General features: G+C 41.5%; 3 protein-coding genes and 1 pseudogene across 3 annotated transcripts; all 4 read right to left on the reverse strand.

Moving 5' to 3' along the window:
- Positions 1–3,835, reverse strand: part of LOC119813127 — a 4,513-nt pseudogene extending 678 nt beyond the window's left edge.
- A 230-nt stretch (positions 3,836–4,065) lies between these two features.
- Positions 4,066–19,774, reverse strand: LOC119809395 (zinc finger protein 431-like). Its single transcript, XM_038322224.1, has 4 exons — positions 19,669–19,774; positions 14,537–14,595; positions 4,335–4,461; positions 4,066–4,130 (listed from the first exon to the last, which is right to left on the reverse strand). The coding sequence occupies exons 2-4, from the start codon at positions 14,591–14,593 to the stop codon at positions 4,066–4,068; spliced, it is 249 nt and encodes an 82-aa protein (XP_038178152.1). The 5' UTR covers positions 14,594–14,595; positions 19,669–19,774.
- Positions 19,775–35,607: 15,833 nt separating this feature from the next.
- LOC119813200 (zinc finger protein 844-like) lies at positions 35,608–36,177 on the reverse strand (the record flags this gene model as incomplete). The annotated part of the gene is given in 1 exon segment (XM_042055254.1): positions 35,608–36,177. A coding segment is annotated over 1 exon segment (570 nt), but the record flags the coding sequence as incomplete, so codon positions are not given.
- A 1,287-nt stretch (positions 36,178–37,464) lies between these two features.
- On the reverse strand, positions 37,465–54,485 carry LOC119809406 (zinc finger protein 431-like). Its single transcript, XM_038322230.1, has 3 exons — positions 54,321–54,485; positions 37,735–37,861; positions 37,465–37,529 (listed from the first exon to the last, which is right to left on the reverse strand). Exons 1-3 carry the CDS (start codon positions 54,330–54,332, stop codon positions 37,465–37,467), a joined length of 204 nt encoding a protein of 67 aa, XP_038178158.1. The 5' UTR covers positions 54,333–54,485.
- Positions 54,486–68,830: the final 14,345 nt, after the last annotated feature.

The following is a 68,830-nucleotide window of genomic DNA, read 5'->3' on the forward strand; positions in this document are numbered from 1 at the left end:
AGACAGGCAACACTCTGTGAGTTCCTGACCAACCTGGTCTGCAAAGAGTTCCAGGAAAGCAAGTGTTGTTGCACAGAGAAACTGTTTTTAAAAGCAAACAGATAGAATTTTTAATCATATCTGGTCGATGGCAAACAAAAAATACTGCTTTGATATGTTAATAAGCACCTTGGCCATTTGTTAAAATTTGAGATCTAACAATTATTATTGGATCCTGGAGCTCTTCCCACCCTTCCATGCTGAGCTGATGGAATTCCAGCTTAAGAAAGGTTCTAGATTCAGATGCTTCCCTAAGAACATTATGATCTTGCAATGTACCTCTGATTACTAGTTGTGTATCCACAGACACAGTTAACCCTGTGCCCTGGCATCCTCACTTGGTGCAGGCCTGTTCTCTGTACTTGAATGAGGCAGGAGGCAGGATTTTAAAGACTACCTTAAAATTTAGTTCAAGGACATCTTAGGAAACTAAGAGACTCTCGAAACAAATACTTTATCTCTTTTAACAGCAAATTATTTGCAAGGCATTTTCTGTTTTCTGTTTGTTGAGACAGTATCTCTGTGTGCTCCTGTGGATCACCATGTGGGCTATATAAATGTTTTTATTTCAGGTGGATCTCAATGGGTAGAGCACTAGCCCAGCATGCTTCAGGCCTCTGCATACACAAAGCATGGTATTAAAATTTGTCATCTCAATGATTGGAGGCGGACTCAGGAAGATCATGGTCAGCCTGGACTTCAAGAACTTGTTTTAGAAACCAGCTCCTCCCAAAACAATGATTAACAAAAAGATCATATTTCAGTGGATGTCATGGGGATGACTCAGCAGGTAAAGGTGCTTGTAGCCAAGCCTGATAGGCATGGGTTTGGGCCTTAGGACCCACATGGTAGAGAGGACTGGATACCACATGCTGTCATCTTACTTTTGAACAGTACTATGCAAGTGCAGGCACAAAGACAAGAATAATAAATTAAATCTTAAATGAAAGGGGATGAGAGATGGTTCAGTACTTTAGTACTTATGGCAGAAAACACAGTTTGGTTTCTAGCATCCATGTGATGGCTCACATCTGTAACTCCAAAGTTCCAGGGTATCAAGTCCATTCCATCTACTTGTTTCACCCCAGCACTTGTAGTTAGTTCCGATTTCTTTCTCTTGCCCAGCCTCTGCCCTGTCCACTGGACTTTCCTTTATGTGGTCCTGCCCAACCTACCTTGCCATCACTGGCTCCACCTACAATGAATGCTCCTGTCCAATCCTCCCCCTAAGTTCCCCAAACTTCAAGCCCCATCCAAGTCTCCAACCTCACCCAGCCTATTTCTTCCCCCAGCCTGACACCACACCCAATCTCTCTGTGCCCACAGCAGCATCTCAACACTCTGGACCTCTCTTTGCCCCCAACCCACCCAGGCTCTACACACCTTCTCTCAGTCTGTATGTGCTGGGATTATAAGATTATAGCACTACATCCAGGTGAGATGTTCTTTAAATGATCTTTGAATCTGGCAATGCAAGTATAATAAAAAATTTAAAGAAGCATCATTTTAAAAAAATAAACAGTAATGGTTCTAGGAATTTTTCAGTGAATTAACTTCAACTGATAACTGCTTTAAAAATGTTTTGACTCTGGTTCGGTGGTGGTAGCATACATCTTGAACATTTTTTTTCTTTTTTTTTTTTTTTTTTTTTTTGGTTTTTTGAGACAGGGTTTCTCTGCAGCTTTTTTAGAGCCTGTCCTGGAACTAGCTCTTGTAGACCAGGCTGACCTCGAACTCACAGAGATCCGCCTGCCTCTGCCTCCCGAGTGCTGGGATTAAAGGCGTGCGCCACCACCGCCCGGCCATCTTGAACTCTTGAACTTGGGAAGCAGAGGTCAGCCTAATCTACAGAATGAGTTCAGGACTAGTAGGGCTATATGGCTTAACTATCTCCAAAAATGAAAAAAAAAATTACCATGTGTAAACAGCAGTGTCATTGTGTCCATGTGTCAGTCAGAGGACAATGGATAATTGTCTAGTTGTCTATTCTCTAGTTCCCCTATATGAGTACTAGAGATGAAACCAAGGCAATTAATTTGACAATAAGTGCCCTAAACTGGTGAGTGAACTCATAGGCCCTGATTTTGGTTTCAAAAATATTTATGTATGTGTTGTTGTGGGTATGCTTACAACCCAAGTGTAGTAATCAGAAAAGAAACTTATATGAAAAATGTGGTTCTCCCAGAGGATGAATTCTGGTCATCAGTCTTAGCAGTGACTGTATTTAGTCACTGATAAAATTCCCTGGCATTCATTGGTGTATCTGAGAAAATGTAAAGAACAAATATTAAGCCCCCAGAATAAAGTAACACAATCCAAACATAAAGGATGACAGCATAAATATTTGCAAATAGGTTTTATTATTCAAATTATCCCATATTCCCATATCTTTGAAATACGATGTCCAAGAACTTTACCACATTAACTATATCCGTAAGTTTTCTCTCCAGTATGACTTCTTTCATGTATTTGAAGATGATTTTTATTACCAAAGTCTTTACCACAGTGATTACTTTTAGTAGAGTCTTTCTCCAGTATGAGTTCTTTTATGTGTTTGAAGATTACGTTTATGGGCAAAGGCTTTCCCACATTGACTACATTCATAGGGTTTCTCTCCAGTATGAATTATTTCATGTGATTTAAGATAACTTTTAAATGAAAAGGCTTTACCACAGAGATGACATCTATAGGGTTTCTCTCCAGTATGACTATTTTCATGCCGGAGAAGTAGACTGTTATATGCAAAGACTTTACCACACTGACTACATTCATAGGGTTTCTCTCCAGTATGAATTATTTCATGTGATTTAAGATGACTTTTAGATGAAAAGGCTTTACCACAGTAATTACATCCATAGGGTCTCTCCCCAGTATGACTTCTTTCATGTGTTTGAAGATTACTTTTATAGGCAAAGGCTTTCCCACACTGACTACATTTATAGGGTTTCTCTCCAGTATGACTTCTTTCATGTGATTTAAGATGACTTTTAGATGAAAAGGTTTTACCACAGTGATTACATTCATAGGGTTTCTCTCCAGTATGAATTCTTTCATGCATTTGAAGATGACTTTCATATGGAAAGGCTTTGCCACAGTGATCACATCCATAGGGTTTCTCTCCATTATGACTGCTTTCATGCATGTGAAGAACATTTTTACATGCAAAGGCTTTACCACATTGATTACATTTATGAGGTTTCTCCCCAGTAGGACTTCTTTCACGTATTAGAAGATAACTGATATAAGCAATGAGTGTATCACACTGATGAAATCCATGTGTTTTCTCTCTGGTATGAGTTGTACATACTTGATTGAGATTATGACATGGAAAGGCTTTAATACTTTGATTATAATCATAGTTTTTTACTTCCAAATGAGTCCTTTCATGTACTTTTAAAGAGGGATCAGATCCAAATGTTTTATCATGTTGCTTACATTCATAAAGATCCTCTTGAGTATTGGATATTTGTGTGTCTTTGAAGATGGTGTACCTATTAAAGGAAGAATAACAAACAAAAGGCTTTCACATTGCATTCACATGGCCTAACTTTTTATGCCTACAGATGTGGTCTAGGGACTAGGGCTTCTCATGATAACATGGTCCTTGACTCTCATAAACTGCTCCATTCACTAAACTATGGTAAGTCCCTCACTACAAGTATTTGAGGAACACTAGTATTAATAGTTTGCTTATAAAAGGTCTTGGTCATAAACCCCTTAACAATGTGTATTTCTTTTACAACACTTGCTTGGTATAAAACTATGTGGACGAACAGTGGAACAACATGCCTCTCATATGGCTATGACTGAAACTGTGACATCTAATATGGCATTGTTTCCTTGTCTTGTTTCTTAAAGGAATGCTTTGCAAACAATGATCAGGTCCCTGACATTGCAGTACACAGTGTTGTGAGAATTTAATAATCACCACAAAGTTGAGCTTATTTACGCTGTTGTTTTTCATTAAAAGTTCAGGGTTCATTAACATTTCTTCAGAAGTACATATGTATCAGCTACACATGAAAATTACCTTCTATGTCCTCTAGAACTTTGACAATGTTCTTCAATATTTTCATCTTCCCACTTGTACCCTAAAACAGAGCACCAGAAAATGTATGATATATTGCTGGAAATTAGGAACAATTTAAATTTCTATCTTCCATGAACTTTAGAACAATCCCTAATTTATTCACTAGATTCTTCCTCTTCCACAAACAAAATCACAGAAGAGCACAAATCCCCAAAAGAGGCTTGGCCCCTTAAGTTAAAAAGTGACAGAAAGCTCACATTCCTACCTATAGAAGTGAGGTTCCAGTAGGTTTCCAACATCACATCTTTGTAGAGACTCTTCTGGGAAGGATCCAGCAAAGCCCACTCTTCATGTGTGAAATTCACATGCACATCCTCATAGGTCAATGCATCCTAAAATATTCCATAGAAGGACGTAATAGAAATGGTAAGACTGCATTATAAATTCATACTACATTAAGAATATATTTATATAATGCTTTAGAATATTAATATATTCTATAACATGATTCATAGAATTTCAAAAGCAATAACCAACTCATTATAGAAGGAAACAGAAAAGAAGGATAATGTGGTCACAGAAATAGAATAGAATGTGGCATTGCAGGAGAAATGCCTAGTAATACATACAGAAAGACTTGCCAACAGAGTAACATTATTTAGTATATATGAGCAAAATTTTAAAATTATTGACTTCAAAAAGAATAGAAAATAAGGGCATGGTGGTGTACACATATAAGCCAAAACGTCAGGAGGCAGATAGTGAAACTCTGTGATTCCCAAGTCAATTTGATTACGTAGAGATTGCCAGGACAGCCAAAGGTACATACATAGTGAGACCCTATCTCAAATAAATAAAAAATAGTACTCAGGGGCTCACTTGAAATTCCTCCATAGAATTGGAACACTCACTACAATTCTGTACCTGTCTATTATAAACTGGAGTAATCCCGCTTAAACTGTAAGGTTAATAACTCCTAGAAAGGAAGACATTTTAATAAATTACTAACAGGTGAAATTAATCAAAAACATTAGCAAAATGCTGATCCTAAAACAATAAAAAAAAAAAAAAAAACCTAAAGAGACAGAGCATACAAAGATGGGTCAACAAAAATGATCGCCTGCTGCTACTGAAGTCAGGACCTGGATCAAACCACATCACTCACTTGGAGGCTCACAATCATTCCTAACTCCTGGCCAAGAGAATCCAAAGTTCTCTTCTAAGTTCAGTAAACACCGGGAAGACTAGTAGCACACAGCCATGTATACAGGCAAAAGAGTCACATGTTGTGGGACAATGGTCTATATTCTGTCAATTATATTTTAAGTAAATGCTGATTGGCCACTAGCCAGGCAGGAAGTATAGGCAGGACAACCAGACATGAGTAGAGGCAGATCAAGAGAATAGGAGAATTCTGGGAAGAAGGAAGTCCTAGTCCTGTCCTGTCCCAGCCACAGAAGAAGCAAGATGTGATGCCCTGCCAAATAAGGTACCAAACCACGTGGCTAACATAGACAAGAATATTGGGCTAATATAAGTTAAAAGAGTTAATAATTGAGCTAATTGGCTAATCAGCTTATAACTAATGTAGACAGCTGTGTGATTGCTTTGGGATTTAACAACTGCAGGAACCAGGCAGGACAGAAAACTCAAGTCAACAGTCACAAATTTGAAAATTTTAAAAATGTAAAAACACACAAAGGAAGGGAAGGTGATGTTACACACCTGCAACTCAATGATTCAGGAGATCCCAATCAATTTCATGTCTGCATGCATTCTTGGAATGCATTCAGTCTGAAGAATGACACCGTCTACCAAAGTTCAAAAGTCATGATGTGGGTAAAACTCAGCACAAGAGCAAATGCTTGACAAGCAACTAATTTCGATCAGACAAAAATATAAATATAAAAATATCAAGCAAGAGAAATAGATTAGCAAGTGAAAGCAAATGCTTCTACTTTGCCTTACATTATTTAGGAATGGAGTCTCTAATGACAATAATGGTGTAGCTACACGAGAAGAAGAAAGCTGCTCAGTGTCAACCACACAAAGAAGTGTGGTGAGAGTATGAACACTCAACGCTCCTCCCCAGAGACTACATTCCTCCAGGAAGGCTCCTCCTCCTCAGGGTTTCATGAACCACCACTGAAAGGCACACAACAAAGACAAGTGCACGGATACAACATACTGTCTCGAAGCTTTTTCATTCAACCGTCCACATTTTGGCACAGGTCATGAGAGGCTCACGGGCAAATCATGATGTAAAATGCATTTAGTCTAATTTCAAAGATACCCATATGATGTAGCAGTCCCAACACTGTTCAAACATCCAAAGTTTCTTCTGACACTCAAGGCAATCACTTGACTGTGGCATCTTGTAATATCAAAACACGAATTATACCTATCTAACAGGCAATGGCACAGAATACACACTTCCCTTTCAAGGCATTAAGAAAAGAATGAACCAAAGTAAGTCTGAAATCTTGCAGGGCAATCCCAAATCCTGCAGCTCTGTGACAGACACCTGGGTTTTCATTTTCACAAAAAAAAAAAAAAAAAAAAAAAAAAAAAAGGAAAGAAAAAAAGAAAAGAAAAACGATTCTTTCTCAATGCAATTTCTCATGTATCTCTCTCTGTGGCCATTTCTACTTCCTACATGCAGCTTTTTATGGTAGGAGTCTCAAAGTTTGGGTATTTCAACATGCTGTTAAGTCAAAATAGATCTGAGGCTTTATCTCATGCCTTCATGCAAGGAAGTCTCACAGTCTCCTCACTGGGGCCCATGAGTTCTTCAGGTCTTTATCATCATTGAGACAATGCGTCTTGTAGCCCCAGGTGACAATGAATGCCATGTGTAACAAAGACAGACCTGAACTTGATCTTCCTACCTTAATTTCCAAGTGCTAGGATTATAAGCACAATCAACCACTCTGGCTTTTAGGGCTGCAGGTTTTTTTGTTTTGTTTTGTTTTTTTTATATTTTTATTTATTTATCTTTAATTTAATTTAAATAACATTTGTCTCATTTATTTTACATAGCAATCAGTTTTCCGTCCCCTTTCCAAACTACCCCCTCCCCATCTGCTCTTCCTCCATCTCAATTCAGAAAGGGGCAGGCCTCCCATGGGCTTGCACAAAGTCCAGCACATCAGGCTAAGAGCGGCAGTCTGTGAAGTGTGTAGAGCAGGGCTCCCTCCTTAGGTGACACAAAGGAAATAACGGGCACATGAGAGCTGACCGTTCCAGGCAAAGAGAAAACCAGTGGTAATGTGCTAATGTGTGGGGATTACAGACGTGGGGCACCATGTCTGGCTGAAGGACATTCTGTATAAAAGCTGGTGCAGTAGCAGACTATTTGCCTATCATGTGTGAAGTCCACTGGAAAAATAAATAACTAATGTGGCCTCACTGTGCATCCAGTACACCCATAAACATATAAAATGCATGTATGATGTGGTGGTCGGGGGAGATTGGAAATAACCAAAATAGCCTTTTTAGAATGAATCAGTTTTAAAAAAAGGAGAAAGTGGGGTACACTTACAAAGCAGAGGTTCCAGCGACACAGAGAACCAAGCGGAAGAAGAAGGGGAGGGCCTATCCCAAACCCAGTTCTTTTAAAGGTATCTTTTGTCCCTGGAGCGGCCACGCCCCTCATACAAGGGATTGGTCAGCTACCCCAACACATGTGAGGCTCAACAAACCAAAATGAATCAAATGAGATGGAGACGTACACTGTATAATCCAAGGAAAAATCCAGCATGATGATGTTTCCATTTCTACCATCTATTCGCCAAACACAAGGGCAATCTGGTGTATAAAAGGAACACTACTATAGCTTTAATCGAATATTGTCCCTCACACACTGATAGTGGGAGACATCAATACCCCACTCTCACCCATGGACAGGTCATCCAGACAAAAACTAAACAGAGAAATACTGGAGCTAACAGATATTATTAACCAAATGGACCTAACAAACATTTGCACTTCACTCAAACACAAGAAAATACTGCTTCATCTCAGCACTGTAACAGGACCCCAGACCTTAGCGTAACTGACTCCATCATGGAAGTGCCATTCAGGCTGTAAAACTCAGCACATATGCAGCACCATGAGCCAAAATGGAAACAAAGTTCTAATCCACCTAAGCCCACAGTTATGGGAAAGGCTGTAAATGTACTAATCGTGCTTTTGAGCTTCTGTAGCTCTGATTCTGGCTAACTGTTCTTGTTAAGTAAGTATATAAACCCAGAACATGGATTTTGTGCTTAAAAGAGCATGCGAGAAAGACTGGATGCTACACTCAGATGCCAAATAACCAGTGTAGTACCAGACGAGCTAATAAAGACTTTCTATTGACTTAAACCCATGTCCTAGCAGTCCTGTGTGGTGGATACCCACAACATTTCTTGAAGTCTCACTGAGTTTCCAGAGACCAAACCTCAGGACACCAGGGGTTTCGGAGCCCCTTGGAAGGAAGAGGCATTCAATACTCAAGGGACCACTAGGGGGACGGCAACCTGGGGTCTTCCAGGTCCCCAAGTGTCTTAGGATTTTATTGCTGTGAAGTGACACCATGACCACAGCAACCCTAATAAAGGAAAACAGTTCATTGGGACTGGCTTACATTTCAGAGATTTAGTCTATTATCCTCAAAGTGAGAAGCACAGTGTCATGCAGGCAAACATGGTGCTAGGAGCTAAGAGTTCTGTATCTTGATTCACAAGCAGCAGAAGGAGAATGAGACACAAGATCTCAAGTTAGCCCCCACCGTGACACACTTACTCCAACAATGCCACACCTCCTACTAGTGCCAAGCACTCAAAGACACAAGTCTATGGGGGCCAATCCTATTCAAATCAACACACTCCCTGGCACCCATAGGCTTGTAGCCACACCATAATGCAGAAATCTACCAGTCCAACTTCAAAATTCCCCATAGTCTATTACAGTTTCAAACTTATTTAAAAATTCAAAGGTCGAAGTCTCTTCTGAAATTCATGTTATATCTTAACTATATTGTAAAATCAAATCCAACATATAATGGCACAGGATAAACATTATCATTCCAAAATGCAGGGAGAAGAGCATAGACAAGAAATCTACTGGGACAAAGCAAGGCTAACAAGCAGCTGGGGAAACTCCAAACTCTGCACCTCCATGTCTGATGTCAAAATGCTCTTCAGATTTTCAATTCTTTTCACCTTTGTTGACTGCAACAACTTCTTTCCTTAGGGTGGATCCACTCCCTACTAGCAGCTTTTCTCAGCAGGTATCCCCCAACTCTGGCCTCTCTAGACCTCCATTCGGGGACACCACTGACACATATCCTGGCCTCACAGCATTCCCTAGAAATAGAGGGAGATTCCATAACCGCTTTCTTCTTCTATCTTTCACTCTAAAGCCAGAACGGTGTGACAAAACCTGCTAAGTTTTACTGCTTGCTGGGGTTGGAACAACGGTCTCTGTTCAATTAAATCTTAGACAACTCTGTTTTCAATGTCTTCCTTCACTGCCCAACCTTGGCTGTTTGGAACTTGATCTGTAGCACCTGACTTGAAACATACCTGATGAACAAAACTTTTATAATGAGTTTTTGGGTTTTGACATTTCTTTTCCAGACAACCCCTTCCCTCCTTCTCTGTAGTCCTATAGCAGAAACCATGAACATTCCTAAAAAGTATTATTGTGGAAAACACACTGTAACTCTGGTAAATGCTCTGTTGTGACTGTTAACTTCGCAAATTCTACCTTTTTACCTTTTTTTAAGCAATTGTTTTAAGACATCTTTGGTTCCAGTCATAAAGTAAGCAGACATGAAAATAGCTGTATTGTCACTGTCTACAGGACAGCTCTCCACATTGGTCATCTGCCCCAGGCTGGGCTCTGCCAACCATGGCCACCTGGGCTTTACTAGCCAGGGACCAAGGAGAGCACAGCTTTGGCTGATGCCACTGCAATTCCTTGGCCAAAGCAGACATGGCACTGAAGTCCAAGGCAAACTTTCTCTGCCCTGCCCCTTCTCTTTAGGGTACAGCATTATTTAGGGTGACAAAGAATGGCTATTAGTAGTGTAATGGATGCAAGCTAAACAGCAAACCCCTAATGAAAATGTGAGGGGCAAAGTTGGGGCTCTGTTCTCTTGATCCTGTGTTGTGGGTGGAGATGGTCACTTCATTTTTTAATTACTGTTTTGTTCTATCTTGTTTATCTGAAGTACCTTTAATTTATTTATACCCATTGTTTAGATCTCTTCCATTTTGAGTACTTACCAGTTATTAGTATTTATGTGTACCGTGGGTGTGATTAGAATGTTCTATTTCAGTAAACCAATCTCCAAAGATTTCCTTTTGAAAACACTTTTTCCTCATCCTTAATTTGTACATTCCTATCTTGCTAAATATTAAGTGTTCTTTGATAATTTTGGTGTTCATATGTTTTGGGGACAGAAGTGACTCTCCTGTTACACCAGAATGTTTGTTTTCAACTTACAGATCAAACGTGCCTTAATATTTTATTTAGATTTCAAACAGATGATAGTTTGCCATTTTTAATATATATCATTGGAGATATGCTTATTTGTAAATAGCCTATTGCACATTAGAAAAAATAAACCAGTGGAAAGTATTTTTCTATTGTAAACAAAAACATAAATAAACCAAATGACCTATGGGATATTTAAACATTTCACCCAAACACCGAAGAATACACCTTCATATCAGCACTGTAACAGCACCCCAGACTTTAACACAACTGACCCCATGATGGACGTGCCATTCAGGATGTAAAACTCGGCAAATAACAGCAACATATGACAAAATTTAAAACCAAAGCCTAATCCATCAAATCCTAGTTATAAGAAAGTCTCTAAAGTTCTAACCTTGCTTTTTACCTCCTGTAGTTCCGTTTCAGGCTAACTGTTCTTGTTAAAACTGAAGTATGTCAACCCAAACCATGGGTTTTGTGCTTAAAAGCTCATCCTAAAAGAGGCCTGGGATTACACTGGGACCCTGAACACTCAGTGTAGTCTCAGTTCGGCTAATGAAGACATTCCATCAACTTAAATGCAGTCTTCCTTGGCGAATACTCACATCTCTGGAAATCCCACTGAGTTCCCAGAGATCAGACCGAAGGACACAAGGGGTCTCAGAGCCCCTCAGAGGGAAGAGGAGTGCAGCAGTCAGGTGACGACTACAGGGTGCACACACGGAGCCGTCCAGGCCCACAGCCATCTCTGTTGGGATTTCATGGCTGTGAGAGACACCATGACCATGTCAACTCTTATAAAGGAAAACATTTAATTGAGACTGCTATACAGCTCAGAAGTTTAGTCCATTCTTGTCACAGCAAGAAGCATGGCATGTGCAGGCAGACATGGTGCTGGAGAAGGAGAAGAAATTTCCACATCCTGATTTGTAAGCAGCAGCTGGACACTGAGACACAGGAGCTGAAGGACCACATCCACAGGGACTCACTGCCTCCTATAACACAGAGGACCTAAGTTCAATTCCCAGCAACTACATGGTTGTTCACAACCATCTGTAATGAGAGCTGATGCCCTCGTCTGGCCTACAGGCATACATGGAGGCAGACTGTTGTATACATAATAAATAAATAAATAAAATCTTTTTTAAAAATGTAACAAGAACAGTTTCTAGGCAATATACTAATATTCTTCTCTGAACCCTCTTGAGCCAGGCCCCCACAGTTCAAACCCCACCTCAGCACCACTATCTTCCAGGCTCTCGCCATGCGGGGCCAGTAATCGCCTCTTAGAGCATTCCATTGCTTTCCTAGCTCAAAGTTCCTAAAGCCCAAATTCCTCCAAACAAAACATGGCCAGGCCAATCACAGCAACAGCCCAGTCCCCGGTACAAATGTCTCTATTAGTCAGGGTTTTACTGCTGGGAAGAGATATCATGACCACAGCAATTGTTGTAAAGGAAAATATTTAACTGTAAATTCTAATGATAACGGTTTAGTCCATTAACATCATGAGGAGAAGCACGGTAGCATGCAGGCAAATGTCGTGCAGAAGCTGAGAGTTCTACATCTTGATCAGCAGGAAGCAGGAGACTGAGGCACACTAGGCCTAGTTTGAGCTTTCGAGACCTTAAAGCCCACCCCCACAGGACACGCTTCCTCCAACAAGGCCACATAGATTCCAAGACCACGCCTCCTAACAGTGCCACTCCCCAGAGGACAAGCATTCAAACACGAGTCTATGGGGGGCACTCCTATTCCAAACCCAACACAACCTTTGATCTATTCCTGCCTAGTGCGTCAGAGGGGTCTGACACCTCCAATCCAAAGGGAAACAAATTAGGAAGTCACCTGTTCTGTCACCTTCAGAGGTTGTCTTGCTGAGGTGCCTTCCGTTTAGACACACAGCAGAGGTCAAATGTGGCTGCTGACCCACTGTCTAGGAACCATATGATGTCACTAGATGTCTCTGTCTGTTCATTTGTATGACTATATGATGGCTACCCTGCTTGTTTTTATTGTAAGTCTATCTCTTTGTGCGTATCTACATGTCTTTCTATGTGTTTCTATCAGTTTAGTTTCCCTGCATTGACCCGTGGCTTTCTCTGGTGTGAACTCTCCTGTGATCCTCCTGTCGGGAGAGCTGAATCCTCTGGCTCTGCCAAGTCACATGACGGTGGGGGAACCCTCCACCTATCCCACTCCAAGAGCAGCACTTACTTGTATGGTTACTTGACTCTTGCTCTCGTACAGGGTTGGTCCTTGTGAGGCAGGGAAAGGTGCTGGGCCTAAACCTCACAGAACAGTGCACACAGCGTGAGCATTCCGTCTGTTTTGGGTCTGCTCTAAGTAGTTCCAGGGAAGGAGAAAACGTCTTCTGAACTGAACCAAAAGGAAAAGATAAAGTTCCACTACTTTTTTTCATAATTTGTGTCTCTTTTTCAGCCAGTGATCTCTAAAACCCACTTTGGAAAAAAAGTAAAAACACTGCCCCTGGGCTAGGCAAGGGAACAGATATTCCCTTCCCTCCAACACTGACCAAGCACATTTAAGGAATTTCACTAAGTACTTTTTAGAAAGACTAAAGACAGTGGTTAAAAAGATTTCCTTTTTTAAACCAGGCAGTAGTGGTGCACGCCTTTAATCCCAGCACTCGGGAGGCAGAAGCAGATGGATCTCTGTGAGTTCGAGGCCAGCCTGGTCTACAAGAGCTAATTCCAGGACAGGCTCCAAAAACTAGAGAAAAACTCTGTCTCAAAAAAAAAAAAAAAATTCCTTTTTTACCCAGTCACCCAGGGTATTAGAAACATGTATACAAATTTAAAAAGTTTCAAGGGAAAAGGAGGCCCCAGGTGCTGGAAGTAGTACAAAGGCTTCTCAACAACAACTGATCGGGACAAGAACTTCTGCACAAACTGAGAGCCACCTTCACCTTCTCTGGTAATGAGACAAGGTTAGACTTAGAGATACCCAACAAAAATTTTGGTATCCTACCCTCTCTATCAGAAGAATATCTCCTAGTTGAAAGTTATGCCTCCAATCAAAAGATAAATAATACCAAATACCCTGGAAACACAACGGGTAAATGAAGTTCATATTGCCTGGTTGATGAGACAAGCATCCTGGCCTGTCAGTCACACTGGAGCATGTGGCTCCTGCCTATGAGGAAACCTGGTACCTCTAATCCTCGTGAGTCTGTTTCTTCCAGAGAAGCATGTTACTGGCTTGGACCAGGAAGATGCATTCGCCATCCTCCCATTGGCAGTGATGCATCAACCATCTTTGTTTATAAATGGACAGACCCAGTGGGAGGTTACAGTCGGCAACTAACCTGGACCAGGTTGCCCCTGGAGTTAAGGACACTAAAAGCAGAGTGACTTCCCCTCCTACAGGTTACCTGGGAAAACAGATTATAAAGACCACAGAGGGACTCCTGAGAGTTTACAGACCTTTGGCTACAAAAAGTTAGCTAAGAAAGCCCAACTTTGTAGAAGCTGTCTATCTGGCTACCAACCAAAGTGGGAGATAAAAGGAGGCTGTCTCAGAGGACTGCTGCCATCCTTCAGATCCCAACCCCAAAGACTAAGAAATGGTAAAACAGTTCCTAGGTGCAGCTGGATACGGTTGTCTCTGGACACCAGAGCCTGTGGAAATGGCAAGGCCTCTACACACCAGCACAAAGGGGCCCTGGGCACATAATGTGGACTGAGACTCAGCAAGAGCCATGCACGGCTTTAAAAACAGCAGCAATTTCCACTCCAGCCATAGAATTTCCAGATGTCTCAAAACCTGTTTGTCCACAAAACACAAGACAAAAGGGGTTTCAACCTAAAATTTGGGGATGGAAATGTCCTGTGAAGTCCTTGTCCAGATGACTGGACCCTGTAGCCACAGGTTGGCCTATCTGTCTAAGCGCAGTGGCAGCTAGTGCTAGATTAATGAGAGAAAACAACAGAAAATTCTGGGTCAAGATCTTGTACTCACAGCACACCACGACATGGCTGAAGGTGCCCTCACGTGATGACACAGGTGCTTATTCATGACTGTCAAGAGATGAAAGATGAAACCAGGTAGATGGGAGCTATAGCAGTTCCACTGACTGAAAAAATAAGGACGCACACCAGGAACCTCAGCCCAGAGAGCAGAACTGATCAATCTGAAGTAGGCTCTCGGATAAGGAAAAAGGAAAGCCCACCCTCCAGCATACACATGGATAGTCACTACAATTATACAGTCTGGCATGTCCACAGTATGATCTAGAAAGAGGGCTTCACAGCACTGGGAAAAAGACTTTAAAATCTTGGCCCTCCTACAGGCTATTTGGCTTCCCCTACAAATAGTTGTCCTCCACTGCTGGGCTCCTGACCCAGCTCTCCAAACCAGTGAAGCCTGTTAATATTTTGGAACCAGGATGGGGGCAGAGGGGTGTCAACTGAATATCTGATGACATACCAAGACCCCTTACTGCCTGAGACATTATGGTTAAAAAAAAAAAGTTCAAAACCACAGGATGATGGAAGGCACGTGATGCAGGAGGTCCTTCTGTCCATGTGTTGCTTTCGTTGGTTAATGAATAAAGAAACTGCCTTGGCCTAGTTGATAGGGCAGAACTTAGGTAGGCGGGGAAGACAGAACTGAATGCTGGGAGGAAGAAAGACGGAGTAGGAGAGAGACGCCATGGAGCCACCAGAGACAGACAAGCCAAATCTTTCCCAGTAAGCCACTGCCATGTGGCAATACACAGATTAATAAAAATGGATTAAACTAAGATGTTAGAATTAGCCAATAAGAGGTTAGAACTAATGGGCCAAACAGTGATTTAATTAATACAATTTCTATGTGGTTATTTCGGGGCTAAGATAGCAGGGCAGCCAAGGCAAACAAGCGGGCCCTCTCCTTGCAACAGACACCAGAGGGAAGGGTCACCCTCCCAGAAACAAGTGACAGGTCTGTTGGTAACTAACCTTCACCAGGCTACTCATCTGGGGCTCACAAAGCTTTCTGAGTTGTTCAGACCAAGTTTAGTATGTGTAGACCGTAGACTGGACAGCCTAGCAAGGTGTGTCTCAGCCAGATATTAGGCTTTTACTCAAGTGAATCCAAAACAGCCCTTACCCAGGAAAGTGTCCAAATGACAGAGCAAGACCCCCAAGAACCCTGGGGAAAGAATATTTTAGAATATTTTAATGAGATACACATACAAGCAGTGGGAAACCACCCAAGGATAGTCTTAGGGAAGAAACGAAGTGACTCGTGAGAGAAATTACACAGGAGCAACTGGTTTCCACAGCCAGTAACTCCACAGCCTTGCAAGGTGGGGCTCCCTATCAGAGAACCACTCACCTGGTAGGTCGGCCTGGTGAACACAAGTTACCACCTGCTGCATCTCTGTGACCCCTGACAGGTATTACCTACTGTACTACAGACCAGCAGCCCATTTTCATTCTGACCTCTGCTTGCTGATGCCCACTTCAAATGTCAGGTTGTATTAGAGAAAGGAAAGAGATGGGGGTTTATCTTTTCAGACAGAAATACAGAGTTTACAGTTCTATGCATGCCCTGTGACCGTGCCCCTGCTTGCCAGAAACAAGGAAGTTTCCATTACAAAAATCAGGTTTGTGAAACTGAGGCTTCCTGGAAATATTCATTAAAGAGATTTGGGCCTGTGGGAAACAGGAAACACTTGCAGAATCAGACTGTAGGCCACAGGAAGGAACCCTGAGATAGACTTAATCATTCCCAGCCATAGGCCAGGACTGCTGGCTTTGTTTAGACCCCTGGCCCCTGTCATGTTACATATGGATAGGAACTAACCAGACTGCCAGCCCATTGACAGACAAAACTCACTGTGGCTGGAGGTAGCCCAAATTAATGTACTGCTTTATGGGTTAATGCATCAGGATAACAACAATATGATTGATTAGGACTACTTGGGCGGCACATAACAATGATTTTACCAAATGTGCCTCTTCTTAAGATTTCCATACTGAACAAATAGGTTGGTCAGGACCTGATGGTATTGAAAGTTTCTATTTCTGAATTAAAACAACAGTTAAGATTACTACAAAACTGAAAGGGCTTAGACTTAATTGTCATGAGATAAAGGAAACTATGTATTGAAGGTATAAATCATAATCAATCCCACACCAGTTTGGAATTATGATTAATAGAATGGTTATTTATTTAAAGGGGAAAAACTTACAGATCACCGTCCAAGACAACGGCCCTCTGCGCAATCAGGAAGGGAGCCTAGTCGTCCGAAGGGGAGCCAGAAGCCAGAGTGCAAGCAGAGGGAAGTGACCGCTTTTTTAAAGGAGAGACCACGCCCCAATGGGCTGTTATCTCAGCGGCTATTGGCTGAAGGAGTGGAAGGAGCTCCCGCAACAATGTATGGTTTGGGGGGTAAAAAAACTGCTGGTCCTGTACTAACTGATCAGAAGTTATTTAAAATAAAATATTGTGAAGGTTGGGGAAATCATCAATACCGGTCTCTTCTCCTTGTCCCTCTGGCTAACTACTCTGCCATCGGCAGTGACTGGGTCTTTAATTCTCGTTCTGATTGGATTAATGGTGGGTCCCTGCATCTTAACTAAAACAGGATGAGTCCATGATTTGATTCATTTACTCAGTCCAGTGGGAAATGTAACAGGCCCAAGTCCTTAGTAGGCCCCCAACCTAAGCGCAACTGACTCCAAGATGGAAGTGCCGCTCGAGCTGTAAAACTCAGTACATAGAACCTAACCCCAGGCAAAACAAAACAAAGTGCACCCCATCAAAGTGTATATTTACAGGAAGCCTCTGCATGCACTAACCTTGCATTTAGTCTGTAGCTCTGCTTCTGGCTAATTGTTCCTGTCAACTGGAGTATGTCAACCCAGAACATAGTTTTTGTGTCTAAAAGCTCAACCTAGGAAAGGCTCAGGGTTACACTGGGATACAGGAACAGCCAGTGTAGCTGCAGGCCGGCTAATAAAGACTCTTGCCTTAGACCCATGTCCCAGAAGTCTTCTCTGGTGAATACTCACAAAAGCACCTCATAGAACTTTCTCCATAAATGTAGACAAATTCAGACACAAAGAAGGTCTCCACAGACACAAGAAAACTGAAATAAGTCCTGCATCCTATCAGACCATTACAGATTAAAGCTGGATATCAACAACAGTAGAAGAATCAGAAAGCTTACAAACACGTGGAGCCCCAGCACTTCTAATGAGTGAAAAATGAATCAAGATAGAAATAAAGAAATGAAATGATAACCGTGCCATAGACTGAATTCTTTCTCAAGGTTCAAGCCCATGGGGATGGAGAGACAAGAGCACTGGCAGCTCTTCCTGACACCCTGAGTTCCACTCCCAGCAACCACATGGTGACTCACAATCATCTTGTGGGACCTGATGGCCTTGTCTGGAATACATAAAATACATACTTGTATACATAAAATAAATAGTCAACCTTAAAAAAAATCACTGTTTCTAGTAACCAAGACCCCCCCCAAAAAAAAATAATAATAAGATCAGACCATTAATCTTTCATTTGATTTCCCAGGACACGTACAGAATACAGAGAGATACTATAACAAAATCTTACACAACCTGTCTTCCTGACTCTTCTCTTGCTGCAAAGAAGCACTATGACCAAGGCTTTAAAGGGAAGGCTTTTAATTTGGTGATCAATTATAGTGATGGAGGCTCAGTCCGTTCTCATCTTGAAAGGAAGCATCACAGTGGGCAGGCATGAGACTGAGGGTTACATCCTGATACACAGGCAGGCAGCAGGAAGGAAGAAACACTTGCCTTGCACTGAGCTTTTAAAAATTCAAAGCCCACCTACAGTGACACACATACACAAACGAGACACATCTACTCCCACAAGGGCAGACCCCCTAATTTTACTCAATTACTTCTATTAATTGGGGCCAACCATTCAAAGATAGGAGCCTGAGGGTGTTGAGCAAATATAAACCATGACAGGAACACAATCTAAGAAGAAAGAGCTCTGAAGAAGAGTCAAAGATACTAAGGAAAACAGAGAGAGATGAAGACAAGAAGACAGAGAAAGAGAGACAAACAAAGGGAAAAACTATTTACTCTAAATACGAGGAGAAACTCCTCTGGATTGATTACAGGCTTCCTTAATATAACCTTCCCTACTCCACCGAAGAAGAGATTACACACCCTGCAGCGGTGGTGCACACTTTTAATCCCAGCACCTGGGAGGCGGAGGCTGGTGGATCTCTGTTGAGTTTGAGGCCAGCCTGGTCTACAGAGTGAGTTCCAGGACAGGCTCCAAAACTACACAGAGAAACCCTGTCTCGAAAAACCGGGAAGAAAGAGAGAAAGAGAGAGAGATTACACAATTCAAGGCCATGGCATGATCCCAGTTTCCTCAGAGAACCTGGGAAACCTTGATCAGGTCTGCTGGAAGCAACGAAGGCATCAGTCTCTTGCTGTGCTTAAGTGTGGCTGTTGTAGATGACGCCATCTGGAAGCTGCATTCTTTTTTATTTATTTGTTTGTCTGCTTTTTTGGTTTTGGTATTTCGAGTCAGGGTTTCTCTGTAGTTTGGGGGCCTGTCCTGGAATTTGCTCTGTAGACCAGGCTGGCCTCAAACTCACGAGATCCGCCTGCCTCTGCCTCCCAAACGCTGGGATTAAAGGCGTGCACCACCACCTCCTGGCATTTACTCCTCACCCACCCCCCCCCCCCCCGAGACAGGATGTCTCTCTGTAGCCCTGGCTGCCCTGGAGCTCGCAGTATAGACAGGCTGACCTGTGCTTCCTATGTACTAGTTTCAAAGCATGCACCACCACCGCTGATATTTTAACAAATTAAACCCGAAAGTCTTCAGTCCAGCAAACATGGAGATTACAACGGACGTCAGCACGGTGACAAGGACGTTCCCACACAAAGGTCCGTGCACCCCACGCTCTGCCAGGCGCACGCAGCAAAGCGAAATCACTCAGAGGTCCCGCTTCACCACGGGAGTTGCAGGGACATCAGGGGGCAAAGGGAATCACTCTCTGCCCATAGCGTCCGCCGCCGGTTCCCACAGCCCCGGGAGGACCCCACACCCGATCCCGCGGCTCCACCAGCGTGGGGACGGCGGCCCTCGCTCACCATGGCGGATTTCGAGCTCAACCCGATCGCCTCACAGCTCCCTGCAGCAAAACATGTGGAAATAAAACCTGCCTCTGCGGCAGTCCGCGGGGTCTACAGCATGGCGGATGATGATCGGAAGTGCCCTCCCCACCCTGACTGGCAGTCCATCTGGAGGCCCTGATTGGCTACTGTGGCCTGAGTGACAGAAACAACTCCCTTAGGTCAGAGTGCTGTGAAGTGAGGACGCACGGTGGTTCCCAGCCCTGGCTTCCTGCCCAGGCACACAACTGCCCCAGACCTGCAGAGACTGGCATTGCAGCAGAACTTGGGGCTGGACTGCAAAGTCTTCCCTGAACAATCTCTGCACTCAGTAGGACTCTTCTGGGGCATTAGTGGGGTTTGGCTAAGAAACTGAGAAAGGACAAAGGAAATCAAAAATTCAAAGTTAATATAGCAATATACAGAATCCAGACTCCCAGGGTATTTACCATCTCTGTGTGGCTTATTGTTTCTTGTTGCTTTACTTTTTCAAAGAATTTAATATTTTAAGCTATTTATTTCTTTCTATATGGTACGTACATATTTTCTTTCTTTCTTGAGTTTTTTATATATTTTGGAGATCAGTCCTTTGTCTGATGTGGGGTTGGTGAAGATCTTTTCCCATTCAGTAGGCTGCCTTTTTGTCTTATTGACTGTGTCCTTTGCTTTACAGAAGCTTCTCAGTTTCAGGAGGTCCCGTTTATTTATTGCTGTTCTTATTGTCTGTGCTACTGGGGTTATATTTAGGAAGTGGTCTCCTGTGCCCATGCATTGAAGGCTACTTCCCACTTTCTCCTCTATCAGGTTTATTGTGGTCGGATTTATATTGAGGTCTTTAATCCATTTGGACTTGAGTTTTGTGCATGGCGATAGATGTGGATCTATTTTCATTCTTCTATAGGTTGACATTCAGTTATGCCAGCACCATTTATTGAAGATGCTTTCTTTTTTATTGTATAATTTTAGCTTCTTTGAAAAATCAGGTGTTCATAGGTGTGTGGATTAATATCTGGGTTTTCAATTTGATTCCATTGGTCAACATCTCCCTTTTTATGCCAATACCAAGCTATTTTCATTACTGTAGCTCTGTAATAGAGCTTGATGTCAGGGGTGGTAATGCCTCCAGCAGTTCCTTTATTATATAGGATTGTTTTGGCTATTCTATTTTTTGTTTTTACATATGAAGTTGATTATTGTTCTTTCAAGGTCTGTGAAGAATTGTGTTGGGATTTTGATGGTGATTGCATTGAATCTAAAGATTGTTTTTGGTAGGATTGCCATTTTACTATGTTGATTCTTCCTATCGAAGAGCATGGGAGAGCTTTCCATTTTCTGGTGTCTTCTTCAATTTCTTTCTTCAAAGACTTAAAGTTCTTGTCAAATAGGTCTTTTACTTCCTTGGTTAGTGTTACCCCAAGATATTTTGTGTTATTTGTGGCTATTGTAAAAGGTGATGTTTCTCTGATTTCACTCCCAACTTCTTTATCCTTTGTGTATAGGAGGGCTACTGATTTTTTGAGTTGATCTTGTATCCAGCCACATCACTGAATGTATTTATCAGCTGTAGGTGTTCTCTGGTAGACTTTTTGGGGTCATTTATGTACACTATCATATCATCTACAAATAACAAAAGTTTGACTTTTTCCTTTCCAATTTGAATCCCCTTGATCTCCTTATATGGTCTTATTGCTATTGTTAGAACTTCAAGCACTATGTTGAAGAGATATGGAGAGAGTGGACAGCCTTGTCTTGTTCCTAAGTTTAGTGGAATGGCTTTGAGTTTCTCTCCATTTAATTTGATGTTAGCTGTCTGATGTAGGAGGGTCATCTGTCCATGTGTTACTTTCATTGGTTAATAAAGAAACTGCCTTGGCTTTTTGATAGGGCAGAAATTAGATAGGTAGAGTAGACCGAACAGAATGCTCGGAGAAAGAAAGCAGAGTCAGGCAGTCGCCATGAAGCTCTGGCCCAAGATGGACGTAGGTTAGAATCCTCCTGGTAAGCCACCACCTTGTGGAGCTACACACATTATTAGATATGGGTTAAAGCAAGATATGAGAGTTAGCCAAGACGAGGCTAGATATAATGGGCCAGGCAGTGCTTAAATGAATACAGTTTGTGTGTTGTTATTTCAGGTGTAAAGCTAGCCGTGCAGGAACCGGGTGTGACAAAAAGCAGGCCTGCTCGCCCCATCACTACAGCTGTCGGCTTGCTGTATATTGCTTTTATTATATTTAAATATGATCCTTGTATCCTTAATCTCTCTAAGACCTTTATCATGAAGGCGTGTTGAATTTTGTCAAATGCTTTTTAAGCATCTACTGAAATGATCATATGGTTTTTTTCTTTCAGTTTATTTATATAATGGATTACATTGATAGATTTTCATATGTTGAACCAGCCCTGCATCTGTGGAATGAAACCTACTTGATCATGATGGATGATTTTTTGATGTGTTCTTGGATTTGGTTTGCCAGTGCTTTATTGAGAATTTTGCAGCCATGTTCATGAGTGAGATTGGTCTGTAATTCTCTTTCTTGGGTGGGTCTTTGTGCGGTTTTGATATCAGGGTAGCCTCATAAAAAGAGTCTGGCAATGACCCTTCTGTTTCTATTATGTGGAACACATTGAGGAGTATAGGTATTAGCTCTACTTGGAAGTTCTGATAGAATTCTGCACTGAAACCATCCAGCCCTGGGCTTTTTTGGGGGGGTTGGGAGGTTTTTGATGACAGCTTGTATCTCCTCACAGCTTATAGGTCTATTTAAATTGCTAACCTGGTCTTGATTTAATTTTGGTGGATGGTATCTATCTAAAAAATTGTCCATTTCTTTTACATTTTCCAATTTTGTGGAGTACAGGTTTTTGTAGTAAGACCTAATGCTTATCTTTATTTCCTCAGTGTCTGTTGTTATGTCCCACTTTTCATTTCTGATTTTGTTAATTTGGATGTTCTCTCTCTGCTTTTTGATTAGAATGGATAAAGGTTTGTCAATCTTGTTGATTTTCTGAGAGAACCAGTGATCTTTCAGGGTTCCTGATTCATGAAAGAGTCTGTGGAACATTCTGCAGGACACAGCAGATACTGACTGAACTGCCTTTGAAATTTCCTGCTTCATGGAAATGTCTGCTGGAAACTATGGGCCTGAAGGTCGAAGATGGATGCCCCAACGATACAGAGGAACTTTGGGTGACTGTCCAGGCAGCGAGGTGTCACTGTCATTTCTAGAGTTTGGAAGTTGCTTATTTCTTGTTTACTTAGGTAATATTATATCCTTCTGGAGTCTTTGATGGAGTTGAAGAATGGATGGATAGTTATAGTTTCCTTAGTTATGATAAAAGATAAAGTAGATATAAATATTGTAACTATAATTCTTGCTTGATAACTTTTGTTATATGTAATTTTACTATGTTAAAGTGAAAATCTTTCCTTTTGTTTAAACAGAAAAAGGGGAAATGATGTAGGTGTGTCTTCTATCTATCTGATGATTTCATTGGTTACTTAATAAAGAAACTGCTTGGTCTAATAGGTCAGAACATGGGTAGGTGGAGTAGACAGAACAGGATTCTGGGAGTGCGGCAAATGCCTCGGGCAATCGCCATGCCTCTCTGCCCTGAAACAGAAGCGATGGAGCCAGCCACCAGGTCAGACATGCTGAATCTTTCCCGGTAAGACACCACTCGTGCTGTTACACAGATTACTAAATATGGGTTAATCAAGAGGCTAGAGCTAATGGGTCAAGAAGTTTTTAAAAGAATACAATTTGTGTGTTGTTATTTCAGGGCATAAGCTAGTCAGGCAGCCGGGAGCCGGGCAAGAATACAACCCACCGCTCCCATCATTACAAACCAGCTCTATGTTTCATTGATTCTTTGTATTGTTTTCTTTGTTTCTATTTTATTAATTTCAGCCCTCAATTTGATTAATTCCTGTCTTCCACTCCTCCAGGGTGAGTCTGCTTCTTTTATTTCTAGAGCTTTCCGGTGTGCTGTTAAGTCACTAATGTAAGCTTTCTTGTTTTTCTTTATGTGGGCACTTAGTGCTCTGAACTTTCCTCTTAGTACTGCTTTCATAGTGTCCCATAGGTTTGGATATGTTCTGCCTTTATTTTCATTGAATTCAAGGAAGACTTTAATTTCTTTATTTCTTCCTTGACCCAGGGATGGTTCAATAGATGACTGTTCAGTTTTGGTGCATTCGTAGGCTTTCTGAGAGTAGTATTGTTGTTAAATTCTAACTTTACTCAATGGTGATCCGATAAGACACAGGGGGTTACTCCAGTTTGCTTTGTTACCAAATATGTGGTCAATTTTAGAGAAGGTTCCATGAGGTTCTGAGAAGAAGGTATATTCTTTTGTGTTTGGATGAAATGTTCTGTAGATGTCTGTTAAGTCCATTTGAGTCATAACATCTGTTAGTTCCCTTATTTCTCTGTTAAATTTCTGTCTGGTTGACCTGTCCATTGGTGAGAGAGGAGTGTTGAAATCTCCTAGTATTAGTGTGTGGGGTTTGATGTGCGATTTAAGTTTTAGTAATGTTTCTTGTACATATGTGGGTGCTCTTGTATTGGGGCATAGATAATCAGGATTGAGACTTCATCTTTATGAATTGTTCCTGTTATGAGTATAAAGTGTCCTTCTCTATCTCTTCTGATTGATTTAAGTTTGAAATCAATTTTGTTAGATATTAGGCTATTCACACCCATTTGTTTCTTAGATTTATTTGATTGGAAAACCTTTTCCCACCCCTTTACTCTAAGGTACTGTCTGTTTATGAGGTTGAAGTGTGTTTCTTGTAAACAGGAGAAGGTTGGATCCTGTTTTTGTATCCATTTTCTTAGCCTGTCTCTTTTTATAGGTGAGTTGAGTCCATTGATATTAAGCGATATTAAAGACCATTAGATGTTAACTCTGGTTATTTTTTGGTAGTAGTGTTCATGTGTTTTCCTTCTTTGAAGTATGCTGGTAGGGGGTTATCAAAAGTCTGTGTTATTGTGGGTGTAGTTAACTTCCTTGGGTTGAGGTTTTCCTTCTAGTACTTTCTGTAAGGCTGGGTTTATGGATACGTATTGGTTAAATCTGTTTTAGTCATTGAATATATTGTTTTCTCCATCAATAGTGAATGAAAGCTTTGCTGGGTATAGTAGTCTTGTCTTGTGTCCATGGTCTCTTAGTGTCTGCAGCACATCTATCCAAGACCTTCTGGCTTTCATGGTTTCCATTGAGAATTCAGGTGTAATTCTGATAGGTTTACCTTTATATGTTACTTGACCTTTTTCCTTTGCAGCTCTTAATATTTTTTCTTTATTCTGTATGTTTTGTGTTTTGATTATTATATGGTGAGGTGATGGGGTTTTTTTAATCCAGTCTATTTGGTGTTCTGTAAACTTCTTGTACCTTCATAGGGATATCCTTCTTTAGGTTAGGAAAGTTTTCTTCTCTAATTTTGTTGAATATATTTTTGTGCCTTTGATCTGGAGTTCTCCTTCTTCTACCTCTATTATTCTTAAGTTTGGTCTTTTCATTGTGTCCCAGATTTCCTGAATGTTTTTTGTTAAGAATTTGTTGGATTTAGTGTTTTCTTTTACCTATGAGTTTATTTCCTCTATAGTATCTTCAGTGCCTGAGATTCTTTCTTCTATCTCTTGTATTCTGTTGTTTATACTTGTCTCTGTGGTTCCTGTTTATTTACCCATATTTTGCATATCCAGAATTCCCTCAGTTTGTGTTTTCTTTATTACCTCTATTTCAGTCTTCAAGTCTTGAACTGTTTCCTTCACCTAATTGATTGCTTTTTCTTGGGTTTCTTTGAGGGATTTATTAATTTCTTCCAATTTTTTGTTTGTCTTCTCTTCCTTTTCTTTAAGGGAGTTTTTCACTTCCTCTTTAAAGGGCTCCATCATTTTCAAAAAGTTACTTTTTTAAAAAATATTTATTTATTTATTATGTATACAATATTCTGTCTGTGTGTGTGCCTGCAGGCCAGAAGAGGGCACCAGATCTCATTACAGATGGCTGTGAGCCACCATGTGGTTGCTGGGAATTGAACTCAGGACCTTTGGAAGAGCAGGCAATGCTCTTAACCTCTGAGCTATCTCTCCAGCCCCATAAAGTTACTTTTAAAGTTGTTTTCTTCTACTTCTTTTGGGTTAGGATGATCAAGTCTTCCCATTGTGTGTCCACTGGGTTCTGGTGTTACCATGTCGCTTTTTAGTATGTTGGAGGAATTCTTGCATTGGCACTTACCTATCTCTTCCTTCAAATGAGGCCGGCAGTGTCTAGGCGTCTTGGTTCAATCTTTGCTGTGGCTGTCTGAGTCTTTGATAGTTTTTCTTGGTCTGCTCTCTTAGGTCCCCTAGGTAGTGGAGCAATCTGTTTTTCAGGGTTCCAGGGACCTCACAGGCAAACAGGTGAGTTTGGGGACAGGCTGGGTACAAGGATAGCCCAGCCACAGGAAAACTCCCTGCTGGCTGGCTAGAAAATCCAAGGGAGTTGGGGAGGGGGCCTCTGGGTTTTATCCCACTGGGGAGGTCCCAGAGAGTGGGGCATCTGGCTGTCTGGCCCTGTCCCCTCAGTATTGGAGCAAGCTGTGTTTCCCTAGGTGGATATTTGAGCCCCATGTTGATATGTTGTTGGTTGTTTTTTACTCCTTTATTCTTTTGGGGGGTCCTGCTACCCAACTTCCAAATAAATCACATGAAAGCTTATTTTATTACTTACAAATACCTGGACATAGCTTGACTTGTTTCTTGTCAGATTTTCTTAAATTATCCCAGCTACCTTTTGCCTCTGAGCGTTTATCTTTCTCTATTTCTTTATACCTTTCTTTACTTCTTCCTCAGTGGCTGGCTGTGCAGCTTGCATTTTCCTCTCCTTTTCTCACTCTTTGATCTTTTTCTTCCACAATTTATTCTTATATTTATTCTCTCTGCCTGCCAGCCCTGCCTATTCTTCTCCTGCCTTGCTATGAGCTGTTCAGCTCTTTATTAGACCAATCAGGTGTTTTAGACAGGCAAAGTAACACAGCTTCACAGACTTAAACAAATGCAACATAAAAGAATGCAACATATCTTTGCATCACGAAACAAATGTTCCACAACATAAACAAATGTAACTTAACTTTAACTAACATTCTACAACGAATACTTTTATTCCATCCATAAGGCTGAGAGTGGATTTTGTTAATGACCTGATGAAATTTTTGCTATCTGTGCAGCAGACCACACCCACTATTTGCTATGGAAGTGGACCTCACCAATCTTCCCCAGAATGATTATCCCAGAGTCTTCCCTCCATGGTATATTAAGCATTTGAGGGGAAAGGTCACATTGTTTTATGGATTATGACTGCTATCCTATTGTGGGCAGACAATACACTAGATTCTAGGCCTTTTAGCTAAAGAATCCACCCTCATGGTCACAAGCACTATGTAATCACACCATAAGTTTTATTATGTGCTTGGAATTAGATCTATTAATCTATATTTCTTAACTATACATAAGTAGTTAATGGTTACCATCAATTTCCAAAAGAAAATAAGGGAAATATGATGAATACTTCACATTAGTATGGATGTTGGTCTATTGATACAAATTTAAGGTCAATTTTTGTTACACTGTGTATATGTATTTTGTATTCTTGTTTAAGGTATTGTGTTTGTGCAGCTCATTTAAAAATGTAATGTATAGTTAAGAAATATAGATTAATAGATAGTCATCTATAATAACCAAGCTTTTAATTACATTACTTAGGTTTTCTACATATACAGACATAAATTTCAGTTAGATAATATTCAACACTCCAAAGACCTACAGAATATGGCATTTAAAATGTTTTAAGAACTTAGACTTTTCTCGACAGTGAGACATGTCTGCCCCTGGCAGCACCAATTACTTCAGAGAGGTTGATAGCCATTGAAGAAACTCGTTATGGAATTTGCCTTCAATGTGACAAGGCTAGCCATTTGGGCAAAAAAAAATGTTCTTTCTTGAACTACTTGACAGTATGCTGTATAAACTGGACATGTAGGACCCACAGAAAAAAATAACTGCTGAACTTGCCTAAAGAAGGTGAGACAGTCCTTCAGGATTCCTGCTTCATGAAAGTGTATGCCAGACATTCTGCAGAACACAGAAGAAAGTGACTGACAAGCTACCAATATAGGCAAAACAGCCTTTCAAATTATCTGCTTCATGGAAAAGTGCCAGATACCATGGGCCTGTAGGCTGAATATGGATGCTCCAATGACACAGAAGAACTTTGGGTGACTGTCCAGGTAGCAATATGTCTCTGTCAATTTTAGAGTTTGGGGAGTTGCTTACAATGTACTCTCTGTTTACTTAAGTAATACATCCTTCTGGGGTCTTTGATGGAATTGAAGACAGTTATAGTTACAGTTTTCCTTAGTTATGATAAAAGATAAATTAGATGAAACTTTAGACAATAAAGGCGTATTTGCTCTCATGTCCAGCTCATTTACCCTTGCCTCTCCTGTTCAACCAGGACATATCTCCATTTCATTCTTTTTTCCATGGCTAGCCCTGTTCATAGATTATTATCTGGTTATAATAATCTATTTCTTCTCCTAGCCCACCTGCTTTCTCATCTCTCTCAAGGAGCAGATGCCTGAAGTCTCCAGGATGACAGCTAACTGAATGTTTCTTCACCTATACCATCTGCTGAGCATGACCTCACCAACTTCCAACTCCTCCCTCACCACATCTTCCCTTGTCAGCAGGAAGAAGGCAGACTTGAACTGTTGCCCCTATACCCAAGAAGTCTGGAATGTTTAGACACTTGCTGTCAAGCCTGTTTTTCTACCTGCATTTTATCCTTTGGACCCACATGTTTGAAGGAGAAAATGGATTCACATAAACTGACCTCTGACCTCCACACATGTATGCCCTCACCGCTACATTAACAAATACATGCATCTTTAAAATGTTATAAGGATACACAAATCCTGGTTAATGATCAATTTACTGCCTTGTGATTTTGTGTGAGTATCTTTACCACACTGTGTCTGTTATTCAGAGAGATATAAGTGCATCTCACTTGTTGCCATATATAATCTATACCCAGAATTGCTCTAGCTGAGACTCTATTTCTTCTGTGTGTCTTGGTTTCCCATGTGAGAAGTGGAAAGTCCAAGGCCCTCCCTACTACATCTAGGTTCAGCAAGGTACACATCCAAAGAGAATAGGATCCCAAAAAGGCAGTACATGCAATAGAGACAAATCCCAGTGCTTCTCTAAATCCCTTAGCTTCTCTAGGCTCAATGTCCTTTGTTTATGACTAGAATCCACTTATGAGTGACACATACCATATTGTAGAGCAGAAGTTAAACTTGTGGTCAACTTGTAATAAAATTATCCCTCAAGACTGGAGAGAATTGTTTACAGCACTCTTGGAGCCTGGTCCTCAATTACAATAGAGGACTTTGTGGAAAGATGAGGCTAAGCCATTAAACAATGGAATAGGGCTAGAGTATGGAGATCACCCACAACCAACTTAGCCTCTGTTCCCACCCCAAGCCTCAGACCTCACCCTGCCTAGACTCATGTCTGTACCCACAGCAGCACCCCAATATTCTGGCCCCAGCCCTATCATTCCCCACACACCTCCCTGAGTCTATAGGTAAATACTTGGCATCAGAGGGCATCATAATGGATGTAGAAGCCTTTAGTATTTGTGCAACTTCTTTGTGCAACTTGCTTACGCCTTCAGGACATGATCCATCAAATCATAAATATGACACTTCAATTTGATAATAGATTCCTGCTGTTATATCCTATTTATTTATTTATTTATTTATTTATTTGGTTTTTCGAGACAGGGATTCTCTGTACTTTGGAGCCTATCCTGGAACTAGCTCTTGTAGACCAGGGTGGCCTCGAACTCCCAGAGATTCATCTGCCTCTGCCTCCTGAGTGCTAGGATTAAAGGTGTACATACACAACCACCCGACAATAAATTTGTTTTGTGGATTTTTTTTTGTCTTTTGAGACAGGGTTTCCCACTAGCTATGGAGTCAATGCTGAAACTCACTCTGCAGATCAGACTGACCTTGAACTCACAGAGATCCTCACAGAGTACTGCCTCTGCCTCCTGAGTGGTGGGATTAAAAGCATGTGCCACCATTTCCCAGCATATCATCCTAATTTATGATTTGATGGATCAGATAAAACCCAGATCATGATGGGCAGGCAGCTCATGTTGCATGTTAATGTAATGGCCCATTGTCAAATGTTCAATTCCACTAAGGCCCAATAGCAGGCCAATAGCTGCCTCCAAAATGAGAACAGATGTCTGCAGATGGTGGTAGAGCCTCACTCTAAGATCCAAAAGGTCTCTTCTCTGATACAACTACAGGATACCAGCAAAGGCTCCTAAGAGTATCCCTACCTGACACTGACACGCAAACCATCCAGACTGCTCTTACAAGTGGTAGAGAAGCCTGCACAGCTACCTGGACCTGTTGAAGAGCCTTCTTCTGTTAAAAGACACACACACAAAGCTCTCAGCTCTACCAGTCACTTGGTATATGGGCCACAATAATACACCCAAGAGAGGAATGTGCTGTCTTCAGATTCCAAACAGGCCCACTAAACATGATGCCTGGACAGTCACCCAAAGTTCCTTTGCAATGTTGGGACATCTGTTTTCAGCCTACAGGACCATAATATCTGACAGACTTTTCAATGAAGCAGGAAATTTGAAAGACTGTCCCACCAATATTGGCAGTTTGTCAGTCACTCTCTTCTGTGTCCTTGCGGTTGGTTCTATGAAGCAGGAACCCTGAATGACCATCCTGCCTTGTTCTGAAAGGTTAGCAGCAGTCACTTTCCTGTAGGTCTTGCATGTCCAGTCTGCATAGCACATAGTCATCAAAGTCAAGACCAGTGTCTTTATTCAGTGGCTAACATTCCCACAATGAAAGCAAACTCCATAAGAAATTTCTTCAAAACCCATATGTTTTCTGAAGTAAATTGGTGCTGCCAGAAGCAGGTGTGTCTCATTGTCATGAAAAATTTTAAACTAAGAAAATGTTTTAAATACCATGTTCTATACTTTGAAGTATTTGTAGACCCTGTATCTAAAATATACCTCTATATGATCTGGAAAACATATCTGTTATATCTGTAAATTTGATTGTTATAGATGACTAAATACTGATCTGTCTTTCTTGATTATCCTAAATAGTTAATAATAATGGTTTTCAAAAACTAGAATTTCCCCTTACATTTTAAAATGAACTTCATTGGTATAATACCTTAAATAAGAGCAAAACCACATATATAATATATTGGAACAAAAATAACCTTAAATTAGCACCAATATACAAAAATCCTTTAAACAGAGTAGAAACATATATGTGTTGTAACAAAAAATTACCTTAAATTTGTATCAATATACAATAGTTCTTTAAACAAGTGCAAAACAGATATACAATGTAACAAAATTGATTTTGAATTTGTAAGTATATACAAAACTCCATAACAATGCAAAAATATGAGATTAATAATTGTTTTTTATTCTATATTACCATGTTTCCCTAAATTATAGCAAACTTCCACAACCCAAAAAAAATAACCAAAGACCACCCCCATCCCCTTTTCTCCTGGAAATGCAGATGTTGTTTTCTCTAGACTGTTTCCTGCTGAATGTGGAAGAAGTATTTTTAGAGTCCCAGAAAAAAAATTGAGATAATGGCCAAGTCCAGAGAAGACCAGTTATAACATCTGTTGATAGAAATCACCTGTCAAGTTTCAGGAGGTCTCCCCTGATCAAATCTGGTCCTGATTAATCTGGAATGAATCTACAGCTTCTTGCTTCCTGTTGAAACAAAAGACCACTTCTCCAAAGCATTTTTAACTTCCATATGACAAATACATTTTTTTTTACTTTTTTAAAGTGAAGGCATTTTAAAAATATCTAAGATTTTTGCACAGACCTTCTTTCAATTCCAGGTATCTTAGCAGATGTCCTTTGCTTTCCAGCAATCAAACAATTCAAAACCAACACAACATACAGGATCCAGACTTCCTGTGTATCTCCCATCTTTACATGGCTTTTTTTTCTTTTATATTACTTCTGTTGTCTCTTTAAAGACTTCCTATGACTGCCTATACCCATTTTCTTTCTTTCTTAAGTCTATGCACATTGTAAACCACGCTTGAACCTATTGAGGGGTTTTTCCATCTGGACCTCTTTTACTGCATATCCCTTTTACTGCCTTTTTTGACCACAGGAGCACGCTCCAACCTGGTAAACTACCTGGATATTCCACATGTTCCAGCAGCTGGCTCCTCCCACTCTCAGGTTGGGCCATGAAAGCCAAGTCCAAAGCTTGCAGCCAGGTCGGACACACGTGACCAGGAACTGGTTATTCAACCAGGCCTTCAACCTTCCTAGAACTCTAGAATGCCGATGCGTGAGCTGGGACAGGCATTTTTACTTCATTTTTGTTTTAATTAACATACTGGTTGCTCAAGGGCTTGCCAGCAGGTATAAACTCTTAAAGGAGCCATATACTTTTTTAAAAAAATATTTCTTATAGTTTATTTAACTTTAGTTTATGTGCATTGGTATGAAGTGTCAGATCCCCTGGAACTGGATCTTCAGACAGCTGTGAGCTGCCATGTGGGTGCTGAGAACTGAACCCAGGTCCTCTGGAAGAGCAGTCGGTGCTCTTAACCACTGAGCCATCTCTCCAGCCCCATATACTTTTTTTAAAGCTTTTTCAGGCCCTACTTGAAAACATAGGTCCATGTTGAGCAATAAAGTGTTGTTGGATGTTTTACTCTCTTGGCCTACTCATCCCCCAAAAAAAAAAAAAAATCACAGAGGCTTATTCTTAGTTACAAACTCACAGCCTTACCTTGCCTTGTTTCTTGCCAGTTTTCTTAGTGTGAATTATCCCAACTACCTTTTGCCTCTAGGCAAAAAACTTTCTCTATTTACTTCTTTCTCCATGGTTTGCTGTGTAGCTGGGTGGCTGGCCCCTGACATCCTCCTCTCATTGTTCTCTTGCTCTTCATTCTCCTCCCAGATTTCCCCTTCTATTTATACTCTCTGCCTACTAGCCCTGCCTATCCTTGCTACTGCCTCACTATTGGCCTTCATTTCTTTATTAGGATCATCAGGTGTTTTAGACAGGCATAGTAACACAGCTTCACAGAGTTAAACAAATGCAGCATAAACAAAAGTCACACACCTGAAAAAAGTATTTCCAACACCAACCTCTGATGAGCATATGTGTTACCAATGAGTTCAAAGTAATTACCTCCTGTTCACATGGTCCCAACTAACATGATGCCATCAAAACAGATCATCAATGTGATTTTTTTTTTGAGAGACAGACAATCGAGATCCCTTCTAACCATATCACATGGGGAAGGAAAGGTAATATATTATTGATATAAAGGAAGATAGTCCAATGCCATCTCTATATCTACAGTTTTAAATAGATTGGTTAGTGTATAATGAAACATTAAATGTTTTGATTTTGCTGAAATTGCATTGGAAATAACAATCACAGTTCATGAAGCCATAAAGGAATTAATTAATGAAGTTAGCTTTTCCATAGACTCCTAAATCCTAATAACAAAGTTGAGAACTCAAGATTAGATTGATTAGTAAATTATTAAACAGACCCATATTTCGGGGTCTGTTTCAGAAAATGAAGGATATGTATCTAAAGGAGGCTCCAGTAAGAAGTTGAGGGAGCTGCCACCTGCAACCCTATCAGTGGTGTCTTATTTTCAGTTTTGCCTGAACAAAGAAATTCATCTTTTTTACCTATTAATTTTAAAGTTTGATCATGAAGTTTAAAATATGGAGTCTCTGTCTCTTACAATCACAAATACAAACACACAAATATATGCCTATATTAAATACACCATAAGTTTATCTGGTGCCAAAGGAAGGCAGAAAAGTGCATCAGACCTCCTGGTCCACAATTCACAGGAACTTCTGAGTCACTTGATGTGGGTGATAGTAACCACACTTGGATAACCAACATTCAGCAGTACTACTGAGTTCAGTCTCCAGCTCCCAAAGATGTCATTGTGATACAGAAAATGAAGCCCCTTTACTCCTTCTGCTTCTGTTATTTGCAGGTAATCAAAGTGCCAGCTACTTGGTCAACAAAGAACTGGTTTTCAATTCCTTTGTGAATGGATTCTGCACATTGCTTAATTTTTAACATGGTTCTCAATATAAATGAACCCAACGAGAGATTTACTTGATAAGAGAGGAATCTGAACTATGCTAGAAAAAGATCCATAATATGATGTATACTTTTAAATTTTGATTATTTTTATTTTATGGGGATAGGTGTTTTGCCTGCATTTATGGCTGTATGAGGGTGTTAAATCGCCTGAAACTGGACTTACAGACTTGTGAGCATCCATGTGGGTGTTGAGAATTGATCCTGGATCCTGTGGAGAAACAGTCATCTTTCCAGATGGCCACTCTGCAACTCAGATCTGGGCCAGAGAGGCCTCAAGTTCAGAGAGATCCACCTGTCTCCCTCTCCCAAGTACTGGAACTGCAAGAGTGCTCCTCTACACACAGGTGAGCTATGTTTTTAAAGGATTTATCTTTGAACTAGACAGTGAAAAAATAACATAAGTCAAAACAAGAAGCATCATTTTTTAAATGATCAATAATACTTCTTGAAATTTTTTCAATGTATTCAACTATTTTCTCAATATTTCGGTAAAATCTTTTTGCATTATAAATTTCTTTCCTTTCAAACTTCTTAACTGGTGCAGCGGTGGTGGCACACACCTTTAATCCCAGCACTTGGGAGGCAGAGGCTGGAAGATCTCTTTGATTTCAAGATAAACCTGGACTACACAATTCCAGGACAGCCAGGGCTACTCGGTGAAAAAAAAATGTGTGTAAACAGCAGTGCCATGGTGTGCATAAGTTAGTCAGATTAGAACGTATAGCTCTCTGTTCTCTACTTGTTTAGTACTAGAGATCAAACTGGATCTCTAGTGAAATTTGACAGTAAGTGCCTTAAATTGTTGAGTGGTCTCACTGACTTTATTTCTGTATGTGTTGGTGTGTGGTATGCATACAACCCAAGTGAAGTCATAGGGAAACACTTCTATGAATAATGTTGGTCTTCCAGAGAATGAGCTAAGGTCATCTGCTTCACAGCAACTACATTTACCCACTGATAAAACTCCCTGGCGTTCATTACAGAGAAAATGTTAAGAACAAGTATTTAGTCCTTGAAATAAAATAACATGATCCAAAAATATTGGACGACAGCATACATAACAATTTCATTTGAAAATACATTTTAATATTAAAATTATTTTTTGTTTTCTTGGAATACAATATGTTTACAACATGAAAAGCAGACAATATTTTAAGGGTAGAGTAGCACTACTAATTCTACTCACACAACAGTGAGATGACTTAGTAAGAAAAACGTATGTTGAATAAAAGGTTCTTTTATTAGGTTCATGGGGATATTCACTAGTGTAAATTTTCCCATGCTTTTGATGTTTACTGCAACATGCAAAGACTTTACCACATTGATTACTTTCATAGGGTTTTTGTCAAGTTTGACCTCTTTCATGACTGTGAAGATGATTTTATATGCAAAGATATTACCAAACTGACTGCATTTATAGGGTTTATCTACAGACTGAGTTCTTTCATTTATTTGAAGGTTACATGTTATGTCTCTACTACACTGACTACATCCATAGTGTTTCTATCCAGTATGACTTCTTTCATGCCTCTGAAAATGATATTTGTATGCAAAGGCTTTACCACATTGGTTACATCCATAGGGTTTCTCTCCAGTATGACTTCTTTCATGCCTATGAAGATTACTGTGACGTGCAAAAGCTTTACCACATTGACTACATTCATAGGGTTTCTTTCCAGTATGATTTATTTCATGCCTGTGAAGACTACTTTTATACTTAAATGCTTTACCACACTGACTACATTCATAGCATTTCTCTCCAGTATGAATTCTTTCATGCCTGTGAAGATGACTGTTATGTGCAAAGGCTTTTCCACATTGACTACATTCATAGGGTTTCTCTCCAGTATGACTTCTTTCATGTTTTTGAAGATAACTGTTCTGTGCAAAGGCTTTACCACATTGACTACATTCATAGGGTTTCTCTCCAGTATGGTTTCTTACATGCCTGTGAAGATCACTTTTATATGCAAAGGTTTTACCACAGTGATTACATCCATAGGGTTTCTCTCCAGTATGAATTCTTTCATGTATTTGAAGAAGGCTTTTATAGGAAAAGGTTTTACTACATTGATTACATTCATAGGGTTCCTCTCCAGAATTACTTCTTTTATGTATTTGAAGACATCTGGGACGTTCAAAAGCTTTATGATATTTATCATATTCATATCTTTTCTCCCTAGTATAAATTCTACCAACTTGATGAAGATTGTGACTTGCAAAGTCTTGATCACTTTTACTATATTCACAGGGTTTTACTTCCAAGTGAGTTCTCTGGTGTACTTTCACAGAGGAATCAGATCTAAAGACTTTATCACATTGATTACATTCATAGAGATCATATTCATCACTCGTTGTTTGATGTGTTTGAAGACACCTGTGAGAGCTAAACCCTTTAGTACTTGGTTTGCATTTATTACTTCCTCTTCCCATAAGAGTTTTTTCACATCTTTGAAGAGAACTCAAAGTTTTGTCACACTGATTCCATGCGTAACATTTTCTCGTACCGTGAGAAACACTACATGTGTAAAGTGAACCAGAAGAGACAGTCAAAGTTTCATATTCACTGTAATCGTGAATGATTCCAATGAGAGTTTGCTGATGTATTCCCACAAACGTTGGAAAACCAGTTAACTGTAAATTTGTATCACAGTTATCTCGTCTTCTCATGGTGGGGACTACTACATCTCTTCCAAGTGTTCTGAGAGACACAGGAGTACAATGCTTCTTTTTGTTTCCCTTATATTCACATGGTTTGGATCCAGAGTGACAGATGATATACCTGGTAAAGGAAGAAAAGCAAATAAAAGCTTTTTGCATTGCACTGACATAGGCTAACGTTTTATGTTTCATACAGCTGTGATATATGTATGGATTCATGTTTCTAGAGCACAACAACTTCATGGTCTCTCATAAAGTGCTCAACACACTAAAATATGTAAGTAACTTACTACAAGTATATGAGGAATACTACCTTTAATATGGATGATTGCCTATAAAAGATCTTAGACATACACTAATCCCCCATCAATGTGTATACCTTTTGTGATAATTGAATGTTATGAACCTAAGTTGATGGATAGTTCCACAATATGCCTCTCATATGACCATGATTAAAATGATGACATCTGTTATGGCATTGTTTCCTTCTCTTATTATTGTTTTGTTTGTTTGTTTTGTTGTTGTTGTTTGGGTTTTTTTGGTTTTGGTTTTTTGTATTTGGTTTTTTTTTTTTTTTTGAGACAGGTTTCTCTGTAGCTTTGGATTATGTCCTGGAGCATTCTCTATAGACCAGGCTAGCCTTGAATTCACAGTGATCCACTTATCTCTGCCTCTCAAGTGCTTGGATTAAGCACTGCAACTGCCCAGTTCGTGTCTTATTCTTAAAGGATATGCTTTAAATGATCAGCTACCCGACATTGCAGTACATGGTGCTGTAGAAATTTAATAGCCATCACATGGCTATTGATGCATTTCATTAAAAGTTCAGGGTACATTAACATGTCTTCAGAGGTACATATGTATTAGCTTGCACATGAAAATTACCTTCTATGTCTTCTAGAATTTTGAGAATGGTCTTCAATATTCTGTTCTTCCCATTTGTACCCTGTAATACAGTACCAGAAAGTATATGTGATATATTACTTGAAAATAGAAACAATTGAAATTACTATCTTTCATGAATCATAGAATCATGCCTTATTTACTCAACAGATATTTTTTCCTCTACAAAATTCAAAATTTCTGGAAAGCACCAATCTCCAAGTCTTGTGTCCTTAAGTTAAAAAGTAACAGAAAGCTCACATTCCTACCTACAGCAGTGAGGTTCCAGTAGGTTTCCAGCATCACATCTTTGTAGAGACTCTTCTGGGAAGGATCCAGCAAAGCCCACTCTTCATGAGTGAAGTTCACATGCACATCCTCATAGGTCACTGCATCCTAAAGTATCCCACATATGTACATAATAGAAATGTCAGACTAAGTTCAGCGAGTAAAACCCCTGCAGGCAGACCACTCCACCATCCATCCCCATCACCCAATGGACCCTATAACCTACAAGTACTATTCTGTCCCTCAAGCCCATAGAACCCATCATCCTCCCCACCACACCAAACATTCCCCTTGACATCAGAGGCCCACAGAGGAACAGATTCCACCTACACAGACTGGAAGAAGAGGTGAGTGAATGGTCTGACTGGATAGCCCCAGTCTCTAGACCCTAGACCCCAGGGCACATCCTATGACCCTCTCCCACTCAGTGCAGACCCCGCAGTCAGTCAAAAGGTAAGACTCTTGTGGGCATGCTACTCAACTACCCCTGACACCTATTGGATCCTGTAACTTACAAGTCCCACTCCACACCCAACCCACAGAACCCATCATTCCACCCCAACCAACCATCCCCTATGGCATCAGTGGCCCCTGGAGGCACAGAAACCACCTGCACCAACTGGAGGAAGAACAGCCCCCTAAGGCACAGGCACCTCCTGCACCAATTGGAAGAAGAATCAATACCTGATTCTATAATTACCCAATTCCCAAATGGGCAGGTGGCAGTGTTAGAATGCATGCAACAACATAAAAAGCAATATGGCACAACCAGAAATTAGTTCTACAACAGGAAGACCTGAACATTCCAATGCAGATAAAGAAGAAAATAATCTTTAAAATAACTTTTTTTAAAAAGATGATAGAGGTCCTAAAGAGAAAATAAAAAATTCCCTTAAAGAAATCGAGAAAAAAAAAAAAACAAAAAAATTGGGGTAAAAAATCAGTAAGTCCTTTAAAGATAGCCAAGAAAAAAAAAATCAAACAGGTAAAGGACAGAGTTCAGGCTTGAAAATTGAAATAGAGACAATAAAAAACACAAACCAAGGAAACTCTGAAGATTGAAAATTTAGGTAAATGAACAGGAACAACAGGTGCAAGCATAACCAACAGAATGCAAGAGATGGAAGAGAATCTCTGGGGTTGAAGATACAGAGGAAATAGATTCATCCATCAAAGAAAACATTCAATCCAACAGTCTTAACACAAAACATCTAGGAAATCTAGGTTAACACTAAACAGAACAAAAAAATATTATTAAGAGCTGCAAAGGAAAAAGGTCAAGTAACAGATAAAGGCAGACCTATCAGACTAACACCCAACTATGAAATGGAGACTCTGAAAGCCAGTAGGTCCTAGACATATGTTTTGAAGACACAAAAAAACCCCACAGAGACCAGCCCAGACTACTATACCCAGAAAAACTTTCAACCACCACAGATGGAGAAAACAAGATAGTTCATGACTAAAACAGATTTAAACCTATCCATAAATCCAGCCCTACACAAAATAACCAGAAGGAAGACAGCTGCACCCATGAAAACACATGAAATAGATAATCCAACACCAACAAATCCCAAAGATCATAAACACGCACACTACCAAAAAAAAAAACTAAAAAATAACAGGAACTAACAATCATTAGTCATTAATATCTCTTAATATAAATGGGCCCAATTCACCTATAAAAAGATGCAGGCTAACATAATGGATACAAAAACAGGAGCCAACCTTCTGCTGCATATAAGAAACATACTTCAACTTCAAAGACAGACACCACCTCAGGGTAAAGGGTTTGGAAAAGATTTTCCAATCAAATGAAACTAAGAAGCAAGTTCTATAGCTATCCTGATATCTAACAAAGTAGATTTCAAACTAAAATTGATCAAAGAGGTGGAGAAGGCTATTTCAAGTTCATCACAGGAAGAAAACCCACCAAGATGAAGTCTCAATTCTGAAGATTTATACCCCAAATACTAGGGCATCCACATTTGGAAAAGAAACATTACAAAAGCTTCAATTGCACAACAAACACCACACACTAATAGTGGGGGACTTCAACACACCACTATCACCAATGGACAGGTCTGTTGGAGAGAAAATTAACAGAAATAAGGGAACTTGTTGCAGAGGGCCGTTTGTTTCTTCCCAACTGCTCAGACCCAAAATAAGCACACAGAAACCATATTAACTAAGACACTGCTTGGTCCACTAGCTCTAGCTTCTTATTGGCTGACCCTTACATATTAATTTAACCCATCTACACTAATTTATGTATTGACACATGGCTGTGACTTACCAGCTAAAGTTCCCAGCATCTGTCTCCAGCAGGCTACATGATTTCTCTCTGACTCCTCCTTCTTTCTCCAAGCATTGTTTAGTTTTCCCCACCTAGCTCTGTTCCCCTATAGTTCTGCTATAGGCCCAAAGCAGTTTCTTTATTTATCAATGGTATTCAAGCATACATGTAGTGTGAAATCGGCGGGGCTGCGTCCCGCCACCCGGCCAACGGCTAGCTTTACACCCGAAATAATTACACGGAAACTGTATTCTTTTAAAACACTGCCTAGCCCATAGTTTCAGCCTCTTATTGGTTAATTCTCACATCTTCCTTTAACCCATATTTAGTAATCTGGGTAGCACCACGAGGTGTGGCTTACCAGGAGAGATCTTAACCTGCGTCCATCTCGGAGAGGAGCAGCATGGAGACTCACTATGGCGACTGCCTGAAGCGTCTCCCCAACTCTACTTCCTTGTTCCCACAATTCTGTTCTGTCTACTCCACCTACCTAATTTTCTGTTCTTAAAGGGCCAAGGCAGTTTTCTTTATTAATTAACCAATGAAAGAAACATAGACAGATAACTCTCCTCCATCATTTCCCCTTTTTCTGTTTAAACAAAAAAGAAAGGCTTCAACTTTAACATAGCAAAATTACATATAACAAAACAGTTATCAAGCAAGTATTACAGTTACAATATTTAAATCTATTTTATCTTTTATCATAACTAAGGAAAGCTATAACTATCTATTTATTCTTCAACTCCATCAAAGACTCCAGAAGGATATAATGCTACCTAAGTAAACAAGAAATAAGTAACTTATAAAACTCTAGAAATGACAGAGACAACTCGCTGCCTGGACAGTCACCCAAAGTTCCTCTGTACCGTTGGGGCATCCATCTTCGGGCTTCAGGCCCACAGTATCCAGCAGACATTTCCATGAAGCAGAAAAATTCCAAAGACAGTTCAGTCACTTTCTGCTGTGTCCTGCAGAACGTCTCGCAGACTCTTTCACGAATCAGGAACCCTGAGAGACCATCTCACCTTTAGGCAAGTTTAGCAGTCCTCTTTCTGCGGGTTCCTTGTGTCCAGTTTATGCAACAGTCCAGGCAAGAGCAGTTTCTTGCCCAAATGGCTAACAAACTCCCTAAGTAGCCTCTTCGATGCCCATCTTCCTCTCGAAGTAGATTGGTGCTGCCAGGAGCAGACGTGTCTCATTGTCATGAAAAACCCTAAGTTATTAAAACATTAAATGCCATATTCTGCAGTCTTTGAAAGATATGAAGAATGTCTATCTAACTGAAATATATCTCTACATACCTAGAAAATCTAATAACATGACTACAAGCTTAACTATTATCAATGATTATCCATTAACAACCTATATTTCCTAATTATACATTACAGTTTTTAAAATGAACTACAATCACAATAGCTTAATCAAGATCAGAAATACATATACATATAACAAATTGACCTTAAAATCCATACCAATGCAAATTCATATCTATATCATCTCCCCCTTTAAATGTAAAAGACCATTTATAAGCAATATTTGGGAAAATGGGCGCAGTTTTTTCTCTCCAAACTGCTTCCTGCTGAATGGGGGCACTGTTATTTAGGTCTTTCATGGTGTAACCTGTGTGCTAGGTTCCTCTCAGTTGGCAGTTGAGTGAAGTAATTTTTTGAAGATGTTCACAGCAACCTTTCAGGAGGGCGTGGTCTATCATACCATATTGGGATAGAAGCAATCCACAGAGTCTCGTCCTCTGTGAAAACAAAAGAAGAAACTCTTTTCCAAAGCATCATGTTCTTAGATCCAAATCCTGAAGTCATACCGTTAAGATGTCCATTCTGGTCTAGCCTGGCAGCCCATATAATGAAATGTCTCTCTGTACTTAGCTCTTTTACAGTCAAAAAAATCAAAGAAAACACAACAAAATACATAATCCAGACTCTCTGTGAATTTTCCATTTTTACGTGGCTTATTTTTACTCTATCACTTTACTTTATTCTCTCTTTAAAGACTTTACCCCTTTTTTAAGGCATTAACTTTATTCTCTATATATTTATTTTTTTCTCTCTCTCAAGCCTACGTACAGTCATCCAACATTGTGACCCATTTAAAAGTCTTTTATGTCTGAATCTGTCCTATTGTGAATCTGTAATTTTTTACTGTCGAGAAACTTGTTTGATTTGAGCCTTTACATTGCTAAGCGCTTAAGACTCTAAGCTGTGACATTCCTAGGTCAAAAACAGGTACTGCGGGCTTGCCCCACCCAGTCCAACATGGCAGAGCCGCTTGTGACTCTTAATCGGTTGCACCTCTGAGCTGCAGAGCCGCTGGGCTGTTCTAGATGTTGGCTCCACCTCTCTCCAATTTCAAAATGGAGGATGTACCATTTTCTGCTAGCTCTGGGGCCTCCAGGTAGGAGCCACACTCAGCACTTTAATTCTGAGACTGAGTGTGCGGCACAGAAACTCTTTTCATCCAAGTTGCGCAGCCTGGAAACATCGGCAGAAATCCGCCATGTTCTCCCGCTCGCCTAAGCCTGATTCCGCCATCTGCCCAGGAGCAGGCGGGGAGCAGTGAGCCATTGGCATGGTCTCAGAGCACCTTCTTTCCGATCCCAAGCAGGCACACAAACATCCAGTCCATAAAAGCCACTGAAATGCTTTAAAGCCAGAGTTCGCACTGGCAGCACAGCACCAGGAAGCCGCGTTTTAAAATGACTCAGCTTTTTCTCTGCCACTATTGCAGAAACAGAAAATCTCTCTACGGCATGTCCAGGCAAACAGCAGAAAGCTGTGTTAAACTCTCTCTCCTTTATTTAAAGCCCTCTCAGGTTAAAAACCTGAGTGGATTTAGTCACCACGTTGGAGCACCAACCTGTAGTGTGACGCGGCGGGGCTGCGTCCCGCCACCCGCCGCTGGCTAGCTTTACCCAAAATAATTACACGGAAACTGTATTCTTTTAAAACACTGCCTAGCCCATAGTTTCAGCCTCTTATTGGTTAATTCTCACATCTTCCTTTAACCCATATTTAGTAATCTGGGTAGCACCACGAGGTGTGGCTTACCAGGAGAGATCTTAACCTGCGTCCATCTCGGAGAGGAGCAGCATGGAGACTCACTATGGCGACTGCCTGAAGCGTCTCCCCAACTCTACTTCCTTGTTCCCACAATTCTGTTCTGTCTACTCCACCTACCTAATTTTCTGTTCTTAAAGGGCCAAGGCAGTTTTCTTTATTAATTAACCAATGAAAGAAACATAGACAGATAACTCTCCTCCATCACATACAGAGGGAAATTCCACATCACCTCCCCTTTTATGTTTAAATAAAAAGGAAGGTTTTAACTTTAACATAGAAAAATTACATATATTCTATCATAACTAAGGAAAACTATATTATTACTGTCTATTCTCCAACTCCATCAAAGACTCCAGATGGATATAATATTACCTAAGTAAACAGGAAGTACATTGCTAGCAACTTCCAAAACTCTAGAATTGACAGAGACATCTCACTGCCTAGATAGTCACCCAAAGCTCTTCAGTATCATTGGGATATCCATCTTCAGCCTACTGGCCCAAAGTAGACAGCAGACTTTTCCATGAAGCAGGAAATTTCAAAGACAGTTCCACCTATATTGGCAGTTTGTTTTTCTGTGTCCTGCAGAATGTCTGGTAGTCTCTTTCATGAAGCAGGAACTCCAAAGGACCATCTCACCTTTAGGCAAGTTCAGCAGTCATTTCTCTGCAGGTCCTGCATGTACAATTCATCAAGCAGTCAAGGCAAGAGCAGTTTCTTGCCCAAATGGCTAACAAACTCCATAAGGAGTTTCTTTTATGCCCATCTTCCTCTTATAGTAATTGGTGCTACCAGGAACAGATGTGTCTCATTGTCATGAAAAATCCTAAATTCTTAAAATATTTTAAATGCCATATTCTGTAGTCTTTGAAAGGTTTGAAGAATGCCTATCCATCTGAAATACATCTCTGTATATCTAGAAAATCTAACTATCTTGACTACAAGCTTGACTGTTATAAATGATTATCTACTAACCTATATTTCTTAATAATACATTTTAAATCAAGGGCAGAAATACATATACACAGTGTAACAAAATTAACCTTAAATTGGTATCAATAAAGCAAGATCTATACTGATACAAATATCTACATTATATCCCCTTTAAATGTAAACAAACATTTAAAGACAATATTTGGGAATGTGGGCATAGATCTGTCCAAACTTCTTCCTGCTGTTTATTGTGTGAACTAATTTTTTGAGGGGTGTTCAAGGCAACCTTTCAGGGGGTCTTGGTCCATCAAACCATATTAGTCTTGAATGAATCCACAGGTTCTCATCCTCTGTGGAAACAAAAGAAAAACCTCTTTTCAAAGGCAACACATCCTTAGACCCAAATTCTGAAGCCATAATACCTTTGTAAAATACAGTGCTGGTTTAGCTTAGCATCCCATATAATGAAATGTCTCTCTGTACTTAGCTCATTCACAGTCAAAAAATTCAAAGATAACGCAATAATATACATAATCCAGACTGTGAATTTTCCATCTTTACATGGCTTAGTTTTCTTTATTCCTTTTAATCTATGACTCTCTGTATTCTGTCTCTTTAAAGACTTTACCTTCTTTTTTAAAAACAATTTACTTCTTTTTATAACTGTCTATATTCTTTTTCTTCTCTCTCCCATGCCTACATACATTTATCCAACCCTGTGACCCATTTAGAGGTCTTTTATGTCTGAATCTGTCCTATTGTGTATCTGTAATTCTTTACTGTCCAGGACCACTTCTTAAAATGCTAAGTGCTTCTTAGAAACTTAAGCTGAACCATTCCTATGGTATATACAGCCTGCCTGCTTGTTCTACCCAGTTTGACATGGCAGAGGAGGACCATTCACTACCTCTGAGAGCCACACACACTGCCCCATTTTCAGAAAAACAGATGGTCCACATTGCCATCAAGCTAGCTGCAGCACAGTGCTCACAAACCCCATCCAAATGTTCCATCTCCCAAAAAAGGTAGAGGTCATGCTGACACCATGGCCCAGAAAGCTGGCATTTCAAACCGGTGCAGGTTTTTTTTTTTTGGTCTGCTACAGCTGAGTCAGGAAAACCTCTCTTAAAGGAGCTGCAGCATGCCACCAGCAAACAGCAAGAAGCTGTGTTAAACTCTGTATTTTTGTGTGTAGAATTAAGCTCTCTCAGGTTTTTAAGTGGATTTTAGTTTGCCACATTGGCACCAATCTGTAGTATGGAGGGCTGCTTGTTGGTTCCCAGCCGCTTGGCTAGCTTAGACCCGAAATACTCACACAGAAACCATATTAATTAAATCACTGCTTGGCCCCATTAGCTCTAGCTTCTTATTGGATAAATCTTACATATTAATTTAACCCATTTCTATTAACCTGTATATCACTATATTGAGAACCAATTTGTTGCAGGGGCCTGCTTGTTAGTTCCTGGCTGCTTAGACCCAAAATAATCACAAAGAAACCATATTAATTAAGATACTGTTGAGCTACCTAGATGGGAGTGGGACAGAGAAGGCAAGTTCCATAGAAGCAGGAGAGCAGACCCAGTCCAGGGACACTGACAGACCAGGACAGAGCCAGCGACCTGGACCAGAGCAGACCTGAGACAGAAAATTTCACTGGAACAGATACAGGGGAGCAACTGCTGAGCAAGTGACCCAGAGCCAGAGACCACAAAGGGTCCATATGTGAATCTGAGACCTTCAAGGGAGTAGACCTAAGCCAGGACCCCTGTGGGTATGGGCATGAGTCTAGGAACTCCAAGGAACTAGATCTGAGCCAGGACCTCTGCCATTCTGGGACCTCCAAGGGAATAGGCAGGAATCAGAGAACTCTGTGGGTCCAGGCATGAGTCTGGGACCTCAATGGGAGTAAGGCTGAGCCAGGTCCTCTGCGGGTCTGGGCGCACCCAAGCCTGGGAACTCAGAGAGTAGACAGGAGCCAGAGGGCTTTGAAGGGCAACCCCAAGCCAGGGACCTCTGCAGGAGTGGATCCAGACCAGGGATATCAACAGAAACAGGTCTGAGCCAACAACCTAGGCTGAGACAGCAAACTTTAAGGAAGTGAAGCAAAGCCCAGGAGTACTGAGTGACATCCAGGAACATGGAGTGACCAAAAGGAGTAACTAGAACCATGGCACTGACCATACCATGAGAAAAACCATCTGAGCCTTGGATTCACTGGCACCTAGAAGATTAATCAAAAGAACCACAGAGAGCCCCAACCACACCTATTAGAGGAAAAGATGAGTAGAAAAGATAAGAACACATTTAACACCACAAAGAATAGCATGACCAGTAAAACTTAAAGATCCTGCAACAACAAGACTTGAAAAACCAAATATAGATGAGGCAGAAGAAAATTACCTTAAAAAAATAACTTCAGGAGAATGTTTGAAACTCTTAAAGACGTAATGAGAAATTCCCTCAAAGAAATGGAGGAAAAGACAAACAAAAAATTGGAAGATTTTAAGGGATATCAGCAAATCCCTTAAAGAAAACCAAGAAAAAAAACAATCAAACATATGAAAGAAACTATTTAAGACTTGAAAACTGAAATAAAGACAATAAAGAAAACACAAGTTGAGGGAATTATAGAAACAGAAATCAAGAGAAAATGATCAGGAACCACAAACACAAGCTTAAACAGCAGAATACAAGAGATGGAAGAGAGAATCTCAAGCGCTGAAGATACAATAGAGGAAATAGGGGGCTGGAGAGATGGCTCAGCGGTTAAGAGCATTGCCTGCTCTTCTAAAGGTCCTGAGTTCAATTCCCAGCAACCACATGGTGGCTCACAACCATCTGCAATGAGGTCTGGTGCCCTCTTCTGGCCTTCAGGCATACACACAGACAGAATATTGTATACATAATTAATTAATTAATTAATTAATTAATATTTTAAAAAAACAATAGAGGAAATAGACTAGTCAGTCAAAGAAAACATTAAATCTAACAAAAGCTTAACCCAAAATATCCAGGAAATATGGGACACAAAGAAAAGGCCAAAACCTAAGAATAATAGGTATAGAAGGAGAAGTTCAACTTAAAAGTACAGAAATATATTTAACAAAATCATAGAAGAAAACTTTTCCAACCTAAAGAAATATATGCCTACAAAGATACAAGAAACTTACAGAACACCAAATAGACTGAATAAAAAAAAAGTCCTCTCACCACATAATAATCAAAACACTAAACATACAGAGTAAAGAAAGAATATTAAGAGGTACAAAGAAAAGAGGCCAGAAGGTCATGGTCTAGTGTTACCATGTACAAAACTCAAGTCCAAATGGATCAAAGACCTCAATATAAAGCCAGCCACACTGAACCTTATAGAAGAGAAAGTGGGAAGTACACTTGAATGCATTGGCACAGGGAACCACTTCCTAAATATAACCCCAGCAGCAGACACTGAGAGAAACACTTAATAAATGAGACCTCCTGAAACTGAAAAGCTTCTGTAAAGCAAAGAACATTGTCAACAAGACAAAAACAACAGCCTACAGAATGGGAAAAGATCTTCCTAACCCATATCACACAGAGGTCTGATTTCCAAAATATACAAAGGACTCAAGAAATTGGTCATCAAAAGAAAAATAATCCAATTTTAAAAATGGAGTACAGACCTAAAAGAGAACTCTCAACAGAGGAATCTAAAATGGATGAAAGGCACTTAAGGAAATATTCAACATCCTTAGTCATCAGAGAAATGCAAATCAAAACAACTCTGAGATTCCATCTTACACCTGTAAGAATGGCCAAAATCAAAACACTAATGACAACTTATGCTGGAGAGGTTGTGGGGAAAGGGGAACACTTCTGCATTGCTGGTGGGAATGCAAGTTGGTACAACCCCTTTGGATGTCAGTGCGGCGATTTCTCAGAAAATTAGAAAACAACCTTCCTCAAGACCTAGTAATACCACTTTTGAGTATCCAAAGGATGCCCAATCGTGTCACAAGGACATTTGCTCAACTATGTTCATAGCAGCATTGTTTGTCATAGCCAGAACTGTAGTGAGGAGCTGCGGGCAGGCCTGCTTTTCATCCCGCCTGGCTCCTGGCCACCTAGCTAGCTTATGTCCCGAAATAACAACACACAAATTGTATTCATTTAAACACTGCCTCTTCATTTAGTTTCAGCCTCTTCCTCACATCTTGATTAACCCATATCTAATAATCTGTGTAGCACCACGAAATGGTGCCTTACCAGGAAGATTCTAGCGTACGTCCATCTTGGGCCAGAGCTTCATAGCGTCTGTCTCCCTGAGGAGAGGCATGGCATCTGCCCCAGAGAGGCGAGGCATGGCGATTGTCTGAGGCATCTGCCTGAGCCATCTACCTCACTTCCTTCTTCCTGTTCTGTCTACTCCACCCACCTAAGGGCCGGCCAATCAAATGGGCCAGGCAGTTTCTTTATTAACCAATTAAATCAACTCAAACAGAAGACCCTCCCACATCACAGAACATAGAAACAACCTAAATGCCCTTCGACCAAAGAGTGGATAAGAAAAGGTGGTACTCTTACACTACGGAATACTACACTGCAGAAAAAAAAATGACATCTTGAATAATGCAGGAAAATGGATGGATCTAGAAAACATCATTTTGAGTGAGGTAACCCAGACACAGAAAGACAACTATCACATGTACTCACTCATAAGTAGTTTTTAAACATAAAGCAAAGAAAACCAGCCTACAAGCCACAATCCCAGAGAAGTTAGACAACAACAAGAACAATAAGAGAGACTTACATAGATCTAATCTACGTGGGAAGTAGAAAAAGACGAGATCTCCTTAGTAAATTGGGAGCACAGGGACCATGGGAGAGGGTTGAAGGGGAGGAGGAGGCAAGGAGGCGAGCAGAATTTCTAATGCAGTCACCAGCTGAGTTTAAGAGGAAGCAGAAAAAGAGCAATGACATTGTCCAACTCTGTGCCCAGAGAGAATATGGCACTGCAGGGAGGTCACTGTCCAACTCTGTGCCCAGAGAGAATATGGCACTGCAGGGAGGCATGGAAACAGAGATTGTCATCAAAACTATTAATTCAAAAAAGGACAGACAATATGGCTCTGGTGTTGCACACCTTTAATTGCAAACTTCAGGCAGCAAAGACTGTAATTACCAAGACAGCCTGGTCTTACACAGATTGCCATGACAGTCAAAGGTACATAGTGATACCCTGGCTCAAACCAACAGACAAATAGAAAGCACTCAGGGTTCACTCAAAATTCCTCTAAAGAGGTGAATATTCACTCCAATTCTATACTTGTCTATCATAAAGTGGAGTGACCCCTTGTAAACTATAAGGCATTTAATAATTCCTAAGAAGGAATGTATTTTTAAGAAGTTGCTACTGACAGATAAGAGTCCTCAAATACATTAATAAAGTAAAGGACAATCCTAAAACAATAAAACAACAATAACAAAAATGATGGAGCATATAAAAATTAGTCAACAGATAAGATCACCTGTTGCTTTTAAAGAGATCCTAGATCAACACCTAGTACTCACTGGAGGTTACCAACTATTGCTATCATCAGGTCAAGACAACCCAATACTCTCAGTAAATAATAGGAAGATAAGTGGTATACATCCACATAAACGGGTAAAAGACTGAGACATTTGACATTTAAAAAATATAAAACCACATACAAAGTTAGGAACAATGTTATACACTTGAAATTTAATAATTCAAGAGATCAGTACTAATTTCATGACTGCATGCATTCTTGATCTGAAGAATGACACCCGCTACCAAAGTTCAGAAATCATGATGTGGGTAAAGCTCAGCACAAGAGCAAATGCTTGACAAAATCCTAATTCTATCAGCCAAAATTATGAGCATAAAAATATTAGGCAAAAAAAAAGGAATTAGCAAGGGAAAGTAATTGCTCCTCCTTTATCTTCCATTGTTTAGGAGTGGAGTCTCGAATGAGGGTGCTAGAGTGGTACAGGAGAAGAGGGTTGCTCAGTTTCAACCACACGAGGTGAAAAGACCCCAACCCTAGTCTCCATCTTAAGATGTTTTTGTAATCAACTAGGCCAGGTAAAAACAGGATACCTGTGGGCGGCAAAAGTAGTCTTGAGACGGGCTACACCTGCCAAGGGGGCAAAAACAGGATATCTGTGGGCAGCAGGAGCAGCCTTGAGAAAAACACCCAGTCCTTTGTGTATCAGAGCTCAGGGAGGCAGAAACCAGCTGGCTGAAAACTGGCTTAATTTAGACTTGTTTTTGTCCTGATTTGTTTTGTTAGACTTGTTTTTATCCTGTTAGACTTGTTTTTGCCCTGATTTGTTTTTATCCTGTTAGACTTGTTTTTGTCCTGTTTTCGTCCCGTTTGACTTGTTTTTGTCCTGATGTTGACCCCCCCATATGTTAATTTGAGTTGACCAATGATTTGCTGTTGCTATGTTTCCCTGTTATGTAACCCTGAGACCCTATAAATACTTGCTGGAAAAATACCAGGGGGGCTCAGTCTCACTGGAGTATTGAGTCCTCGTTGGCGCCTTCAACAATAAAGAAGCTTCTTGCTGTTTGCATCCATTGGCATAGCTTATTGAGTCTGGGGAATTTTTCCCTGAACCCTAGAAATTAGGGTCTTTCAGAGGAACTGTACAAACCCTCAAAGCCCTTTCCCAGGGACTACATTCCTCTAGAAAGGCTCCTCCTCAGGGTTTCATAAGTCACCAAAGACAAATATTCAAATATAGCATTTATTTTTCAATCCACATTTAACACAGGTCATAATAGGCTCTCAGTAAATCCATCATGCAAAATGCATTTAGCCTAATTTCAAAGATTCCCATATTATGTAACACAGTTTGATTGTAATGTTTCTTCTGACACTCAAGGCAATCTCTTGAGTGTGACATCTTGTATCAGACACAAATTATAACTACACAGCACACAATGGTACAGAATACACATTTCCCTTGCAAAGAATTATGAAAATATTAGATGAAGACAAGTCTGAAACCCTGTAGGGAAACACAAAATCCTAAAGCTCTGTCAGACACCAAGGACTTTGGTTTCTAAGGTCTCACATGGCTCTTTCTCACTGCAATTTCTCATATATCTCTCTTTGACTATTTCCACTTCCTACATGTACCTTTTCATGTCAGGTTTCTCAACATATTGTTACCTCAAAATGCAACTGAGGCTTCATCTCATGTCTTCATGCAAGGAAATCTCACAGTCTCTTCACTGGAGCCCATGAGCTCTAGACCCAACACTAAGGCTGCAGATTATTATTATTGAGACAGTGTCCTATAGCCCAATATGACCTTGACTGCCATTTGTAATCTAGATAGCATTGAACTAGATCTTGATGCCATAATTTCCAGTGTTAGGATTATAGGCACAATCCACTGCTCTGGGCTTTAGGGCTATAGTGTTGAAAGTGGGTAGCGCAGAGCTTCCACATTAAGTGACACAAATGAAATAAGGACACATGAGATTGAGCATTCCTGGCAAAAGAAGAAACAGGTACACAGGTCCTGAGGTGATGATGTACTTGACAACCCACAGCACTGAAGCACACTTACAGCAGTGTCAACAGAGAGCTAGGAAAACAGTGTGTGGGGGAGAGGGGGGATTTTACCAGGAAATTTACTGTCAGGATTTCAGCTTTGAGAATAAATGTCTACAGCAACATGATCTAATTTGTTCTTCAGATGTCTGGCACTTTACAGTTAGCTTAGTGGTTAGACATGTAGCTCTTTTTGAGGATCCAGGTTAATTCTTTACAACCTCATGGAAACTCAGAGATCAGTAACTCCAATTCCAGAGGATTCAATGTCCTCTTCTGGCATTCTCAGACTGCAGACATATACAAAGTACATAGTAACAGATGCAGGTAAACATCCAAACTATTACCATCAAGCAATAATTTGCAAAAAGAAAAGAGAGAGAGAGAGAGAGAGAGAGAGAGAGAGAGAGAGAGAGAGACAGGGATCTGACTGCTGATTTTAAACATCAATGTTTGGAAAACAAGAGAATTTGGGGATGATTAAAGGACTACTTAAGAGTAGGCAACCAGAGATATTGAGGTCCCCAGGTATTAGTTTTAATTTTATTACTGTGAAGAGATACAATAACCATGGCAATTTTTTTCCTTTTAGAATTTTAAATTTTTAAAAAACAACCATTTATATCTGCTTAGGTAAGGTTACAAGACTATGTTGGTGTATTTACAAGTGGGTTTATCCAAGTATATTATAATTTAGTGTCTGTGTTTAATATTGATCACGGCAACTCTTACAAAGGAAAACATTTAATTGGAGCTAGGTTAAACTTCAAATGTTTAGTCCATTACTGTCATGAGAAAAGTATGGTGGCATGCAGTAAGATATAGTGCTGGAAGAGGATCTCAGAGTTCTACACCTTGATCAACACACTAGGCCTAGTTTGAGCATATGAGACTTCAATGACCACTTCCACAATGACACACTTCTTCCAAAAAGAACAAATCCACTCCAACAAAGCTGTCGGGGACCAGCCTCAACAAAAATATCACTCACCAGGATAGGGGCATTGGAACTTAGAAGTATTAGTAAAGAATACAAAGACAAGAAAATAATAAGACAGAAAATCATAGAATAGTGTTGTCAGGATTTCTGTCCTGCCCAGTTCCCACAGTCATTAAGTCCCAAAGAATCACACAGAGGTCTACATTAACAATAAACTGATTGGCTCATTAGCTCAGGCTTCTTATTAACTCTTATAACTTATATAGTCCATTATTCTTATCTGTGTTAGCCATGTGGCTCAGTACCTTATTCAGTGGGGCAGTCACATCTTGCTTCTTCTCTGATCGGGTCAGGACTGCAGAGGAATGGGCTTCCTCCTTCCCAGAATTCTCCTGTTCTCATTGACCCACCTCTACTTCCTGTCTGGTTGTCCTGCCTATACTTCCTGCCTGGCCAATCAGCATTTACTTAAAATATAATTGACAGAATACAGACCATTCTCCCACTACAGAATAGTATCAGGAGGGAGTTCCTGTGAATACTGAAAATTGCCCTCATTTAATTTCCAATTGCTTAAAATACCCCTGACCCCAAAGGGTAGGAGTAAGACAAAAAACTGCATTAACATGATACAAGGAAATGAACAAGCTAATTGAAGGTCATGGAATACATCCATAGTTAAACATTCTGTTGCTAGAACAAAATAAGTCACACTCACACCCTAGACCAAAACATTCTGAAGCAAACCACTCCCTGGGTGGAATACAATGTTATTTCCTTAAAGGAACTGGAATTTAGTTGGATCCTTAGACTTTTGTTTGTGGTAGAAACATGTCTACTTCTCTATTCCTGAAATACAAGGGCTGGCTATTAGCCACACCTGTTGACAATAACCTTGAGAGAGCAGAACTCTCTGGCCTAAATGTAGGTGGGACCTTTGTTTGAGGTAGAAACAGATACTAATCTTGAAGGAATCGAGGTAAGTTCCAACTCTCTGACCTTTGGTCAATGTGGAAATAGGCTTACATTTTTGGATCTCCAAAATCCTCCCTTTTTAATAATCTTAATAAAGCCTGTGCTTCTGCAACAACACAAGTCTGCCTTAGGTGAACACTTTCCCATTCCCAGATTTACCCATCTTCAATACATGCATTCCAACAATGCATGTCTATGTCTTGGGCACCTGGGGGGAAAGGATCAAACCTGTCACTGACTGCCAACCTCTGTAATCAAATGGTTAAGGGAGAAAGGACCTCTGGGTTCTTTGTCTCTGAGCCAAGTTTCTGTCAAGAGAGTTCATCAGCAATTAGCTAATGGTAATCGAGCAGATAATACTTTGTACTATACATACTTCTATGGCTATAGTATCTTCCAATTAAAGGAGTGGAGAATCACTAGGGTAGGGAATGCCCACTTTGAATTGGTCTAGAGTGTTTCTTAACAATTTTTAGCTAGATCAAAATCTAAATTTGCTTATCAAACATGTCAAATTCAAGGATTCATTGGTAATGTCAAACTTTTCTTAGACAAGTTCTAATCTTTTTCTAATCATTAACATCTTCTAGTGAACTAAAGCATTAGCAGGTCAATACCATAACATAATTTGTCAGATCACAATTCACTTAAATCCATTCTAACCAAAAGACAAGAAAAGGATTTTGTAATGAGTAAGATTCTAAATGCAATGTTGTTGTTTAAGCAATTCTCCACAGTGCAGCATGATGTTGTGGGATAGGAACATTGATTCAGGTACCCCAGTTCTCATCCTGCAGTGTGGTGGTTCAAGGAAGTCAGGATCATGAATTCATAAACCTCTTTCTGCTTCTTCTATGGAGTCATCAGTAACTGCAATGTCATCAGGACATTCCTCTGCTGTATGCATTGAACCAGACATTCTGTAAACCATCTTGCTTAATCCTCATCCCGTGAAAAAATACAGAAATGTCCATGACCCACATTAACACAGGATCAGGTCCCTTTCATACTCCAGTGCAAGGGTCTCTCCACCTTGCTTTAGCAAAGGTTGTCTTCGTGCCATCATGCCAAAATCTGTCCATGGCAGATGGCTCGTGACATCCACATTCAAGAAGTTTGTTGCGGGAGCTCCTTCTGCTCCTTTAGCCAATAGCCGCTGAGATACCAGCCAATTGGGGCGTGGTCTCTCTTTTTAAAAATGCGGCCACTTCCCTCCGCTCGCTCTCTGGCTTCCGGCTCCGCTTCTGACGACTAGGCTCCCTTCCTGATTGCGCAGAGGGCTGTTGTCTGGGACGGTGATCTGTACGTTTTTTTCCCTTTAAATAAATAACCATTCTATTAATCATAATTCCAAACTGGTGTGGGATTGTTTGTGATTTACGCCATCATCTGGCGCCCAACGTGGGGCTCGAACCCACGACCCTGGGATTAAGAGTCCCATGCTCTACCTGTAAGACTTTAAGACAATTCTGAAGCCATTTCTGACAATTCCGAACCCTCTCAGTTTAGTGCTTCCCTCCTCCCCTGGGAACCAAGGACCCAACAGCTACACGTGCACATACTCAGTTCCTGAACAATTGCCCATATACGTATGTTTTGATTCAGTCCCCTGGGAAACATCTGATCTGGCAACAGCTCTCCAGCCAATTATTGGTAATAGCCCTTTCAAATAAGCCAATCACAACCCCCCTTGCTTCTATGGCCTTCTCCTTTAAAAGTAGCTTGTACCAGCTAGTCGGGGTCTCTTGGCTTCCCGAATGCTGAGGGACCCTGTCATGACAGAATTAATAAAATCCTCATGCTTTTGCATCGGCTGTGGTGTGAGAGGTGGTCTCTGGGGGTGACTCCTCCCCGGTGTTTGGACGCTAGAGTCCAACACTTCTAGTCCAAATTGCAAGTCTGCCTAGCTGACAGGCTTAACTTGCTCATCTAAATTTCCGCAGATACTTGACTGACCTGAAGCTGTAGTCCCCTGAGACTACTTTTTTGCAGTCAGGCTAGACTCCTAGCTGAAGCTGGGCCACATAGAGGGGCACAAGCCATGTTCCCTCTGCTGCTTGGCTGTCCTTCCTGGGTACTTAGGAGCAGGAGGTTGGTCCCTCTTTGCCTGCTCTGCCTGGGCAGGGCACAGGCTACTTTTAGCAGTCCTGACACAGACCAGCATAAAGATGGCTGACAAATTTACAGGCTCTCAGGAGTCCAGCATGATAGTGACTCTGAGACTGCAGTGTGAGACCACAAGCTTAGGTGAATACAGCCACACCATGGTCTACAATCCTTGCTTTTTTTTATTTTATATTTTGTAATCACAAAACTAGAATTAGAATTCTTGAATTCTGTCCTCTGTTAAAAGCCACAGATTTATCCATATAGGCTCCTTGGCTCATAGATCAATTAGCCTCTAGGCATTGCTGGACCACCCACCACACTTCCTTCATTCTTCCCACCCACTAGCAGCAACAGAGGCTGCAGCTAGGTGAACACAGCCCCACTGCTTGCAGGAGCAAAGAGGAGGCCATACTTTGGCCTCTCCAAGTCCCAGAGCAGCCCAAAGGTAGCAGAGGATATGCCACCAGTGAGTGTAGGAATATAATATTTACAAACTCTAAAAATCTCTGTATTAATTGCTTCTCCACTTTAGCTTGTCTAACTATCAAAATACATTCAAGCGACTGTACAGATAGTTGAATGCTATCTCCTTGTCCCATATCTACAAATATTTGCAGTTTTACTCCCAATATTTGGCCTCATCTTTCTCTTTCCTTTTTTATTATCTACTTATTTCTGAGCTCTCATTACAAATCTCTCCACCTGTGTTGCAATTTTCTTTCGGAGTCCCTCGCATACTCCCTTGTACACCTGGCCACACTTCTATGCATTTCAGGTTCACTGGTCAGTCCCATGTTGCAGCACCATATGTGAGGGACCATCCTCAACAAAAATACCACTTGCCAGGGTAGGGGCATTGGGATTTAGAAATATTAGTAAATACAAAGACACAAAAATAGTAAGACAGAAAAACATACAGTAGTATCAGGAGGGAGTTCCTGCGAATACTGAAAATTGCCCGCATTTAATTTCCAATTGTTAAAATACCCGACCCCAAAATGTAGGAGTAAGACAAAAAAAAAAAAAAAACGCATTAACATGATACAAGGAAATGAAAAAACCAATTGAAGGTCCCCACAGTTAAACATTGTGTTGCTAGAACAAAACAAGTCACGCTCGCTCCCTAGACCAAAACATTCTGAGACAAACCACTCCCTGGGTAGAATCCAATGCTATTTCCTTAAAGGAACTGGAGATTAGATGGATCCTTAGACTTTTGTTTGCGGTAGAAACATTATTCTTAGAGTGCAAGGTCTGGCTATTAGCCACACCTGTTGACAACAATGTTGAGAGAACAGAAGTCTCTGATCAACATCTAGGTGGGACCTTTGTTTGAGGTAGAAACACAATAATAGAGGCACATTTCAACTCTGACCTTTGGTCGATGTAGAAATAGGCTCGCATTTTTGGGCCTCACACAAGGCCACACCCCCATTAGTGCCACTCCCTAAGGGCCAAGCATTGAAGCACATAGGTCTATTGGGGCCATTCCTATTTAAGCCACCACACCAGAGCACTCTTTGATCAATTACTACCTAATGCTTCTGAGGGGTCTGACCCTCCACTCCCAAAAGGATATAAATTAGAAAGTCGCTTGTTCTTTTATTCCCAGAGGTTATTTCTGGTTAAAGTGCCTTCTCCTTGGACACACAGAAGTGGTGATACTGACAGGGTGTGCAGGAACCATGTGACGTGCTACTGGATCCCTGTCTGTTCGGGTGTATGACAATGTGATGGCCAGTTTCTACCAGTTTTGTTTCCCTGTGCTGACCAGTGGCTTTCTCATGTGTGAAACCCTCCTCCACCCAGTTAGAAAACTGTGTTCTCTCCTGTTGGGGACACACATCCTTTTGGCTCTGCAAGGTCTGGGGGTGGGGGAAGAAGGTGGGGGAAGTCTTCCACCTGACCTACTCTAGGAACATAAGGTCCTGCTCATTTTGTTGCTTGACTCCTGCTTACAGGGTTGGTCCCCGTATGGAGGCACAGAAGTGACAGGTCTCTCCCCGTCATCTAAGAGAATGAACACAGGGTGGAGAAAGGGTTCCCCCAGGTGAGCATTCCCTCCATTTTGTGCCTGCTCTAAGCAGTCTTGAAAAGGGTGAAAGTTCTCCTGGCCTCTGCCCAAAGGAAAAGAAAAAGTTCCTCTACTTTCTCTTTCACAGTTTGTCTCCTTCTCAAGGAGTGGTCTGTAAAATCCAACATTTTCTCAAAAAAGTAAAAACACTACCCTGGGCTTGGCAAGGGAACTGCTGCCAGGCAAAACAACCTGGAAAGAACAAATATTCTCTTCTGTTTAACACTTCTGAAGGAGACTTTATACAGTTTCACTAAGTAATTTTTGGAAATATTAAAGACAGTTGCTAAAAAAATTTCCCTGTGACCCAGTCAACTAGAATATTTGAAAAATGTTATAACAGTTGAAATGAAAGGTATAAGTAGGTCTCAGTGGCTGGAGGTAGTTCAAAAAGGTTTTTAACAACAGAAACAACAAACTGATGAAGACAAAAACTTTTACAAGACCTGAAAGCCCCCTTCACCTTCGCTGACAATGAGACAAAGTTAACTTACAGATACCCAACAAAATCGTGTCATCTTACCCTAATCAGAAGAATATCTCCTAGCTGGAAGTTATGCCTCCAATCAAAAGATAAAAAATACCAAATGATCCCGAAAACAAAAAGGGGAAATTGAAGTGCATATTGCCTGGTTGATGAGACAAGCATCCTGGTGGCCTGCCAGTCACAATGGAACATGTGGCTCCTACCTATAAAGAAACCTGGTACTGCTAATTCTCATGAGTCTGTTTCTTTCAGAGAAACAGGTGTACACTATCTTCGTCCTGAAAGATGCACTCTTCACCCTTCCACTGGCAGGAGAGTCAACCATCTCTCTCTGTAAATGGACAGACCCAGTGGGAGGTTACAGCGGGCAATATACCAGGTCCAGGCTGCCCCAGGAGTTAAAGACATTAATGCAGAGTTGCTGCCCTTCCTTCCGAGGTTTCCTGGGAAAAGAGATTATAAAGGCCTCTGAGGGACTGCTGCAAGAGTTACAGACCTTGGGCTACAAACTGTAGGCCAAGAATGCCCAACTTTATTAATACCTGCCTATTGGCTACCACCTGAAGGAAGGAAAAAAGAACCCGTCTCTGAGGACTGCTGCCATCCTTCAGATCCCAACTCCAAAGACTAAGAAACAGGTTGAAAATTTCCTAGGTGCTAGCTGGATTGCTGCCTCTGGATACCGGACTTTCTGGAAATGGTGAGGCCTCTATACACCAGCACAAAGGGAGGCACTGAGCCCCTAATTTGGACTGAGACTTAACAAAAGCCATTTAAAACATTAAAAACATTTTTTAAAAAAAGTGTGATTTCCACTCCAGCCATAGAACTTCCAGTTGTCTCAAAACCTTTTTATCTGTCCACATCCACAAAACAAGAGAAAAGGAGGGGTTTTTTTGTTTTTTTTGTTTTTTTGTCTTTCGAGTCAGGGTTTCTCTGCAGCTTTTTTAGAGCCTGTCCTGGAACTAGCTCTTGTAGACCAGGCTGGCCTCGAACTCACAGAGATCCACCTGCCTCTGCCTCCCAAGTGCTGGGATTAAAGGCGTGCGCCACCACCGCCCGGCGGAGAAAAGGAGTTTTAACCCAAAATTTGGGTTCATGAAAATTCCCTTTGACATACCTGTACAAATTATTGGACCCTGTAGCTACAGGTTGGCCCAACTAAGAGGAATGGAGGTTAATGCTAATCAAAGAAAACAAGTTAACTCTGCGACAAGATCATCTACCCACATCACACCATGACATGGTTGAGGCCCAACTCTGAGGAGCAGCAAAACACTGGCTATCTAAAGCCTATGTGACCCAGTACCAGGCCTTACTCCCGGCTCACCCTTGAGGCTAGTTGGAGAAACCCACCGCCATAAAGTTAGCTACCCTCTCGCATGATGATACTGGTGCTCCTCCATGACTGTTCAGACTTGAAACCAGGTACGTGGGAGCTGCAGCAGAACTATTAACTGAAAAAATTAGGATGCTCCCCAGGTACCTCAGCCCAGAGAACAGAACTGATCGACCTAACCTAGAGTCTCAGGGGGTGAAAAGGAAGTCCCCCAATATATACACAGTCACTATGCTTATGCTGCCAGGGATGTCCACAGAACGATCTAAGGAGAAAGACAGCCTCTCACCACTGGGGGAAAGAACACCCAAAAATCTTGGCCCTCCTAGAAGCTATCTGGCTTCCCCTACAAATTGCTGTTCTTCACTGCTGGGCTTCTGACCTAGCTGTTGACCAAACCACTGGAGCCTCTTGGCATTCTGCCAAAAACCAGGGAACCCAGTAAATATTCTGGCAACACATCATGACCCTTTACACTCTGAGACTCCATGGGGAAAAAAATAGTTGAAAACCCAGGATGGGGCTGGAGAGATGGCTCAGAAGTTAAGAGCATTGCCTGCTCTTCCAAAGGTCCTGAGTTCAATTCCCAGCAACCACATGGTGGCTCACAACCATCTGTAATGGGGTCTGGTGCCCTCCTCCAGCCTGCAGGCATACACACAGACAGAATACTGTATACATAATAAATAAATATTTTTAAAAAAAACCAGGATGGAGGACACCAGAGGGAAGGGTCACCCTCCCAGAAACAAGTGACTGGACTGTTGGTAACTAACCTCCACCAGGCTACTCATCTGGGGCTCACAAAGCTTTCTGAGTTGTTCAGACCAGGGTTTAGTATGTGTAGACCGTAGACTGGACAGCCTAGCAAGGCGTGTCTCAGCCAGATATCAGGCTTTTACTCAAGTGAATCCAAAACAGAGAGCCCTTACCCAGGAAAGTGTCCAAATGACAGAGCAAGACCCCCAAGAACTCTGGGAAAAGAAATTCACAAAGATCTGTGCTACACAGGAAGGAAAACTGTACTTACTACTTTTTATAGACTCACTTCCCTGGTCAGCAGAACTGTTCCCCACCCAGACTAAAACTCAAGTAGTAGCTTCAAAGGCTCCCCCAGGAACTGGTCCCATGATTTGGGCTCCCCCTAGCAATGGGGGTCCAACAATGGCCTGGCTTTCATAGCCAAAAATTTCTCAATTAATAGCCAAAACTTCATACATAGACTGAAAACTTCATTGTGCATACAGACATCATTGTTTTGGCCAGGTAAAAAGAATAAACAAGACATTTTTTAAAAATTTAACAAAAGTCTTATTAGAGTCTACCAAAGAATGGAAAAGCTGTCTTCCATATAAGGAGGGATTTACCCATCTATGAGATGTTATTTGAAAAGCATCCCCCACTCCTTCCCAGAATCAGAGACCAACAGTTGGCAGAACAGTCAAATCATTACTTTCTCAAGTCACTACAGGCACCACAGTCCTCCATAAAGGTCATTCACTGTACTATCCCAGAGACCCAGCTGACTTCCAAGTCCAGCAAGAGTTTCCCCTTGTTTCAGTCCAATGATAGTGATTGGGTCAAGCAAGTAGCCAAAAAGGTGCTGTGAGACAACGATTTTACCCTGTAAAGGTTTGTTCCTTGTACTTGTTTAATAAAATGCTGATTGGCCAGTAGTCAGGCAGGAAGTAGAGGCAGGGCAAAGAGAACAGGAGAATTCTGGGAAAAGGAAAGACTCAGTCTGCAGTCGTCACCTAGACATAGAAGATGCAGATGAGAATGCCTCACTGATGAAAGGTACCAAGCCATGTGGCCAGCATAGACAAGAATAACGGGTTAATGTACAATGTAAGAAAGAGTTAATAAGGGCCGGGCGGTGGTGGCGCACGCCTTTAATCCCAGCACTCAGGAGGCAGAGGCAGGTGGATCTCTGAGTTCGAGGCCAGCCTGGTCTACAAGAGCTAGTTCCAGGACAGGCTCTAGAAACTACAGGGAAACCCTGTCTCGAAAAAACCAAAAAAAAAAAAAAAAAAAACCAAAAAAAAAAGAAAGAGTTAATAAGAAGTCTGGGCTAAGAGGCCAACCAGTTTATAATTAATGTAAACCTCTGTGTGTTTATTTGGGACTAAACAGATGTGGGACCTGGTGGGACAGAAAACTCAATCAACAAAAGAAGACTGGAATTACCCACTAAAGGACCCTAAAAGGTGATTATCTCCACTCCTATGGGTGTGAAGATAGCTGGCATTACACCATGGACACACCACATCAGATCAAGAAAGCAAAAATCAAAGATGATGGACTATCTTGGGACTGTGAACCCATTAAAATTAGGTTCCATTGGGTCCCAAAGTCTTTCCACTCCTAGGCAATCTCCTCCTGAGTCTTATATTTGTTATGAATACAGGGTCATGCTCCAACCCCCACTGATATTAGGCCTGGACCAGGGAACTAAGAAAGACAGGCTAAGAAAGATACAGGAAAGGTATCACTTAATATAACTACACAAAAAACTACTGCCTACTGTGTAGCCCTGGTTGCCCTAGAACTCACTCAACAGCCCAAGTTGTCCTCAAACTCAGAGATCTTCCTGCTTCTGCCTCCCAAGTGCAGGTATTAAAAGCCTGCACCACACTGGGTGGTTGTACCACATGACTTTAATTCCAGCACTTGGGAGGCAGATGTATCTCAGTGAGTTCAAGGCCAGCATGGTCTACAAAGTAAATTAAAGGACAGTCAGGGCTACACAGAGAAACCCTGCCTTGGGGAGGGGGTGGGAGAAGCACGCACCATCACCACTGACTTAACTATTTAAAAACACTAAACCCAAAAGTCTTCAGTCCAGCAAACACGGAGAGTCACAAATCTGTCTGATCACAGCCCAGAGCATACTCAGTTGGGAGAAAATGGGGCCAAGCAACATCTTGTGCTTGGGGACTGAGGAGTTACAATCAGTGTGGTAAGATCTATAGATGGTCTCAACTGCCTCTGGTCGGGGTCATGGAACTCTTCCTCCTGTTCTTTAGCTGTGTGGGGCCTACCTGCCTAGGCCATACCTGTCTCCTTGTATGTTCATAAAGTGTCTTTTACAGAGTGCAGCTGTTATTCTTTTGGTCCCTACCCCTTTCCAAGCCCACTCCCAGCGACCTCTGGTCTCTTGGAGTCATCCTGAATCTCTTCCCTCTCTCTCTTCTCACTGTCCCCCTTTTTTTGGGGGGGGGGTTTCGAGGCAGGGTTTCTCTGTGGCTTTGGAGCCTGTCCTGGAACTAGCTCTTGTAGGCCAGGCTGGCCTCGAACTCACAGAGATCCACCTGCCTCTGCCTCCCAAGTGCTGGGATTAAAGGCGTGCGCCACCACCGCCAGGCACTGTCCCCCTTTTTGTGTGTGCACACGCGCCTCTCTCTCTCTCTCTCTCTCTCTCTCTCTCTCTCTCTCTCTCTCTCTCTCTCCCTCTCTCCCTCTCTCCTTTAATAAAGCTTTATGCCTATTTCCTGTGTCTGTGCTGTTAAGCTGCCGCCGCCGCCATTCACCCCCGCTCTGGTCACATGTGTTCCGCGAGTCTCCACGCAGCTATGTGCAGCTGCCGAGCTAAAGTCTTTAAGACTAAAAGCAGCTGTGCACATTTGTCCTTGGAGAGGTGGGATCCCACTGGGAATTGTGTCCAATGGAGGAGGATGGGCTTGCCCTAGCAGGGAGCGGGACTAACCTTGAGTAGAGGCAACCATGTGGTTTGCTGTCATCTTGACTATTATGTCAATACTGTATTATGAAAATAGAGAATCTGAGCTATAGATAACAGCAATAGTCCCATAAAAAGGCTAACAACTTATGCTACCAACAACTGAAACCGTATGAGAAAAGGTCATCATGAGTGAAAAATGGTCAACACATTATTGAATAAACAGTACGCAGTGTCTCCACCTGACTTCTAACTTTGAATTGAAAGACCCCCAGTGTGGGGAGACTCTCACTCAAGTCTCGGGATAACACGACCACCCCCCCCCCCCGTAACTCACGAAGAGACCGTCCTTGCTGCAATCACATGAGGTTTAATGAGATGAGATGGGAACCAGTGCACTGGGGCCGAGATTCATAACCCACGCAGGGGAAGAGTTCGACCCCGAGTGACCGGGTGGAGTTTTTAAGAGAAGAAACCACAGCCCAGTGATCGGAGGGGGTAGGGAGGGTGTCACAGAAAATTCTAAAAATACCAGTGATGATCACAAGGGGGCAACTCCCTGACTCTCAAGATCACTCTCAGGGTCATAATCAGCTAGTTCCTGAAACACAGTATTCCCAAAATACCAATGATAATCACAAGGGGAAAACTCCGTTTCTCAAGATTATTCTCAAGATTACAATCTAACTTTATCTTCAGCTAGTTCCTGAAACACAGTCACTGAACCGGCTAATCCTAGATTTCTGATTCTTCTCTTCCTGCTTATATTTTTGGCTATTTTCTTCCTGCTGGGGGTGGTAGACCTGGATTTCAGAATGAACTGCAATAAATACTGTATTGAACTGGGAGGTGGTGGCACACACCTCTAAACCCAACACTTGGGAGTCTGAGGCCAATCTGGCCTACAGAGTGAGTTTCAGGACAGTCAGGGCTACAGATAGAAACCCTGTCTCCAAAAAAAAAGACTGTACCATCTGGGAAAGAATTGAGAGATCACCAGAGCATGAGTGCAAACTTAGAAATAAAAATTCATTTTAATTAATTTATAATTTTTATTTATAAATAAAAATAACAATATAGTCAATTTTGACGCGAGTCCAGGAAACCCAGTAGGTTTGGCCTTACTGACACGTGACTGGACCTCTCTGGCATCTACATGCAAATGTGTTCATGACACAGACTTTACACCCTGCGCAGAATTAACTGCAGACGGATCCTACACCTGAATGTTCAGTGCCAAGTGCAGAACTTCTAGAAGACGCTAGAGAAACCAGGGCTCTGAGAGTTAACAAGTACAGCGCACGCGTGCTCCCTGCACAGTGCCGAGGCTCCGCAAAGGGCTACAGGACCCCCAGCACTGCGCATGCGTATCCAGCAAAGCGCGGTCAATCAGAGGTCCTGCTGCAGCTGGGAGTAGCAGGGACCTCGGGGAACCAAACTTGGAACCACTCCGGCCACCGCGTCCGCCGCCGGTTCCCACAGCCTTGGGAGGACCCCACACCGGATCCCGCGGCTCCACCCGCGTGGGCACGGCGGCCCTCGCTCACCATGGCGGGTTCCGAGCTCGCCCCGCTCTCCTCACGGCTCCGGGCAGCTGGTCACAGCGCAGCACACGGAACCACAGAAATTCTCTCTAGCCTGGGTCCACTGGAGCATGTAGCACGGCAAACCGGAAACACCAGCCCCGTTCTGAATAGTCGTCAATCTAGAGTGTCTGATTGGCTAGTGACTCTGAGTAACGGGGCAGCTCGATTAGAAACAGGACTATGCTTCCCAGCCCTGGCTTCCATCCCAGGCCTGCAGGTATTGGCATTGCAGCAGAACTTGCACCTGGAGTACAAAGTCATCCCTGCATTATTCTTGCACTCACTAAGCAATTCTCCACCTGGGCACAGGGTTCCAACCATATGGAGGTCATTAAAAAACGTGCAGTGGAGCGATCCCTCTGCCTCACTGCTGAAAGGGCGCCAGTCCACCCAGGTCAAATTTAAACCACCTGATTAATATTCATCAGGCACCAGGAATTTCAACGAGGCACACCTAGAAGTGCCCACATCCTTCTCAGCTGCAGATGGGTAACCGGAACTCTTATCACTTGCCCAGCTTTCTATGGTAGCCAGCACTTGGGAGGGGGTGGGGAGACAGGAGAATCTCTGTGGTTCAAGGCCACCTTGGTCTTCCTAGTAACAAGTTCCGGGAAGCAGAGGCTACACAGAGAAACCCTGTCTGGGGAGGAAAGAAGAAAAGGAGGGAGTCACCGGCTACGTGACTCAGTGAGTAAAGACGCTTGAAACCAATTCCGAGGGCCTGAAGTAGATACCCAAGAGAAAACACAACCCTCCAGTTTGTACTCTGAACTCCACACGTGTGCTGTGACGTCTGCATTCACACACATCTCAATGTCCCAATTCAGAATTTTCAAAATAGTAAAAATAATGAGAAAAAAACAAAAAAGCACCCTTACTAAAACAATCCAACAGATTAGCTACACCATTGACCACAAAAGAACTCCTTTGCTACGCTGCCAAGATGACAATGGGGAGCAAAGCATCCTCAGTTAGCTTCCTACCAAGCTATCCAGTTATCTCTGCACAGCTCCCTTAGGAGAAAACAAGACGAAATTAGGAGTTTTCATGGAAATTCTTATCTCTTAGGCACTTTCTTTTTGGTTAAAGAAATAACTGTACTCTGAATTGGCAAAGAAAAGTAAAGAAAGGAAGCAAAAACTGAAATAAAATGAGGAAGAATCATGAATACAGGGAGGGTCTGTCCAATCAAACCCTTAGCAAGATGCACCAAGTTCTGTCTCTGTGATATGGACTGTACCCCACCAGCAGGTCAGCTATTCAGGGTTCCTGAAGAGGCGCTACCTGAAATAACATGGGCCAGGGAGAGAGAAACGAGACCAAGCAAGATTCTGTTGTCAAGGTCTTTTTTATTAGGGTGAAGGTTACAGCTTATATAGCCCTTGAATGAGGAACTTGGCATGGGGTGGGGGTAGGGATAGGAACTTTTGCCGGGGTAGCGAAGGTCATCAGTCAGCACCCCTGGTGTAAGCTGAAACATGTGATTCCATTAATATTTTTTAAGATAGTTGGAATATGCGGCGGGTTCCGTAAACAGTTCTCAAGATAGTTGGGATGTGGGGCGGGTTCTCGGCAAACATCCTTAGGGCAATGACCCCTGCTATCCTTTTTTTAGGACAATGGTCCCCAACAATGGACTGTACCTCAGGCCTCCTCAGGCGATGCTTACACAGCATCCAGACTAAAGACTGAGTCTGTTCTGTCATCTGCTCATTGCTGAGCACTTTTGTGACAAAATTGTATTCTGTACTGAGGACATCATGGCAGGAGGATCACTGTGAGATTTAGGCAAGCCTGGGGTATAAGCGAGACCCTCTCTCAAAAGAGCAAACAGCAAAGCACATGCAACCTCAGCCACCCCAGCTTTTTGGAGCAATAGTGTCAGTCTTTGTTCTATGTTATTCTCTTGGTCCCCGCCCCTTTCCACGCCCACTCCCAGTGACCTCTGGTCTCTCGGAGTGTCCTGAATCTTTTCTCTTCCCTCTCCCTCTCTTCTCACTGTCCCCTTTTGCGTGTGCACACGCGCCTCCGTCTCCCCCCACCTCTCTCTCTCTCCTTTAATAAAGCTTTATGTCTATTTTCTGTGTCTGTGCCGCCTGTTCGCCGCCACCTTGGTCACACGTGTTCCGCGAGTCTCCGTGCAGCTACGAGCAGTTGCCCAGCTACTATCTTTTTAAGAACAAAATTCTAGAGGCCACATGGGTCTCTGGCACCCTGACTTTTGCCACCAAGTCTACAATCCACTTTTGACATCTCTGTGTGGAACCCGTGACTGTGCTGAAGCAACGGCTAACAGCAGTGGCAATGGCAGGAAGAGCCCATATCCAGCTGCTTTTCTGCTGTGCTCCACTGCTGTTGGGAGGAATTTCATCCCGTGTCCTGCTTGCAGGCCTTCTACTGAGGAGTCCTTAAAACCATGCTAATGTGTGAATGCCATGTTCAGTCTGGCACATGATATGATTTCTGGCTCAATAATCTAGTTTTCCAAAACTACTCACTTCTACTTGAACTTGGAAAACAGCAGGTGGAGTCCCATGACAATGATGATTATAGAGTGGCTGCAGATTGTTGAGTGTGTAGTTCCCAGCCCCTAGCATCCATCCCAGCCTTTAAAAAAAAACTTTAAAAAAAACTAAAGGGAAAAGGAGGTCCCAGGTGCTCGAGGTAGTATAACAAAAACTGATCAGTATAAATAAGAGTTTTTGCACAAGCTGAAAGCCACCTTTACCTCCTCTGATAATGAGACGCAGTTAGAGTTAGGATAGCCAACAAAATTTTGGTATCTTACCCTCTTTCAGAAGAATATCTCATAGAGCCGGGCGGTGGTGGCGCACGCCTTTAATCCCAGCACTCGGGAGGCAGAGGCAGATGGATCTCTGTGAGTTCGAGGCCAGCCTGGCCTACAAGAGCTAGTTCCAGGACAGGCTCCAAAGCCACAGAGAAACCCTGTCTCGAAAAACCAAAAAAAAAAAAAAAAAAATCTCATAGATGAAAGTTATGCCTCCAATCAAAAGATAAAACATACCAAACGACCCTGGAAACAAGAAGGAAAATTAAATTCATATTGCCTGGCTTGATGAAACAAGCATCCTAATGGCCTGCTAGTCACACTGGAATATTCCTATCCTGCTTATGAAGAAACCTGGGCCCTCTAGTTCTCACAAGTCTGGGTCTTCCAGAGAAACAGGTGTATACTGTCTTGGACCTGAAAGATGCATTCCACTGGTAGTGAAGAGTCATCTTTGTTTGTAAATGGACAGACCCAGTGGAAGGTTACAAAATCACAGAAGCACACCAATCTCTAAGAAAATTTGTCCCCTTAAATTTAAGGCTGACAGAAAGTTCACATTTTTACCTATGTGAGGATCTAGTAGGTTTCTAGCATCACATCTTTATAGAGACTCTTCTGGGAAGGATCCAACAAAGCCCACTCTTCAATGTCTGAACCTTTTGCCTATATATTTGGATGAGTACCACTTGTCTTCCTGGTATTTATTGAAGTCAGAAGAGAGCATTGGATTCTGTTGGCATGGAGTTAGGAATAGTTTGACTCTATGGTAGAATTTTGAGGGATCCCTGAGTGCTTCTATGTTTTTGTTTGGGACAGAGTACCACTATGTACCTCCGCTGTCCTGAAATCTCTACAAGATGAGGCAGGCTTGGTAATCACAGAGTATCCACTGTCTCCACTTTCTGAGGATTGGGATTCGAGCTGTGCACCACCACATCCATATTTTCTATCCTTTCATGAAGGTAATAATTTTGATAAAATGTTGCTGGTGTAAACTAAATGGTGTTACTCTGTTTGCATGTCTCCCTGTATATACTGGTAGGCATGCCATGTTTCATAGTCTATTTGGTGGGCACAAGAATGGAAAGTGTCAAGGTGTCATTCTCATTTCCTATTTCCTTTTCTTGGGAGGGTGGGTTTTTCAAGACAGGGTTTCTCTGTGGCTTTGGAGCCTGTCCTGGAACTAGCTCTTGTAGACCAGGCTGGCCCCAAACTCCCAGAGA

The sequence above is a fragment of the Arvicola amphibius genome, chromosome 1 (assembly GCF_903992535.2).
Source record: "Arvicola amphibius chromosome 1, mArvAmp1.2, whole genome shotgun sequence".
Lineage (NCBI taxonomy): Eukaryota > Metazoa > Chordata > Mammalia > Rodentia > Cricetidae > Arvicola > Arvicola amphibius.

Bases quoted from the DNA above. Each gene is read 5' to 3' on its own strand.
- LOC119809406 (XM_038322230.1), bottom strand. The intron at 37,530-37,734 runs GTAGGAATGTGA...ACTGTATTACAG, and splicing joins CTGGAACCTCACTGCTGTAG to GGTACAAATGGGAAGAACAG.
- LOC119809395 (XM_038322224.1), bottom strand. From the start codon at position 14,593: ATGAATAAGCACCTGTGTCATCACGTGAGGGCACCTTCAGCCATGTCG. The intron at 4,462-14,536 runs GTGAGTACAAGA...GGAATATTTTAG, and splicing joins CAGCCATGTCGTGGTGTGCT to GATGCATTGACCTATGAGGA. The intron at 4,131-4,334 runs GTAGGAATGTGA...GCTCTGTTTTAG, and splicing joins CTGGAACCTCACTTCTATAG to GGTACAAGTGGGAAGATGAA.